The sequence below is a fragment of the Schistocerca americana genome, chromosome 9, assembly GCF_021461395.2.
Source record: "Schistocerca americana isolate TAMUIC-IGC-003095 chromosome 9, iqSchAmer2.1, whole genome shotgun sequence".
NCBI lineage: Eukaryota > Metazoa > Arthropoda > Insecta > Orthoptera > Acrididae > Schistocerca > Schistocerca americana.
The window spans coordinates 175,216,442-175,288,530 of NC_060127.1; the positions used below are offsets into that span (position 1 = coordinate 175,216,442).

At 44.1% G+C, this 72,089-nt stretch overlaps 1 protein-coding gene across 1 annotated transcript; it reads left to right on the forward strand.

Annotated features, from left to right (window-relative positions):
• The first annotated feature begins 21,121 nt into the window (after positions 1 to 21,121).
• On the forward strand, positions 21,122 to 33,296 carry LOC124550789 (elastin-like). Its single transcript, XM_047125513.1, has 3 exons — positions 21,122 to 21,346; positions 26,887 to 27,112; positions 32,299 to 33,296. The coding sequence occupies exons 1-3, from the start codon at positions 21,122 to 21,124 to the stop codon at positions 33,294 to 33,296; spliced, it is 1,449 nt and encodes a 482-aa protein (XP_046981469.1).
• The last annotated feature ends 38,793 nt before the right edge of the window (positions 33,297 to 72,089 follow it).

The following is a 72,089-nucleotide window of genomic DNA, read 5'->3' on the forward strand; positions in this document are numbered from 1 at the left end:
ACGTAGGTTCCGCCTTTTACGCAAAACACTGTTTTTTCTTGTTACTCAAACATGTTTCAGCACCTCTGTGCCGTCATCAGTGGGTTTTGTTTATTGGACAACTGTAACAATGAACACATTTTGGGTTGTAGCTGATCTAACAAAGTGTGGCCTAAAGACAGTTTTTGTTTGTTTTTGTTCTTACCTTGATTTTACATTACATGGTTTTGCAGGACCATGTGTACGGGGTCCTGCGCTTATAGCTTCTCATCTGCAAACCAAACGCTGTAATGTGAATTTTGTCATCGAGTTAAACTGTCCCTCGATTAGTTTTTAAAATGTGGTTTTGATGTGGCAAAATGATGTGTACTTTTTTGTTATCACTCACGTTTTGTTGTAACTAATCTTTTTTCTCTCGCTCTCACGCACGTACTAAATGTGCTTTATGTATTTTCGGTTTTGCAATCGCCGTTTCACTTGGCAAAAGCCGGTGTACCCGAAGTTTTTCTGTGTCCTACCCCCTCGGCGTTCACTTGTTCCACTGTGGGTTTGGCCCGGACTTTGAATTTTGTTTACTTTTATGTCATATATTCGTTCCTACTTCCCGGACACCATTTACTTTATGTATTTATCGAATAAATTTAAGTGAAAGCTAATACTCTGAAGTTCGTGCAGCACAAACCGCAGATAAACATGAAACGGAACTGAAGATTAGTAAATAAATATTACTGTTACCGTAGCTCGCATATCGTGCCACATTATCTGTACTACTGAACAGCTTACCCAATTCATGGAGAATCGATCCATCTTCAGGCTGCTTATCTAGCGGCTTCCAGAGGCGAAAGACTTTGATTTTCAGTATTTCATAAACTTATTGACCGAACGTAAAAATTTAAAACACTGTCATAATCTACTCGTTCACAGTATTAAAGGTTTAACACAGCAAGGTATTAGAGACAAAGTGCGTAAATGTCTTGGGGCACCATTGCCCATGGCGCGCAAATTACCCACACAGTATTTGAAAATGAGGGAATTTTGCGACTTTCAACAAAATCCGTACAAAGAGGCACACACGCACGCGCGCGCGCGCGCGCTTTCATAGGTCAGGAGATAATGACGCCATAAACAACGAGGTGCTTCAAAAGTTGCCGCATCATGCATGAAGTCAAAAAATGGTTCAAATGGCTCTGAGCTCTTTGGGACTTAACTTCTCAGGTCATCATTCCCCTAGAACTTAGAGCTACTTAAACCTAAGTAACGTAAGGACAACACACACATTCATGCCCGAGGCAGGATTCGAACCTACGACCGTAGCGGTTGCGCGGTTCCAGACTGAAGCGCCTAGAACCGAACGGCATGCATGCATGCATGCATGCATGCATGAAGTCTTAATACTTACATTGTTTACTGCTAAGACATTCCTACAGTCGAGTCAACTTTTGACGGTTTTCAGCTACGAACAGGAAACGGCTGTAAGCGAAAACAATCGCCGTCTATAGAGCTTTGAAGAGGCGTTGTCATAGAAACGATTAAAATCCCTTTGTAGACAGGCGAGGCAACTGTGCTTATCCATTTGTACAATAAGCATGTTTCTTTGTACGACCGTTTCATCATTTCAAAGGTGCTTTCACGAATGCATCGAAATGATATTACACTACAAACACCGTTCATTTTTTGTTTCCGTTTCTGATACAAGATTGGCAAAATATAATATGTGTAATTTCGGGTTGTCATCTAGTTGAAACATAATTTCAAATTCTTACCAAACGTTATCTCGTTCACACCACACACAAAATAATGAAAACAAATCAGCTTATCGCTTACTACATTTTCACTGTTTATACACTAAAACTACACTGTCAGGAATGACGTTTTAATTTATTACTTCTTCAGTGCTATATTCACTGTTGTGTCTAGACAAGACAGCCTAGACACAATGAGAGGAAGCCGAAAGGCACGCACTAAGCTAAAGCAGGATGGCGTGAGGTCTGAAACACGATACGTAATGAATGCTATAAAGAAAAGTACGTAGCTTCTGGAATACTTAACTTTAATCCATCCTTTTGGTACATCTGGAGATTGTGGCGATACAAGTGAGACTCTTTAGATACATGCAATGTTACTAATGGCGCCTTGCTAGGTCGTAGCCACTGACTTAGCTGAAGGCTATTCTAACTATCGACTCGGCAAAGGAGCGAGGCTTCGTCAGTATAGTCGCTAGCTACGTCGTCCGTACAACTGGGGCGAGTGCTAGTCCGTATCTCGAGACCTGCCTTGTGGTGGCGCTCGGTCTGCGATCACACAGTGGCGACACGCGGGTCGGACATGTACTAATGGACCGCGGCCGATTTAAAACTACCACCTAGCAAGTGTGGTGTCTGGCGGTGACACCACATTCACAACACATGTGTACAGACTACCTAGATAATCCACTGAATTTAGCGGCAAAAATAGCACTGAGATTAAAAAAAAACTAACTTTTGCTTAAAACCGACCCCAATTTACCCACGCTATACTGATTCAGTGTTTGATAATAACAGGCCTCAGCGACTTCGAACAAACTTTAAACATAATTTCAAACCTTTTATAAGTTATTCTCGCTACCACGCTGAGTGACAAATACTTAACACTTTTCTGAAGTATACGTTTAAAATTGTTTCATATAAAAGAGTTTCATTGTTTAAATGCTCCCGGGTAGAGGGTTTATTGACAGATCAAAAACGACAAAAACGCACCAGCTAAATTGTGCTGGTGTTTTAAATTATAATTTTTGGATATATAAGATGAGACGGGTATGTTAAAAGTTCTTATAAGTTTGCAGACTTTGACGGCCAGTATCATTTTCAACAAAATAGTTTTGTATATCAGACTGTGACATTGTAAAAGACTAAAGCATCAAAACTGCCGACGTTTCGCCCGTCTTGGAGCGGTCCTCTTCAGGGAGTTAACCGCTCTGAAAAGAACCGCATCACGTCGGTCGAGACGTCGGCAATTTAGTCGCTTTAGTGTTTTACAATGTCACAGTCTGATATACAAAATTAATTAACTTAAACGTTATTTTCTACTTCTTCTTATTCTTTCTTGGCTCTACAGCTCGTGATGAGCCTTGGCCTCTTCTACAATTTCCTTCCATCTCTCTCGGTCCTTTGCCAATACTCTCTAGTTTCTGTATCCCATTCTCCTAAGATCTTCGATTACTCCATCTTCCCATCTGGCTCTTGGTCGACCACGTCCTCTCTGCCCTCATGGCTTTCCCTGTAATATTCCTTTTGGTACTTCTGTATCATTCATGCGAGTCACATGTCCAGCCCACCTCAGTCTGGATGATTTCACTATCCTTCTGATGGGTTGGTGTTAGTATATGATATACAACTCATGGTTGTATCTCCTCCCCCATCTTCCTCTTTCACAGACTGGGCCGATAATTAAGTACCTTTCTTTCAAATGTACTCAGTGTTTCAGGCCTCAGAGGCATATGTAAGCACTGGCCGTATAAGTAATTTATACATAGTTAATTTCGTGGTACGAGTCAGGAGCCTTGAGGATAGAAGTTTTGTTAGGGCAAAATAGGCTCTATTGGCTAGTATTAATCTCTGCTTATTTTCATAGGAGGTATTTTCTACTTATACCCTAAATCTCAGCAACGTGTTCTGTGACTTCATTGTTGATATGCACCATTTTCTTTCTGACATGTTGGTAGTACTGACAGTAGCTGGTCATCGGTTCATATTAGCTCTATTAAGTTCTTCCATTTGCGCTGTAGCTCATCTGCACTGGAGTCAAAGAGTAGAAAGTCGTCAGCAAAACAAATTTGCTTTACATATGTTGCAGAAACACGTATTCGTTTGCCCCTGATATCTCGTAAATAATGTCAGTGGCATATCACAGTCTCAATAAATATCGACTGCATCATTAAGAGTCCTATTCGCTCTCTTAGTAGAAGCTTTAAGCCTATACAGTAATTCGTTGTAATAGTGAGGCGTGTCTACATTTTCCTCTTGTTGCTGGGTCTCTTTGATTGTATGTACAATATTTTACATAGGGTGTAGAAATAAGACACTGGAAATTATATAGTTAACATCTTGAACCATTCACCATTAGCTGGTACGCCAACGTGCGCGAGGGAAACCCGCTCACCCCCTCCCCCCTACACACACACAAAGCCAAACAGGATAGAAGTATCCCTATTTACACACCACCCTTCCTCCCAACCTCCCTCCCACGCTCCGTCCCTCCGCATATTTATATTGACATATCTGAAATGATTTTTTAAACTTCGAAATGCAGTGTAGCATGCTGAACTCGATTTGCTCTAACGTGTGTGAATTCCTACTTGCTGCGGTTATCGCTCCCTAGACTTACACACTACTCAAACTAATTTATTCTTAGAACAACACACACACACCCATGCCCGAGGGAGGTCTCGAACCTCCGGCGGGAGTGGCTGCGCAATCCGTGACATTGTGCCTCAAACCGCGCGGCCAATCCGCGCGGCTGAACTCAATTTGAAAACCTTTTTGCTCCATCCCAATACGTTTCAGTTTTCGTGGAACACCATATGTCAGAGGTCTTAATTCCTTTTTGCTTGTTTTCTTCACACAACGCCTTAAGCCATCCTGGTTGGAACTTCAGTTAACCTTTCATTTGCATACGATTTCTGCATACACCGAATTGTGTCAAGCCTTGAGGTGGAACACAGCATCGAAGCAAAGCGTTTTGTACATAAAAAGGAGACATATTAAACCTACTCCACTACTTCGTTAAAAGAGAGTGCGACTGGCAGTGTTTGGAAGTAATCATTAGTCTCGTGACAGTCCACACAGGGTACAGCAAGTACTGGTGTTAGAACTGCCAGCAGCGGAGAAGTCAGAAAACACCGCACGACGACGCAAGGAAGGAATGACCTGTAGAGATAGAATGCAGCCATTAAGTGCAGTTGTTTGACTAAATTACCACCATCGCTTCATTCGGAAGTAAGGCTCATGAATAATTTCGTAAAGGCAGTAGACAGATGTTTTTCAATCTGAGCACTAAACAAGCAGTAAAGGAAAACGAATACGAATCTGCAGTAAGAATTAAATTCCAGAGAGAAAAAATAAAAAAAAGTTGTTTGGTTAGTTGATATGTATGAGGTGACCAAACAGCGAGGTCATCGGTCCCATCGGATTAGGGAAGGGTAAGGAAGGAAGTTGGCCGTGCCCTTTAAAAGGAACCATCCTGTGATTTACCTGAAGCGATGTAGGGAAATCAGGATGGCCCGACACGAGTTTGAATCGTTGTCCTCCCGAATGCAAGTCCAGTGTGGAAAAAAAAAGTTTGAGATTTGCCAACGACATTGTAATTCTGTCAGGAACAGGAAAGGACTTGGAAGGGCAGCTGAGCGGAATGGACGGTGTCTTGAAAGGAGGCTATAAGATGAACATAAACAAAAGCAAAACAGGAATAATCGAATGACGTCGAATTGAATCAGGTGATGCCGAGGGATTCAGATTAGGAAACGAGACACTTAAGGTAGTAGATGAGTTTTGCCGCTTGAGTAGCAAAATAACTGCTGATGGCCGACGTAGAGGCAATGTAACAAAAAAATGGTTCAAATGGCTCTGAGCACTATGCGACTTAACTTCTGAGGTCATCAGTCGCCTATAACTTAGAACTAATTAAACCCAAGGACATCACACACATCCATGCCCGAGGCAGGATTCGAACCTGCGACAGTAGCGGTCGCTCTGTTCCATACTGTAGCGCCTAGAACCGCACGGACACTCCGACCGGCGCGATGTAACACGTAGACCGGTTATGATAAGAAAAACGTTCCTGAAGAAGAGAAACTTGTTAGCACCTAATATAGATTTAAGTGTTTGGAAGTCTTTTCTGGAATTATTGGTATGGATTGTAGCCACTTGTGCAAGTGAAAAATGAATGATTACGTTTAGACGAGAGTAGAAGTTTTTGAGATGTGGTGCTACAGAAGAATGCTGAAGATTAGATGGGTAGATCACGTAACTAATGAGGTCGTACTGAGTAGAATGAGCAGAAAATAAATTTGTGAGAGAACCTGACTCCAACAAGGTCACATTCAGCGACATAAAGGGGTCACAATTTAGAACGGTATGGAAGTGGAGGAATGGGGGATAAAAATCATTGATGGAGACCAAAGCAGATTCAGAAGGATGTAGGTTTCAGTAGTTATTCGGAGATGAAGAGGTTTGCACTGGATGGAGTAGCATGGAGAGTTGCATCAAACCAATCTTCAGACTGAAGACACAACAACAACAACAACAACAGTAGGCAAAGACTCTGATGCGTTTTGGTACCTGTGTGCTATATGTTTCCGGAGTTGAATTATGCGAAATTGAAAAATGTTCTAGGTCCACTGACAAGTATGACTATCTCTGACAGGCAGTTCAAAAACTTTCTTAGTAGTACTATAAGGACGTACACAGAGAGCATTCATATCCGTACCAGCCAACTCTCTCGGAAATTACAAATCTACCACGTGAATGTTGCATACAAATGTATACAAGTTTACAGAAGACTCGATTACAATATTTCCCTCAAAAGCCGGCCGCGGTGGCCGTGAGGTTCTAGGCGCTCCAGTCCGGAGCCGCGCTGCTGCTACGGTCGCAGGTTCGAATCCTGCCTCGGGCATGGGTGTGTGTGATGTCCTTAGGTTAGTTAGGTTTAAGTAGTTGTAAGTTCTAGGGGACTGATGACCACAGCAGTTGAGTCCCATAGTGCTCAGAGCCATTTCCGTCAAAATTCATCATCTCGAATATTTTTTTATATATATACCTTTCCCGAGAACCTAGGTTCTGACAGTGACGAACATGAACTTTCACGTGCAGGCATCAGACATGTGATAGAGCCGGGCTGTCACGCTTGATGGAACGCGTCCATGCTGGTTGACTATTGCAGGACATTTCAGTGCGACATGTGACATTGCAGAAATGCAAGTCTGCAGCCAAGCTCTACAGATGAAGATTTGACCCTTTATTAGAAAATTTGTAATGGCAACATGATCAAATCTATCACTTCAAGGCGGAGCTTCACCATTAATGGAGCAATTATCATTCTTCTACGACGATATTTATATCAATTCTTTAGCTGCATGGACTGACTGTTTCGTCGGCTCTTGGTTGAATATTTTATTCATTACGAGTGAAAACACACGTGTCGAATGAAAACACTCATGACCCTGGTGTAATATCCTACCACGTTTATTATTTTTACAAATCGATTTGTGGGTGTTACGCTATCATCAGGTACAAAGATAAATACGAGGCACGTTCAGAAAGTAAGTGTACTAAATTTTTGTATTTTCTTAGAAAAATTATATTTGAAAAAATTTCACGGTACTGTTATACACTTGTTGACAATTTTTCCAAGTAACTACCATATCGTTCAATGCACGTGGTGAGCCGAGGCACAATGTGTTTTATGCCCTCCTGAGGAAATCTCCCCCCAGCTCCTTCCCCCACTGCAAATCCTCTTTCTGCACCTGCTGGCCTATTGAAAATTTAATTACATTCATATGTACCTTTAAGGAGGTGAAAAGATGAAAATCAGAAGGCGCAAAGACAAGGAATACGGAAGGTGGTTCAGAACGTCCCAGCCGGCCGCGGTGGCCGTGCGGTTCTAGGCGCTCCAGTCCGAGCCGCGCTGCTGCTACGGTCGCAGGTTCGAATCCTGCCTCGGGCATGGGTGTGTGTGATGTCCTTAGGTTAGTTAGGTTTAAGTAGTTCTAAGTTCTAGGGGACTGATGACCACAGCAGTTGAGTCCCATAGTGCTCAGAGCCATTTGAACCATTTGAAGAACGTCCCAACCAATCGAGTCCAAGAGTGCCTTTGTCCCTAAGGCAGTTTGAGGACGGGCGTTGTCTTGGGCCGCGCGGGATTAGCCGAGCGGTCTAGGGCGCTGCAGTCATGGACTGTGTGGCTGGTCCCCGCAGAGGTTCGAGTGCTCCCTCGGGTGTGTTTGTCCTTAGGACTGATGATCATAGAAATTAAGTCCCATGAGATTTCATACACATTCGAACATTTCGCTGTCGTGTAACAAGCACGCTCCTCTTTTGTTTTGAATACTCCAGTTTTTAATGGTCTCGTAATATTATTATATACTGATGGACTCCCCCTGATGCAGAAATTCGACCAGAATGACGCCTTTTCGGGTCCCAAAACAGTGAGGCCATGTTGTACTTGCCCGAATTTGTGGTTTTGAATTTTTGACAGATGAGGTGTTGGTGTGAGACGACTGTGGCGGCTGTTTGCTGATCTCAGGCGTATAATGGGCCACCCACGCTTCATACCCAGTCACAATTGAGCTGAGAAAATCCTCACCTTCGATTCAGGTCGATCAAGAAACTCGCGGGTGCTATTGATCACACTCTTCTTGTGCTACTCTGTCAGCTGTTTTGTGGATCCATCTTGGGAACCGTTTCCATTACTCCAGCGTTTCTGCGAGTGTCTGCCGGCCGCTGTGGCCGAGCGGTTGTAGGTGCTTGAGTCCGGAACCGCGCTGCTGCTACTGTCGCAGGTTCGAATCCTGCCTCAGGCATGGATGTGTGTGATAGATTGGTTAGGTTTAAGTAGTTCTAAGTCTAGGGGACTGATGACCTCAGATATTAATTCCCATAGTGCTTAGAGCCATTTGAAGCATTTTTTTTTGTGAGTGTCTCGTGTAAGGGCGTTCTGGAACGTTGTGGAAACATCACAGCAATTTCATCCACTGTCAATTGGCGATCTTCAAGAACAGGTTTCTCTATTCTTTGCACCAGCTAGTCAGTCAAAATGAAAGACCTTCCTCTTCTCTGTTCATCGTCAACATATGTTCTGCCTCTACTAAACTCACTATACCACATAAATGCACTCGTTATGTCCATAAGACCTGCGCCTTGAACTGTTTTGATTTTCGAAAAAATTTCGGAAGGTGCTACTCCTTCTGCGAATAGGAAGAGGATTACAGCACATGGACTCTCCATTTACCGACATCTTTCACGCAACTGGACACTACAAGGACTTTACGTACTGTCGTGTTCCTGCGATGCTGGCTCTGGTCAGGGGATCCCCCCGTAACATCCGATAGTGCCAACCCTCAAGCCCTTTATAGTCACAGAACATTTATTTTCTAAACATGTGTGACTGTAAAATTTTGTAGAATCAAAGATTTTGAAGTAGTGCATTACAGAGTATCTCGATTGGTTCCAGTTCTTAGTGTTTCGTTTTGGTTGAAAACGAGAGTAACTGTCTCGGTGAAAATGTTACGTAAAATTTTTGAACTTGGATCAGATATTTGAAAATTAAATAATGAACTATACAACAAATTAACAATAACTGTTCTTAGAAGAAAATGAATTGAACAATGAACTTTGGTGATATGTTTCAAAGGGAGTGCCTGAACAAAATAATTTTATCTTTAACAGGTCCATTGTTACAAACGGATAAGATAGACAAGTAGATTAAGCTGGTAAATGAAACAGCTAGATTATACAAAGTAAATGTTGTGAAAGGACAAACTGAACTTTAGTAAATGGTATAAGGGGAAAAAATAGGGATGTGAATAGGTGGGGTAATTTACAACACGATCAATGAAGGAAGTATGCCCCGGCCAAGTATGTATGGATTTTATGTGCCTATTATACCTAGAGCCACGTTCACTAATATTTCGTGGATAAATAAATGTTGAAGTGAAACTACTGCCTGTATATCGTTTCTTTTGATGTACAAATCATTGATGTCGCATACCCCAAGAGCTGTAGCTGACATTATGAATCAACATATTTCAGTTTTCTCAGAAAGAGTGGTGAATGCCAACGTATCAATAGAATTTTTGCTTCATCAGTGTAGTTGAATCAGTAGAAAAAAAAGAAATTAACAAATTAAAAAAAGAACAGGTGGTGATGGAAGTCGGTAGATTTGATGTACATGTTCGGAGAAAGAAATGATTATAATTGGAGAAAAATTGATGCTCTATTCAAGATGAGCTTCAAAAATTTAGCAAGTCAATGAGTTGGCATTGATTGATGGACTTGCTCGATGTTCTCCTGAGGAATATCATGCCAAATTCGGTCCAATTGGCGCTTTGGATCGTCAATATCGCAAGACGTTGGAAGGCCCTGCACAGAATGCTCCAAACGTTCTCAACTGGGGAGAGATGTGGCCACCTTGTTGGCCAAAGGGCGGCTTGGCAAGCACGAAGACAACCAATACAAACTCTTGCCGCGTGCGGGTGGGCATTATCTAGCTGAAATGTAATCGCAGGATGGCTTGCCATGAAGGACTACAAAACGGATCGTAGAATATCGTCGACGTACCGCTGCGATGAGATGGTGCCGCGGATAATAACCAAAGAAAGACCTTGTATCACAGATCAGCAGTACTCGTAGTCGGCCCCTATGGTTGGCAACACTCAGGTTTGTATCCCTCTGCTGTTCTGGGCGTCTACAGGCCCGTCTTCAACCTAGAATCTCATTGATTTGAATAGAATTCAGAGACGAGACCTGCTTCGAACTGAGGCCTGATGACCATGGAGATAGGTCTTGAGACTCACCAGAGAGCGTTAGGATACCACGCGGACTGTCGCCTCCCATACGACTCCACAACCGCGAGTGATGGTCTGGGGTTCAATTTTTTTTTATATCACGACCCCTTTGGTTGTCTTCCATGTCACCCTTACAGTGCAGCGTCTTGTTGCCCTTCGTGGCAAGCCATCCTGGACTTACATTTCAGCAAGATAATGCTCGTTCGCTCACGATGAGAATTTCTACTGCTTGTATTTGTGCTTGACAGTCGGTACCTTGGCCAACAAGTTCGCCAGATCACTCCCCAGTTGAAGGCATTTGGGGCAGGGCCCTCTAACCATCTGGGGATTTGACGACCTAACGCGGTAGTTGAACAGAATTTGGCACGATATCCCTCAGGAGGGCGTCCAACAACTCTGTAAATCACTGTCAAAGCGAATAACTGCTTGTATTAAGGCGAGAAGTGGACCAATGGCTGTAGATTTGCTGAATAAATAGTCCAGTTTTTGTCGTATTGTTATCATTTGTTTGTTTGTACATATACATGTATCCAACGTTTTCCGTTTCGTTGGGTAATTTCCCCATGGTATCTCTTTTTCTTTGTCTTAGTGCGTATTAAAGCATGGTCTCCATGAACAATAGCAACTGCTGAAGTTCCTTTACATTCTGTTACCTGGTCTGTCCTCTAATTTGAAGCATCTCGCTCATGATCTGACCTACTTCTGGCCCCTTACAATTCCTAGACAACTTGTGGACCGTAAGGCTTCAGCAAACGATCACATCACGAACGAGATCCCTTATTTGAAGAGAGGCACTGCAAGAAGTACTCCTAATTCTAGTAAATAAATGTCTTGAGGAACGGAAGAGTTTAGCTCGATCCCAACATGCCTTGAAGGTCCAAAGTCGTCAATTGATGCGGATATGGAGGGGCTCTTCTGCCCACTTCGGTGGCCGGAATCGCTACATCTCAGTCAAGCAGCTGTACAGGTGGTACGACAAGGGCTGAGTGCACCCCGCTTGGTAGCAGCACTCGGCAGACCTGGACGGTCACCCATCCAAGTGCTAGCCAAGCCCGACAGCACTTAACTTCGGTGACCTGACAAATGTGATAGTACCCCGGGGAGGCCATTGGCGAAGATTCTAGTGTAGAAAAATGGAGATATAGCTCCCCTCTTCAATAAAGGTAACAACACGAATGTCGAAAACAGTAGGCCTTTTACTCTTTTATCTGTCTTTGATAAGCTGCAAACAAACATAATTATGGACAGCCTGGATCAGAATCTTAACTTTTACCAGCCAGCCGAACAGGCTGGATCCTGAAAAGGTTCCAGTACAACTGACCATATTCAAGCGGTACTCCCACTAATACAGACATGCACGGGGTATCATATCGCACTTGACATGAGCCTCACAGACTACCAGGAGGCGTTGGACACGATCAAAACCTGGGCAGTAACGAGGGCGACGGAGAGAGCTCGCACTGACTGCAGATATACTAACTTACGTGAACAAGAAAGCCATTCTGCATTTGAAAATAGAAGAAGACTGCATCACTAGAAATATTCTCGCGAGAAGAAGCGTGAGACGAGGGGACACAATACCACTAGTTATTCATTGTGGCTCTGGAAGATGTGTTCAAGTGTCTATGTTGCGAACAGGAAGTTCTCAACATAGCCGGCCGCAGTAGCCGAGCGGTTCTAGGTGCTTCAGTCTGAAACCCCGCGACCGCTACGGTCGCAGGTTCGAATCCTGCATCGGGCATGGATGTCTGTAATGTCCTTAGGTTAGTTAGGTTTAAGTAGTTCTAAGTCTAGGGCACTCAGGACTTCGGATGTTGAGTCCCATAGTGCTCAGAGCCATTTGACCCATTTGATGTAGAGAACAAGTGAAAGAGAAGTTTCAGACGAGATGGAGAGACGACATCGAACGGCATATGGGAAAAAATTGGATCCATTCGAACCAGAAAAGACCGAAATGGAAATCTTTTGGAAGACGTATATGTCCAGGAATACATATCCAGTGCCTGAAGAAGAAGAAGAAGAAGAATACGACATGGTTTGATATTTTCAATAGAGTTGCTTCTTTGGTTAGATTATAAATGGGACAGATAGGGAATTAAAGGTGCTTAAATACTGTTATGGCTTCCACGCAATAAAAAAGGCACTGAAATCGAAAAGGTTGGCCCTGGTTTCCGAAGTATATAATCTCATTTACCTTTCCTCGTACCTTTTAAATTCGAGACCGATGTGGAGGTCTGCCACTTGAGAAGGTCTGTCAGGACAATACGAAACTTTTGATGTGGTAGGCATGTTGTTGAGAACCAAACGCCAATGGTTTACTTGAGATTACGCCTAACACTGGCATAAAATCTTCCTGAAACAATCTGTGCTGTCAGCAAGTAGCTGGGCCATTCCTCTTTGGAGTAAAGTAAGCACACCGGACATAAATATCATTTCTGTCCAGTATACATCACATACCACTGCAAGGTCAAGTTTCCTAACGCAGGGAATTGCATACCACCGAGGGATGAACGTAGGAACTTGGATTCAGCTGGTTATGTTTCTCCAGTTCTCGAGTAGGAAGCTTTGGGACTCTCGGAAAGGTTCTGGGGAAGCTCAGGGCAGTAGACGTGCTAATGGACTCAGCTTGGAGAGGAAGATAGTCTGCAAGTTTCTTCACATACGCCACATCCAGCAAAAGCCACTTGTTGATCTCCCAGCGCTACCAAACTGTAAAGATACTGACTGCTGCATTGCACCTGCTGTTTCAGATAGCCCGGACATTTTGTGTAGAATTCAGATCGGGTGATCTAGAGGGCCAGTCGAAGTGCGATGATGTGTCCAAGTGTCTGACAAACCAGGAGCGTATGCTGTGCAGACCTGTAAACACATCTATTGTTATAAGGGAAGACAAGGATGTAGATGCAAGGAAACAAGTGGTCCACGACAATGTACTGTAACGGCGTAACAGCATCGACAGGGGGGACCGCAGCTCTCCATGGGATTTACACCGCTGGAGGAAGGCGCAGGAAAGGCCATTCGCTGAGTACCTTCTTATTCCAAAAGGCCCTCCACCTGCGGTGTTCGATGCGGTCGCACATTGTCGTCCATAAAAATGAAGTCAGGGTTAAAAACTCCCCTGAAAAGACCTGCACATGGCAGGAGTACTTATCACAATAACACCGACTGGTGAGTGTGCGGCGGGGCGGGTTTTAAAACATTTGCTCGTTCGTCGTACTGTTCACTGCAAAAGTTCCACCTACGGCGGCAGATCACCAGCCCGTTTCTCTGCATACGTATGTACTGCGCTGACGACGTAAAAGCAGCGTGAATTCTTCCGTTGCTAAGTCTGCGTAAACTCTGGTAGCAAGGTATCCTGTAAATATCTTATAATAAATTTCGGACAGAAAGTGGTTGCTTCGTTCTCTCAGTAAAATGTCAAAATTCTGAAACGAGTCTTTTATTCCATATCAGTTAAAAAAAAACTACCTGCCACCAGGCCACACGTAATTAGCGAACAACGACACTGTCCTCAGTTCACATTCCATGCAACCCACTACACAAGCAAGGCAGCGAGAAATGTTCTTAAGTCCAATCCGAAAAATTACGCGATTTCACAGTCAATACTCCTCTACTGTATCCGAGTTTCACTCTCGATCCTTTTCAGTGGATTTCTATTAAAGAAATTGCTCGCTAAATATTCCACATACGGATATGAAATATGCCACTCGGAATTTTACAAAGGCCGAAAGTTCACACGCGTTTATCTTTCCAACAAAACAATTCTAAAACTTCCAAACTTCACAAAACTGTCCGTAAATGCAACTGCTTCTACGACAAAATCTGGACGCGAAATACCAATAGCTTCTTCATTTGACGCATTATGCAGACGGACAGGTTCAACATGACCTGCAGTGCGCGGGAAATGCTAAACTCTGATTGTTTGATCAAAACGACCAACCAATCAGAACAACCTTTCGAGATCATTCTCGCGCCAAAACTGTCCTACGCCAATCACTATTCCCAGTTGCATTCACATCATTCCAATATGCAAATACTAATATAATGTTTAACAAAACCAAACGAAAAGAAAACTAATCTGGGAATTTATTTAGAAAACTATTATTCTGCAGACGGCTCTTCTGGCTGCCTTCTTACAATAGCAAGTACTCTTAGGCATACGTCATCAGCAGTGAGCGGAAAACACAACTTTCCCACTACACATTTATGTAATGTGGTACAATATACCATATTGAATTTCTATGTATGTCCCACTTACACACTCTCACTCATTCTCCTTAATTCCACAACATCAAAACAAATAGATATTAATTAAACAATAATCTTTTCTGGATTTTATATTATGAAAATGAAAATTACTTAACGTCTTTAATATGAAAGTCCAAATAAATTGCCCTGACATTTTGTGAACTCCAGTAAGGATTTCAAATGATACTAAAAGACAAACTGTTATTATTCCTAACTGAGTTTTTCAGTCTAAGTGTCGGTGTGGGGTGTTTTAGGTAAGTAACTCTGAAACTATGACACATAGAAGGCTGAAATTTTTATACCATATTCTCTTGAATAGCAAAAGGGAATGTATCGACTTTAAACAATATTAAATAATATTTAGTATAGTTTACTTAGATTCTTAGGAGTTTGAATATTCAGTCGCTTGAAGTGACACTGATACCGCTTCCCAAGGCTAGCATAGCGACAGGTGCGAATGAGTCATTGCTAAGACACAACTGGCTGTGTCCTTCACAGCCAACGGCTCCAATCGTACGGGCTGTTCTGGAAAGCAGCTTACTGCAATAAAGTTATCGTGTATTGCCTCACGACGTTATAAGTGTACCACGTTCAAAGGTACAGCACACTTACGCAGTATAATGCGTTCCAAAGCCACCAAACAGTCATGTCCAACAACGTTCCTGGGTCATTCCTTGTTCACCCCTCTCTCCTTATAAGGATCTGCTCTGTCCTAAGAGGAGCGTGAGTCCTATTCCACATTGGTATAGTCCATATTCTCTTGGCACTACTCTAAACGGTGCCACCAGTACGCAAGTGTCAACAAAACGCCGTACGTATTGGACGTTCAGCAAAGACGCCAACCCCCTTGCATTTGCCGTGCCACAGTGGAGTGTGAGATTGCCTGCCTTCCAATCCTGTTAAATATTGTTGCAATTACATCCGCTGTGTGACAGAGGTCCCTTCTTGCCCGTCGCACAGTGTAGCGGTCATCTACAGCTGTAGTTGATCATGGGCGACAACGCCCTCTCCTTCGGACAACAGTGCTTGTAGTTCTGAATGCTGCCAAAGCACAAGAGAGAATGCTCACCGAAAGCACTCTTCGTGTTTCGTCCTCTCTCCAGTTTCCCTACTCGTCTTCCCTATGTGAAGTCATCCTAATTTTTTTCCCCAGGCCATGTTCCATTCAACTGCCTCAGTGGCGGCGCCAGCCGCATTTGGTGGTTTAGACACACTGACATTACGCTGTGTGACGTCAAGTTTTCCGTGCATGACAGAGACCTCTAGTACTATGATCCGGCATTTTTGTTCATTCATTCACTGATTCAATTATTAATAAATTACGAAGGGCGTTAAATTACTAATGCAACACTTTTTTTCTGAAACCCACTTCGTTGTATTCAGGATTCTAATACACTATATTATTCCCCACCCTTATTTAACAACATACTCTCCGTTCAATGCGATGACCTTACCCACCTTGTTAGTAGGGCCTGTATGCCCACATGGTACCACTGTACTGGTCTACGTCGGAGGCAACGTCTTGCTACATCAGTAATTTCTCTATCATCCACTTACTGCTTCCCGCAGGGTGCCTCTTTCATTGGGCCACACAGATGGAACTTGGAGGTTGCGAGATCTGGGACGTAGGGTAAATAGAAAAGAAGAGTCCAATGAAGTTTTGTGAGCTCCTCTCAGTTGCGCAATTTGTGTCGTGGAGAAGGTGAAGTTCGTTTGCAAGGAAGACATCAAACAGAATAACTATACAATGAAGGCTTTCACGACCGGATGGTACTGTTGTTGATAATTCTTCCGGGTTGTATGGCCGTGGTCCATGGAATTCTTCTATTCCGAACGTTTCGTCCAATACTACGTTGGACAATCTCTGAGGTTTGGCTGGTCCTGCTGAGTCCCACCGTCTGGTAGGAGCAGCCATACTTCGGAAGATGTCCAACGTAGTATTGGACGAAACGTCAGGAATATAAGAATTCCATGGACCACGGCCATATAACCCGGAAGATTTATCAACAACAAACAGAACAACTCCTTCAGAGTCCCAGAAGACGTTCGCCATGACTTTACCACCAGAGGGTGCAGCTTTGAACTTTTTCTCGGAGGAGAGGTAGTGTGGCGACATTTCATGGATTGCCCTTTTGCTCCCAGTTGGAAATCATGAACCCTTATTTGATCACTGGTGACTATGTTCGACAAGAAATTATCACAATCCCCCTTGTAACGCGCAAGCAGTTCCGCACGGAATAGTACTCCTTCCGTGCTCCTTGTGTCACAAGGGGTGGCGAGGAACCTCAGACTACCACAACTGGTGGACGATTGTGTCAGCACAACCAACAAAGACAACCAGTTTTGCTACGAGGTGTTTAATTGTCATCCGTCGATCACCTCAAGCAAGATTTTCCACACGTTCCATATTGCAGGAGTCACAGATTTGTTCGGTGGGCCGGCACGCGGATGGGTTTGCGCGACCCTGTTGCGATGGTGACAGAGACCTCGCCCAACGACTCACCGCGCTTTTTCTCACTACCAGGTCTCTGTAGATATTCTGCAGCTGCCAACGAATATGTGTGATGACCTGGCTTTCCCCCAAAAGAAACTCAATAATAACTGTAGCTCTCTTCTTGGAAAGCATCTCTGTTGCAGACGCCACTTTGGAGGCTACGTATAGCTTCGCCATGTCGGAACTTCATGAAATTATTGCGGCAGTAGCGAGAATATGTCAGATGCTCTGCAACAAATTTCGCACTTTTTAACCCGAAACTGGAGGAGGAACAATTTATTGAACGCTCCTTTTATATATACATTCGCCATGGCATACTACCCACAAGTTCATCAAGGCACTGTTGATCCAGATTGTCCCACTCCTGAACGGCGATTCGGCGTAGATCCCTCAGAGTGATTGGTGGTTCAAAATGGTTCAAATGGCTCTGAGCACTATGGGACTCAACTGCTGAGATCATTAGTCCCCTAGAACTTAGAACTAGTTAAACCTAACTAACCTAAAGACATCACAAACATCCATGCCCGAGGCAGGATTCGAACCTGCGACCGTAGCGGTCTTGCGGTTCCAGACTGCAGCGCCTTTAACCGCACGGCCACTTCGGCCGGCAGTGATTGGTGGGTCACTTTGTCAATAAACAGCCCTTTACATCTATCCCAGGCATGTTCGATAGGGTTCATGTCTGGAGAGCACGCTGGCCATTGTAGTCGAGCGATGCCGTTATCCTGAAGGAAGTCATTCACAAAACGTGCACGATGGCGGGGGCGACCTGTCGTCCATGAAGACAAATGCCTCGCCAATATGCTGCCGATATGGTTGCACTATCGTACAGGCGTTACGGCGGCTTCCATAACCACCAACGGCGTACTTCGGCCCCACATAATGCCACCCCAAAACAGCAGGAGACTTCCACCTTGCTGCACTCGCTGGATAGTGTGTCTAAGGCGTTCATCCTAACTGGGTTGCCTCCAAACACGTCTCCAACGATTGTCTGCTTGAAGGCACATGCGACACTCATCGGTGAAGAGAACGTGATGCCAATCCTGAGCAGTCCCTTCGGCATGTTGTTGGGCCCATCTGTAGAGCACTGCATAATGTCGTGGTTGCAAAGATGGACCTAGCCATGGACGTCGGGAGTGAAGTTGCGCATCATGCAGACTAGTGTGCACAGTTTAAGTCGTAACACGACGTCCTGTGGCTAAACGAAAAGCATTATTCAATATGGTGGCATTGCTGTCAGGATTCATAATCCGTAGGAAGCGGTCAGCAACTGTATAGTAGTCCTTGGACTGCCTGAACGAGGCATGTCATAGACAGTTCCTGTGTCTCTGTATCACCTCCATGTCCGAGCAACATCGCCTTCTTTCATTCCGAGATGCCGGGACACGTCCCTTGTCGAGAGCCCTTCCTGGCACAAAGTAACAATGCGGACGCTGTCGAACCGCAGTATTGAGCGCCTAGGCATGGTTGAACTACAGACACCATGAGCCATGTACCTCTTCCTGGTGGAATGGCTGTAACTGATCTGCTGTCGGACCCCCTCCGTCTAACAGACTTTGCTGATGCATAGTTGTTTACTTCTTTGGGCGGGTTTAGTGACATCTCTGAGCAGTCAAAGGGACTGTGTCTGTGATACAATATCCACAGTCTACGTCTGTCTTCAGCAGTTCTCAGAACTGGAGTGATTAAAAACTTTTGATGATATATATAACCACATCAGCATCAGCTAAGGCCTGAAGCAACGAAACTAGTAGCCATAGAATAAATGACATTATATGGACGGTTGTAGGTGTTCCATTTTCTTACATACGTGAACGGCTGAAGTCCTCCAGACCTCCAATCACAAGGATGGACGGGATGGATATATAGAAAAAAATTATATATATATAATTTCTTTCTATGTCCATCCTGTCCATCCTTGTGATTGGAGATCTAGAGGACTTATGTAAGAAAATGAACACCTACAGTCGTTTTTATGATGTCATTTATTGTATGACTATCAGATTTGGTGCTTCAGTGCACTGTCTTCAGGTTGACGTGGTTAAGAACATCCATATAAACGACGCATCAGTGGTCAACATCTGTAACTGGCTTTCGCAGACCACCTATATCTGTGATGTCTCTCCAGCCATCAACTATAGTTGATGGTTAGAGATACGATCATTGGCGATGATGTGGAGCAGCTGAACAGCGAAATTCTGCAAGACCTGCTGCAGTGTCGGAACATCGATTCTGTCGGTGACATCCTGAATGGCCGTTTTCAGCTGAGCAATGGTTTTGGGGCTATTGTTTTACACTTTGTCTTTAATATACCCGCACGAAAGGTAGTCGCATGTGTTCAGATCCAGAGAATATGGCGACCAATCGAGCCAAATGCCAGTGGTATCTTGGTATTCCAGAGCCAGAATGATGTCCCCACAAGTGCTCCTCCAGGACATCACTCTCAGGCTTCGATGTGGTCGAGCTCCGTCTTGCATGAACCAAATCCAAATCAGGGTCAGTTTGGATATTGGGGATGGAAACGTGTTCCAAAATATTTATGTACCATTCAGTAGTCACCGTGCATCAAAGAACATGGCACCAACTATTCCGTGACTATTGCACACCACACAGTCAACTGTTGAGGGTGAAGAGACTTCTAGATCGTGAACTGCTGATTCTCAGTCCCGTAAATGCGCCAAGTTTGCTTATTGACGAACCCTTCCAAATGAAAGTGGGCTTCGTCGTTAAACCATACCATACTGCGGATACTAATTCCCACCATGCCCGGCGGCCAACCGAGCAGTTTGGACGTCCTAACGCAAACCGTTCAGAAGTTACGACGATTTCATTTGATACAGTTCAGTAATCGTCACCCTGTATTTTCCCTTTCTTTCAACAGCTTCCCCCCAAGTGCTCCTCCAGGACATCACTCTCAGGCTTCGATGTGGTCCAGCTCCGTCTTGCATGAACCACGTCCAAATCAGGGTCACTTTGGATAATGTGGATGAAAACGTCTTCCAGAATATTTATGTACCATTCAGTAGTCACCATGCCCTCGAAAAACATCGCACCGACTATTCTGTCACTAGACATTGCACACAGTCACCCGTTAAGGGTGAAGAGACTTCTCGATCGTGAAATGCTGATTGTCAGTCTCTTAAATGCGCCAAGTTTGCTTATTGACGAACCCTTCCAAATGAAAGTGGGCTTCGTCGCTAAACCATACCATACTGCGCATATTAATTCCCACCATGCCCGGCGGCCAACCGAGCAGTTTGGACGTCCTAACGCAAACCGTTCAGAAGTTGTGACGGTTTTATTTCACACAGTTCAGTAATCTTCACCTTGTATTTTCCCTTTCTTTCAACAGCTTCCTGCTGCTGGGCCAGCGGTAGAGAGACGCTGACATAACGCCACGTGACGTCCGGCTTTCTGTGCGTGACAGAGAGACTTCTAGCACTATTCTCCCACTCTTTCATTCATTCACTCACTCATTCATCAGTTCTTAATGCTACTTTACTTTCCCCTATCCCGTTATTATGTTTTGCAGGGCAGTGTATCTGTGAGTAGTGTAAGAGGTGCAAGATAAAAAGTTTATGAACACCAATTAAGAAGATAATAACTGTACTGGGAGAGCAGATAAGAACTTGCACTCAGACGGCAGTAACTGCTCTGTTTTTCTAGCTCTCGACTAGGAAGCCGCGCCGTCCTTCGTCCGCCAAAGGATTCCGCAGTGAAAGTGCAGTTCGCACGCTCGGACAGATAAGGACAAGGAGGCCTATCTGGACTCCAGTCGCGCACTGGCCGCACGAATTCCTTTCTAAAGCGACGCTGGATATCTGGGGCAGTCCGGTGGTCAACTGGTCTCGGCTGTCTAGGAGATGCCGTTCCGGCGTCATCGCGGGCGACTCGAGTCGCTCCAGAATCCCAAACGACCTCGCCCCCACTCCAGCGGCGTTTGTTCCAGTGCAAGTGATCGGTATATATACCGCCAAAGGCGACGAGACAGGCACATCAGTTCCAGTCCTCTGGAAGAAGAGGACTCAGGGTACCGTCAAGGATCCACCGTCAGGACTACGAGGATCGTCATGAGGACCACAGCACTGGTAAGCGTCCGAAAACACTCCGTGTGAACTACCACAGGGCTCAATACTGGAACCTAAGTTATCTCTTATTTCTCTGGCCGCTTGTGTGAGTTCCTTACTATCAAAAAAGTAGCATCAAAGTTAAAAGATATTCATTTGGGCAACTCATTGGAGCAGACTACCGTTTTATTTTTACGGTTATGTCGTAAGAGATGTTCAGTTGCGTATCACAGGGATTAAAATGAGGCTCATGTCTCTCGTTGTTGCCCCGTTCTGCACGAAGGCACTCTGAATTCGGCGGAAATTAACTAAATTGTTACCCGCTGTCCTTTTGTCGTCAGTTTCTCGTTGGAAGAAAACATCCGGTCAGACTCAGCGCACTACTTGAGGCAAAACTTCAGGCCTACAGAATTTCATGAAAGTCGTGATTCGTCTTATTTTTGATTGTAAATCACACTTTTTATCCTGTTTATTTGAAGGACAATGAGTGCTTCTTCACGATAATAACGTGTCGTATAGCGCAAGAATACTCAGATGCGTCCCTACCCTACAATACCAGAGAGCGATGTATTAGTCTGCCATGATCGCCATTTGCCGTAAAGAAAAAGAAAATACCTTAGAAGTTTTTAAACATTGTTGAAAATTATTAAAAAACATCTCCTTTCTTCCAGGAGTGCTAGTTCTGCAAGGTTCGCAGGAGAGCTTCTGTGAAGTTTGGAAGACGAGGTAGTGGCGGAATTAAAGCTGTGAGGACGGGGTGCGAATCGTGCTTGGGTAGCTCAGTTGGTACAGCTCTTGCCCGCGGAAGGCAAAGGTCCCGAGTTCGAGTATCGGTCCGGCACACAGTTTTCATCGGCCAGGAAGTTTCATATCAGCGCACACTCCGCTGTAGAGTGAAAATTTCATTCTATCTACGTACATACTCCGCAAGCCGCCGTACGATGCATGGCGGAGGGTACGCAGTACCACAACTAGTCATTTCCTTTCCTGGTCCTCTCACAGACAAAGTGAGGGAAAAATTACTGTCTGTGCGTCTCCGTATGAGCCCCAGTTTCCCGTGACATACGTTAAGGTACTTGCGCGAAATACATGATGGCGGCAGTCAGCTTCAAATGCTGGTTCCTTAAATTTTCTCCGTAGTGTTTCTCGAATCGAACGTCGCCTTTCCTCCAGGTATTTCCATTTGAGCTCCCGAAGCATCTCCGGAACACTTGCATGTTTTTCGAACCCGCCAGTAACAAATCTAGCAGCCCACCTCTCAACTGCTTCAGTGTCCTTGTTTAATCCGACCTTATGCGGATCAAAAAAACTCGAGCACTACTCAAGAATAGGTCGCATTAGCGTCGTATTTGCGATATCCCTTAAAGATGAACCACGCTTTCCTAAAATTCTTCCAATAAACGGAAGTCGACCATTCACCTTCCCTTTCACAAACTTGACAACCTCTTTTCATTTCATATCGCTTGCAACTTTACTCCCAGATATTTAAAGGATTTTACTGTGTCAAGCGGGACACTAGGGATTCTGTGTTGGAACATTACGTGTTTGTTTCTACTGCCCATCCTCATTATCTCGCGTTTTCGTAAATTTAGATCTGGCTTCGATTCACCACACCAAATCAGACATTTTGTGCATGTGATCTTGCATTCTCCTAGAGTCACTGAACTTCGACACTTTCCCATATACCACAGATTATCAGCAAACAACCGCTGATCGCTCTCCACCCTGTGCACCAAATCATTTACGTGGAAACCGAACAGTGCGTATCGCAGCTGAAGACTGCTCCGTTCACAACTTTAGGTTAAGTGTGTGCACTTGCCATACGTTATGATGGAATGAATTAATTTTGATGTATTTTGGATGCGATGAACAAAAAACACATATATTTCCGCATTTTGAAGTAAAACAGTGGTGGACTTTACGGAGATGAAAAATCGTGTGCTGATCAGTGTATGAATCCTGTCGGCTCCGTCTAGTTCTGTATTGATGCTGTTCGTATAGTGTCTTCAGAGTATCTTTTAATGAGTACAATCAATGTGTCTGCATCTGCGGGTCGGTACAAACACCTGATATTAATCAGAGCCCATCGACCCGAGTTACTCTTGTCCATACTAGTTTGCAGTCGCACTCATTTTGGATCCTGATAAACGTAATGTCGTTATAAAGCCCCCCCCCCTCTCCTCCTAAAACTAAAGTCGGCCCGGACAGGCCGTGAAGGCCCAACGGCACCGACCGGCCGCCGTGTCATGCTCGACCCACAGGCTGGATATGGAGGGGCATGTGGTCAGCACACCGCTCTCCCGGCGGTATCTCAGTTTCCGAGACCGGAGCCGCTACTTCTCAGTCAAGTAGCTCCTCAATTTGGCTCACAAGGGCTGAGTGCACCCCACAGACCGAATGTTCATCGCCCCCCTCCTCCCCCTCCAAGTGTTAGCCCAGCCCGACAGAGCTTTACTTCGGTGATGTGACGGGACCACTGCAGCAATGTCGTTGCCCTCCCCCCCCCCCCTTCCTCCTATAGATTCTAAAATATCTTTGCAACGTAGGTGCCACAGCTTGTCCAGAACTTCACTACTCTCTCCTTAGAGCTTTAACCATCTCTCAGTTCTTAGTACGATGTGGGCGGTGACTCGTTCCTTCGAGAGATGTGATCGCTGGGACTTTGTGTGAACGTTTCGTTAGTTAACAACTAACACCTTGAGATTCGCCAGATGTTTTGAGTGGGTGAGCGAAATGGAGAATATGCTGGCGAGAGCAACAACCGGACACCTTCCGGATGGAGGTAAGTCAGGACATGGCACGCAAAATGGTGTCTTACATTAAGTTGTTGAAAGCTAGGCTCAAAGAGCTGTAGAAGATGGAACGGAGACACCGATCTTAATCTCCTCTCTGCTACAGACGTGCCGAGGGCAACTCTTGTTATGACCGTACTGCTCGCCAAATGCTGGTATCTGCACTAAGAAAAATGGTTCAAATGGCTCTGAGCACTATGCGACTTAACTTCTGAGGTCATCAGTCGCCAAGAACTTAGAACTACTTAAACCTAACTAACCTAAGGACATCACACACATCCATGCCCGAGGCAGAATTCGAACCTGCGACCGTAGCGGTCGCGCGGTTCCAGACTGTAGCGCCTAGAACCGCTCGGTCACACAGGTCGGCTTCTTACAAGCAACCAACGCCCAAATGCGCTCTTTGCATAATAAACCAGTAGTGTAATATTTCCACATTCACAGAATTTAGGCGAAGATACGTTTACTAACATGTGTTGTTGTGCTGAAATTATAAACATTTGCACATACTCTTAAAATATGTCCTTATGCTGACATTCCATGGCGCGCGCAACCTCACTGCACTGCCTGTATGGATCTACATCTACATTCATACTCCGCAAGCCACCCAACGGTGTGTGGCGGAGGGCACTTTACGTGCCACTGTCATTACCTCCCTTTCCTGTTCCAGTCGCGTATGGTTCGCGGGAAGAACGACTGCCGGAAAGCCTCCGTGCGCGCTCGAATCTCTCTAATTTTACATTCGTGATCTCCTCGGGAGGTATAAGTAGGGGGAAGAAATATATTCGATATCTCATCCAGAAGCGCACCCTCTCGAAACCTGGACAGCAAGCTACACCGCGATGCAGAGCGCCTCTCTTGCAGAGTCTGCCACTTGAGTTTGCTAAACATCTCCGTAACGCTATCACGCTTTCCAAATAACCCTGTGACGAAACGCGCCGCTCTTCTTTGGATCTTCTCTATCTCCTCTGTCAACCCGACCTGGTACGGATCCCACACTGATGAGCAATACTCAAGTATAGGTCGAACGAGTGTTTTGTAAGCCACCTCCTTTGTTGATGGACTACATTTTCTAAGGACTCTCCCAATGAATCTCAACCTGGCACCCACCTTACCAACAATTAATTTTGTATGATAATTCCACTTCAAATCGTTCCGCACGCATACTCCCAGATATTTTACAGAAGTAACTGCTACCATTGTTTGTTCCGCTATCATATAATCATACAACAAAGGATCCTTCTTTCTATGTATTCGCAATACATTACATTTGTCTATGTTAAGGGTCAGTTGCCACTCCCTGCACCAAGTGCCTATCCGCTGCAGATCTTCCTGCATTTCGCTGCAATTTTCTAATGATGCAACTTCTCTGTTTACTACAGCATCATCCGCGAGAAGCCGCATGGAACTTCCGACACTATCTACTAGGTCATTTATATATATTGTGAAAAGCAATGGTCCCATAACACTCCCCTGTGGTACGCCAGAGGTTACCTTAACGGCTGTAGACGTCTCTCCATTGATAACAACATGCTGTGTTCTGTTTGCTAAAAACTCTTCAATCCAGCCACACAGCTGGTCTGATATTCCGTAGGCTCTTACTTTGTTTACCAGGCGACAGTGCGGAACTGTATCGAACGCCTTCTGGAAGTGAAGGAAAATGGCATCTACCTGGAAGCCTGTATCTAATATTTTCTGGGTCTCATGAACAAATGAAGCGAGTTGGGTCTCACACGATCGCTGTTTCCGGAATCCATGTTGATTCCTACAGAGCAGATTCTGGGTTTCCAGAAATGACATGATACGCGAGCAAAAAACATGTTCTAAAATTCTACAACAGATCGACGTCAGAGATATAGGTCTATAGTTTTGCGCATCTGCTCGACGACCCTTCTTGAAGACTGGGACTATCTGTGCTCTTTTCCAACCATTTGGAACCTTCCGTTCCTCTAGACACTTGCGGCACACTGCTGTTAGAAGGGGGGCAAGTTCTTTCGCGTACTCCGTGTAGAATCGAATTGGTATCCCGTCAGGTCCAGTGGACTTTCCTCTATTGAGTGATTCCAGTTGCTTTTCTATTCCTTGGACACTTATTTCGATGTCAGCCATTTTTTCGTTCGTGCGAGGATTTAGAGAAGGAACTTGAGTGCGGTCTTCCTCTGTACAACAGCTTTGGAAAAAGGTGTTTAGTATTTCAGCTTTACGCGTGTCATCCTCTGTTTCAATGCCATCATCATCCCAGAGTGTCTGGACATTCTGTTTCGAGCCACTTCTTGATTTATTGTAAGACCAGAACTTCCTAGGATTTTCTGTCAAGTCGGTACATAGAATTTTACTTTCGAATTCACTGAACGCTTCACGCATAGCCCTCTTTACGCTAACTTTGAGATCGTTTAGCTTCTGTTTGTCTGAGAGGTTTTGGCTGCTTTTAAACTTGCAGTGAAGCTCTTTTTGCTTTCGCAGTAGTTTCCTAACTTTGTTGCTGCAAGCAAGGTACGTGACACGGTTGTGCAGTCCAGCACACACAAGTGAGCAAGGTCTCCTCTCGGGCGCTAGTCGCTTAGGGCCGTTGAGATCCTGCATGAGGTCAGGCAGTACGACGTTGTTGCATGCTGTCTACATGTTGTTGCAATTTGGAAGATCAACAGTGTAACAGTGATCGACTGAGACAGCAGGTGCTTTCCAAAATACTTCTGCTTCTTTCTTGGGCAGAAACAAACTTCGCCGTCTCGCGTCGCAGCCATATGCAGAGGAGTGTGGATGTTGCAGGTTCTGGGATGGGCGCTGCTGGCGGCAGCTGTGGTGTACGCCGAGGAGGCTCCGGTCGCCAAGAAGGTTGACAAGCGGGGCATCTTCACCATCGGCAGCGGCCTCGGCCTCGGAGGCGGCTACGGTGGCGGCTACGGCTACGGCGGCGGCTATGGCGGCGGATATGGGGGCGGATATGGAGGTGGATACGGAGGTGGATACGGAGGCGGCTACGGATATGGTCTGGGTAAGTAAACTAACAAATGCAGAAGAGAGTAAGAGAATATCGTGGAGCTGTTAGACGACGATCAGTTTCGCTTCCAATAAAGGTGACGCTACAATATTTGCGCTTGAAAATGAAAGCACTACTGCAGAAAAGTCGTGACGTTTTCATTGCAACTGTATCCCCAGAAAAATACAGTCGATGGTGTAAATGGTGCAAGACCCTCGTAATCCCGAGAAAAATAGGAATATAACTGGAAGGAAAATCAGCATTGGCCGTATTTTGTTGTTTTATTGTCAGCAAAATCGATTTTCGGTCACTTGGTGACCATCCTCAGTGCTGTAATATGCAACTGAAATTGGTAGGCACTGGTATTAAGCTATAACCACAAGCTTAGAGCTAGTTTATGTGATTGCTCTAAGTTTGTGGTCGTAGCTTGATACCAGTGCCTACCAGTTTCAGTTGTGGAACTTATCATGAAACTGGCTATACTTTAAGGACGTTGTTGCAGACAGTGCGGTAATATATTTTATACGCACGGAAAAAAACAAACATCCAGAGGTTGAATTTAACCAGTAGTTCCAGTTGGTATGAACCACAATCTCACACACTTTTCAGGAATGATAGTTTACTCTGAAGGAGTAGATATCAAACCAGTAATCAAGCAAAAGCAAGTTATTTCGATCAGCCATTGGGCACAAGCAGTACTCGTACTGTAGTTATAGTTCTCTCACGTCCATTTTCCCACTCTTGCTTGCTGAGACGTAAAATCTTATGCATATATACTACACACATATCCATATAGCGAGTACCATTTTTTCCAGGGTTGCACCACGTTACATGCTCGAACGCCTTTTATAGGTCTGCATATCCGATGGAATTCTTGCTTCAGCTTACAATCTCAACAACAGAATAACCTCTTGGGCGGCTTCACTTTTCCGAAAGCTAATTTGCTTCCATTACCAGACTTTTGTGAAAACACGTGTCAGTCACTCAGCTGCTTTCTATGCACAAATGTAGAAATTATCCTGGCGGAAGTAAAGCCGTGAGGACGGGTCGTGAGTCGTGATTGGGCAGTTCAGTTGGCAAAGCGCTTGCCCGCGAAAGACAGAGGTCCCGAATTCGAGTTTCGGTCTGGCACAGAGTTTTGATCTGCCAGGAAGTTTCATATCAGCGCAAACTCCGTTGCAGAGTGAAAATTTCATTTTGTAAAAATTGTAGTTTACTCATTGTGAAAGACGTCTGTGGTACGAGACTTTTCAATTGCGTTATTAGACGATTTTCTCGCCGGCCGCGGTGGCCGAGCGGTTCTAGTCGCTTCAGTCCGGAACCGCGAGACTGCTACGGTCGCAGGTTCGAATCCTGCCTCGGGCATGGCTGTGTGTGATGTCCTTAGGTTAGTTAGGTTTAAGTAGTTCTACGTTCTAGGGGACTGATGACCTCCGATGTTAAGTCCCATAGTGCTCAGAGCCATTTTCAACCACGATTTTCTCGCGTATCAGAAGCAATGTCGTTCAACATGTACTTGACATTTAAGTTAAAAATGCACGTGTATACTATGGAAATATGTATCGGTACTGTCAGGTGGTACACTGCTATACAAGGGTGATTCAAATGGAAACCTTAATTGCTTACTATTAAGCAGAATGACGTGTAACGCTTGCATTGCGACGCTTCAAAAGTGCACGTGTAGCTTGTGAGAAGAATTCTTTTGTTTATGAGTACAACCACTCGCAAACTGAAGTTTTCAGTTCTTCATTCGTTCAGAAACGCTTGCTTTTCGCCGTTTCTTTGAACCCTGCGAACACCCGAAAGACACTAGGAGGCGAGGTCAAATTTCATATCGTGTAAAGTTTGCTACTGTTGAACGGATATTTTAAGGACAAGCATCGACAAGTTGCAAGGAAACACCTACAATCTGGGAGACTCGTTAACTCCTAACTACAAGGCGAAGATCATTTCGTAGCAGATTTCATACAGCGTTCTAAAAATACGCCTTCGCCATCCAAAAGAGTGTTAGCACGAGCCTTCCTGCTGATGTCTGAGTGTGGATTTTGTTTCTTTCGGTTTGGCGACGAACTGTACGCCGTTCCTTGCTTGACCTATTCATTTCAGGATGGTGATAACGCATCCAGGTCTCTTTTCCTCTAACGTATGCAGAAATCCATGAAGTTTTACTTGAAAACGATTCAAAATTCCCTCTTAGGCATCGAAGCGACGAATTATAAATTTAGCACTCAAATGACGTGTCACCCACCTTTCTTACACAGAGGAACACCACGGACAGTACTGCGTGCTCAATCAGCAACAGTATAAAAAATAGAGGCCATTTCTCCTACAATAATACGCATTCTCTCTTTCGCGAGCTCTTCTACTATTGTAGCGTTTTTTCGTCAGTAAACGTTTTGCCTGGCCCGGGAGAGGATAATCTTCCACGAAATTTAAAGTTCCAGTACCACTCGTTGTGACAGGAGTCAGGCGAGGAGTTGGGTTGTCCCCTGTCCTGTTTAACTGTGCCCTCGAGAAGATCGTACGCGAGACCTTCCAAGAGAACGAAGGGATTGAAATCGAAGGAAAGAGGCTGGCATACTTAGCCTATGCAGACGACATCTGTTTACTCTCTAGGTCGGAAGAGGAGTTGGAACAAATGACCAAAGCACTAAAGGAGGCTGCCATCAAACTTGGGCTAAACATAAACGAAAGCAAGACATAGTACCTCGTTATGACTCGTGGTCATTGTCAGACTGCTGGTCATCTACAATCACTGCAGGTTGGGGACCATTCCTACAAGAGAGTGCAAGAATTCAAATACCTAGGGGCACTTTTCACTGAGAACTCGTCATGTGAAGCAGAGATCAATGCCAGAATACAAGCAGGAAACCGATCTTACCACAGCCTAGCACAACTGCTTCGGTCCAAATATCTCTCCAGACAGCTCTAGATTCGACTGTACAAAACCATGATCCAGCCTGTTGTTCTATATGGCTGTGAGACATGGAGTATCCGGAAACAGGACTTCCATAAGCTCCTTGTTTTTGAGAGAAAAGTGCTTCGGAAGATCTTCGGTCCGGTTCTGGATGAAGGTACAGGGGAATGGAGGATAAGATACAACCAAGAGCTTGAGCAACTATACCAGCAGCCAAATATAGCAGGAAATGTCAAAGCCAAACGAATGCAGTGAGCCAGCAATGTGGCCCAGATGGAAGATCACAGATGGCCTCGGAAGCTCCTAGATTTCACACCTACAGGAAAAAGACCGCCAGGGAGACCCAAGAAGTGTTGGAGGGATGGATTCCATGAAGATTTAAACCAAGTGTCAATAGATGTGAACGGATGGCGGATAGCAGCAATGGACAGAATACAGTGGAGGAGGAAACTTGTAGATGCGTGTGGTCCACTGGGCTTGATCACGTAGTAGTAGTAGTAGTAGTACTAGTACCACTCGTACGCTTGCTGCAGTGGCACACAAGAATCGCCATACTGTGCTTTCACTGTGCGATGCATTTTCTCACATTTTACACCTTCACTACACAAACGCGGTGCAGGCCGACAGCTATATTTACATTGACTTAACTTCTTTCTCTGTGATGCAACAACAGGCTGGTAACTATCGGCCATTTGTCGAAACAAAAGGACAGCTGCTGCTAAATCGGTAGTACAACATTTAGAAATGCTATTAATTTCAAGGTATGCATGTGAATCGGCCTCTTATATCCTTAGTAACAGAAATGAGTATGCCAGAATCAACGGCATTACACTACTGGCCATTGAAATTGTTACACCACGACGATGACGTGCTACAGACGCGAAATTTAACAGACAGGAAAAAGATGTTGTAATATGCAAATGATTAGCTTTTTAGAGCATTCACACAAGGTTGGCGCCGGTGGTGACACCCACAACGTGCTGACACGAGGAAAGTTTCCAACCGATTTCTCATACAAAAACAGCAGTTGACCGGCTTTGCCTGGTGAAACGTTGTTGTGATGCCTCGTGTAAGGAGGAGAAATACGTATCATCACGTTTCCGACTTTGATAAAGGTCGGATTGTAGCCTATCGCGATTGCGGTTTATCGTATCGCGACATTGCTGCTCGCGTTGGTCGAGATCCAATGCCTGTTAGCAGAATATGTAATCGGTGGGTTCAGGAGGGTAATACGGAACGCCGTGCTGGATCCCAACGGCCTCGTATTTGTCGAGATGACAGGAATCTTATCCGCATGGCTGTAACGGATCGTGCAGCCACGTCTCGATCCCTGAGTCAATAGATGGGGAAGTGTGCAAGACAACAACCATCTGCACGAACAGTTCGACGATATTTGCAGTAGCATGGAGTATCAGCTGGGAGACCACGGCTGCGGTTACGCTTGACGCTGCATCACAGACAGGAGCACCTGCGATGGTGTACTCAACGCCGAACCTGGGTGCACGAATGGCAAAATGTCATTTTTTCGGATGAATCTAAGTTCTGTTTACGGCATCATTTTGGTCGCATCCGTGTTTGGCGATATCGTGGTGAACGCACATTGGAAGCGTGTATTCGTCATCGCCATACTGGCGTATCACCCGGCGTGATGGTATGGGGTGCCATTGGTTACACGTCTCGGTCACCTCTTGTTCGCATTGATGGCACTTTGAACAGTGGACATTACATTTCACATGTGTTACGACCCGTGGCTCTACCCTTCATTCGATCCCTGCGAAACCCTACATTACAGCAGGATAATGCACGACCGCATGTTGCAGGTCCTGTACGGGCCTATCTGGGTACAGAAAATGTTCGACTGCTGCCCTGGCCAGTACATTCTCCAGATCTCTCACCAACTGAAAACGTCTGGTCAATGGTGGCCGAGCAACTGGCTCGTCACAGTACGCCAGTCACTACTCTTGATGAACTGTGGTATCGTGTTGGAGCTGCATGGGCAGCTGTACCTGTACACGCCATCCAAACTCTGTTTGACTCAATGCCCAGGAGTATCAAGGCCGTTATTACGGCCAGAGGTGATTCTTCTGATTTCTCAGGATCTATGCACCGAAATTGTGTGAAAATGTAATCAAATGTCAGTTCTAGTATAATAAATCTGTCCAATGAATACCCGTTTATCATCAGAATTTCTTGTTGGTGTAGCAATAATAATGTCCAGTAGTGTAGCTTGCTAGAGAAGCAACTGAGTTTTTGTATAATTAATTCATCTTTGTCTTGTCCACAGGTGGTGGTCTCTCCTCTGGTGCGATAGGAGGCGCAGTAATCAGTGGTGGCGGCTTGGGAGGCTCTTATGGTGGCGGCCTGGGATTAGCCGCAGGTGGTATCGGAGGCGGCATCGGAGGTGGAGCTGGTGGTCTGGCATTGGCTTCTGGAGGAGGACTGGGTCTCGCTGCTGGAGGCCTCGCAGGCGGTGCCGCCCTGGGTGGTGGAGCTGCCGCAGTGGGCGGAGTGTCGCAGACCGTCCTGAGAACAGTCACCGTCCCGGTACCTGTGCCACAGCCGGTCCCCGTACCGGTGTCCCGCCCCGTTCCCGTGTCCGTACCCGTACCCCAGCCATACCCCGTCAGAGTCCCGGAACCGGTGCCTGTCAGAGTGCCTCAGCCGTACGCTGTCAGGGTACCCCACCCCGTCCCCGTAGCAGTCGACCGCCCCGTTCCTGTCCCCGTACCCCAGCCCGTGCCCGTGTCCCGACCGGTCCCCGTACCTGTTCCCGTACCCCAGCCGTACCCCGTCAGGGTACCCCACCCCGTGCCAGTCTCCGTCCCCCAGCCGTACCCCGTCCCCCAGCCCGTACCAGTGCCAGTGTCCACTGGCGTTAGCGCTGCTGTCGTGCCCATCGCTACCACCGGCATCATCGCCGGAGGCGGAGGACTCGGAGGCGGAATCGGAGGAGGAATCGGAGGAGGATTTGGAGGCGGACTGGGAGGCGGCATTGGAGGCGGCTTGGGAGGCGGCCTGGGAGGTGGCCTGGGAGGAGGCTTGGGAGGAGGCTTGGGAGGCGGCCTAGGAGGCGGCGCTATCATCTCTGGAGGTGGAATCGGGGGCGGTCTTGGATATGGCTACGGAAGAGGTGGGCTCGCATACGGAGGTGGTAGCCTCATCGGTGGCGGAATTGGTGGATCCTACGGAGGCGGTACCATCGTGAAGGTACTCCCGGCAGCCACCAGTTTCTCCTCGGGAGGCAGCTACGGCTCACTCTACAAGACCTACCTCAAGCACTGACTGATCCATACACCATGAGATTCATGCCACATTTGACAACAGCACTGGATCTCTCTGGCACTAGAAACAATTCAAATTACTGTAACTAGCACAAGTTATGCCTGCCAAATATTTCAGCAGCATGCATTAATTGTACTCCAGAGTACTGGAACTCCAGGTTTTCTTCCAGAAAGAAATTTGCTTAAACGTCACATCCCATGATCTCGGTTGTTGATGGGAGAATTGACGACATATAGTGTGCATTTGAAATTTATACGGCATAAAGTCCGCCGAATTTTCAGTCATAACAGGAGTGAAATAGAGATTTTTGTGGCCAGTAAATCATCTTGATGTCTTAGAGTACGGAAAAAAAATCGCGAGGCGATTCCCAGTGCTGTTGTCCAGAACTGAGCTGACGACATTTTGCATATATATTTCACTACTAACACAGCGATTCATTTTGCAATTTCGTTTATAATAACTGTACGATACTTCATTATTTTCTACATGTATCTATTTATGTGTGACGCACAGAATAAAATAAAGTTTATGAGCTTTGTACCAAAAGCATTTGTTATTGTGCTCCCTATATTACAACCGACATTCTTGCCTGTAAACTTACGCAGTACTGTTGTCACAACGATTTCATGACAAACAGAAGTTCTATAGTGTACGGAACAAATAAGCGAATTGTTTCTCTCCTACAAAACAAGAAATTGGCTGTGTTTGTCAGTCTCATCATTTATTAACAGCGCCGGATTCTCTTCTCCATTGATGACAATGCACAGCGCTAATTTACCTTCAGTTATGACAGGCCTAAATGAGAACAAAGGATGCACTTTGTGATCAAAAATATCATGACACGCTATGTAATGCTGTGTTGAACTCTATAGGTCATGAGAGAACGGAGTTGGTGAGCGTTGTGTGCCAATATAGAAGAAGTAACAGCAGAATGATTGATCAGGAGGGCTCAGTGACTTGGAACCCGGACTAATCGGATGTTACCTGAGAAACAAATCCATCCGGGACATTTCAGCCCTTCACGTATCATGTCTGCGACACTATCTTCCCTATTTCGAGATAGTAAAAAACGAGCTGCCCTTCTTTGAACCTTTTCGATGTCATCCGTCAGTCCCCCCCTGATGCGGATCCCACACCGCACACCAATACCCCACAATACGGCGGACAAGCGTGATGATGATGATGATGATGATGATGATGATGATGATGATGATGATTGGTTTGTGGGGCGCTCAACTGCTCGGTCATCAGCGCCCGTGCAAAGTCCCAATTTTTACACAGTCCAATTTTTCTCGCAATCCAATCGATCCACTGTCACAAATGATGATGATTATGATGAAATGATGAGGACAACACAAACATTCAGTCCCCGGCCAGATAAAATCCCCAATCCGGCTGGGAATCCAACCCGAGACCCCGTGATGCAGAGGCAGCAACACTGAGCACTAGACCACGAGCTGTGGACGGACAAGCGTGGTGTAAGCAGTCTCTTTAGTAGACCTGTTGCACCATGTAAGTGTTCTGCCAAAGAATAGCAGTCTTTGGTTTGCTCTACCCACGACACTATCCTTGTGATCGTTCCAATTCGTGTTATTTGTAATTTTAATTCCTAAGTACTTAGTTGAATTTGCAGCTTTCAGGTTTGTGTGACTTATCACGTAATCGAAATGTAGCGGATTTCTTTTCGTACTCATGTGAGTAACTTCACACTTTTCTTTATTCAGAGTCAACTGCCACTTTTCGAATCATACAGATATCGTATCTAAATCATTTTGCAATTCATTTTGGTCATCCACTGATTTTAACAGACGGTAAATGACATCATCATCTGCAAACAATCAGACGGCTACTGAGATTGTTTCCTATGGCGTTAATACAGATCAGGAACAATAGAGGGCTTGTAACACTTCCTTGGGGAATGCCGGATATTACTCTTATTTAACTCGATGATTTTCCGTCTATTATTACGAACTGTGACCGTTCTGACAGGAAATCACGAATCCAGTCGCACAGCTGAGGCGATGTTCCATAGGCCCGCAGTTTGGTTAGAAGGCGCTCGTGAGGAACGGTGTCGAAAGGCATTTGGAAACCTAAAAGCCGGCCGGAGTGGCCGAGCGGTTCTAGGCTCTACAGTCTGGAACCGCGCGACCGCTACGGTCGCAGGTTCGAATCCTGCCTCCGGCATGGATGTGTGTGCTGTCCTTAGGTTAGTTAGGGGACTGATGCCCTCAGCAGTTAAGTCCCATAGTGCTCAGAGCCATTTGAACCATTTGAAAGCTAAAAATATGGAATCAATTTGCGGTCCCCTGTCGATATCATTACTTCATGAGTATAAAGAGCTACACATTCAGACACTTAAATGGACGTGTCCTAGCAAAGCCGACGTAAAGACGAAAGGTGGACACACCTCATACTAATGTCTGCGAACATGTGTCCCGATACTTTTGATCAGTGTACGTTGCCGAGTCGCATGTACAGTACATTATAACTTGTCAGCAGTTTCACAGTGAGTACATCACTTGCCGTGTAGCCAGCAGAATTTTTCTCCATTTTTCTTCTTCAGATTTGCCTCACTACCATACAATGCTGCCCTCAAGAAGAACGCTTGGAGGTGCTACTTCCTCGCTTTCGCATTAATGTGTGATACCTGTACAACACCCTTATTGACGAAAGGTTTCTTAGACAGTACTGATCTACTTGCTTGTTTTGGCATCTTTGTATAATCATTATTTCTAAGTAGGAGTATTCTTTAATATCGTCCACCACTATGTTTTCTCATTGGTGATGTTATGGAAATCATTCACCGCTCTTTTACCAATCATCACCATCTTTGTTTGGTTCATTCAGTATGCGTCTCAATAGATGTAAGTCTGCCTTACATCGGACAAGATGGATAAAGTCTCCGGATGTTAATTCTGGCACTCGACTTTCTTTCCCACTTTCCAGTTTCCTTTATTTCCTGCAACTACGTCCTGGAGGCCTATGTGAAGTGCATGATGGTGGGTACGTCCCTATATTCCTCTTATTATGTTTTTTTCGATTTGTATAAGCAGTGTGGTAAGAAAGACTGCTTAAATACCTCTGGAATTCTAGTCTTGGAAATACATGTTGTAGTAGCTCTTTCCCTTAATGTTAGATCTTGAAACCCTGTAAGGAGAAAATCGTGGGATGACTGGTGTTTACCTTCAAGCGTCCAAAAGTATGGGTTTTTCAGCGTCTGCATGGCGCTGTTCCACGCGTCAAAAAACCTGTGACAGGCCGTGCTTCCCTTCTCTGTATATTTTCAATATCCACTGTTAGTCCTACCTGGTATGGGCCCCACACATCTGAGCAATGTCCTAGGAAGAAACACGCAGATGCCTGAATAAATCTGCTTTCTAGAATGGCTACGTTTTCCCATTATCCTAGCGATGTCATTTGACCTACCTACGATTGCTCAATCAATTTCGTAGTATCATAAATTGTTACACCCAGGAATCTGCACAAGCTGACAGCTTCCAAATGCGACTCATTGCTGTTGTAGTCACAGGGTAACACCTTGCTGTTTCCGATAAGCACTATTTTATCTCTTGTGAAGCCATCGGACAACCGACTAATAAATCAGTACCGAGAATGATACGCACCATTTGTCAAACGTGTGATATATTTACCATAACATGTTTCAGGACTAAGTTATTCCATTTTCAGGTACTATAAAACAACAAATCAGTACATGTACATATACTGATAACTATTGAAATTTAGTATTTATCCGTCCTCAGCAACTGTAGTTATATACCCAAAGCAATCAACAACCAATTGCATTAAAGAAATTTAATTTCTTAGCCGATTTGAGGCACTTAGCACCATTCTTCTCAAGGTTAAAACTATCGTATTATTTGAGAGTGTCAACATGTATCTTATTGTTAACACTCGCAAATAATGCTACAAAAAAATGGTTCAAATGGCTCTGAGCACTATGGGACTTAACTGCTGAGGTCATCAGTCCCCTAGAACTTAGAACTACTTAAACCTAACTAACCTAAGGACAACACACACATCCATGCCCGAGGCAGGATTCGAACCTGCGACCGTAGCGGTCGCGCGGCTCCAGACTGTAGCGCCTAGAACCGCCAGGCCACTCCGGTCGGCAATAATGCTACAGTTAGAACGTTCTGAAGAAGAGTAGTAAGTGCCTGAAACCGGTTAAGAAATTAAATTTCTGTTATGCGACTGGTTGCTGATTATCTTGAGAGAACTATGTAAGCATTTATATCGTCCTGTAATACAGAGTGGCGTACATAAAACCGGCCCGAACCGGACTGCGAACGCGCGTGAGTAGCATTACTAGCTTCTCAGTTTCTTTGCCACCTTCCAAGAGCAGTAGCGTGTGAGTAGCTCATACGGAAAGTAGTAGTTATAAACCGTGTACTTCATTGTCATGCCTTACACCACTGAAGAAAGTGTGTTCATTGTTGAAGAATATGTGCGGCCTGAAGCCATTAAAGTTGCTCGTGACACTTTTCATGAGAAGTTTCCTGAAAGTAATATTCCTGCAAAATCAACGATTCTGGATCTAGTGAGAAAGCGGCGTTCGACAGACAGTGTTGTTAATTCAAAGAGAACGTGGCAAACGTGACTCCACACACTGAAATAAGTCCCTACAAATCAACACAACGATTATCACAGAAATGTGGAATATCTCGCAGGTCATGTCAACGCATCCTTCATGGCTTGAAAATGAAACCTTACCGCGTGAGTGTTATTCAGCAAATAAAAGAAGCGGACAAGGGTTGGTTCAAATGGCTCTGAGCACTATGGGACTCAACTGCTGAGGTCATTAGTCCCCTAGAACCTAGAACTAGTCAAACCTAACTAACCTAAGGACATCACAAACATCCATGCCCTAAGCAGGATTCGAACCTGTGACCGTAGCGGTCTTGCGGTTCCAGACTGCAGCGCCTTTAATCGCAAGGCCACTTCGGCCGGCGCGGACAAGGGTAAGCGTACACATTACTGTGTTGGTTGCTGGAAAGTGTCGCTGGGGGACATCTTGATCAGTTCCTCCTTTTTTCGACGGATGAAGCTTGGTTACACCTGTCGGGTTACGTTAATTCACACAACACAAGACACTGGGCTACAGAGAATCCCAATGGCATACTGCAAAAGCCGTTACATGTTTTGAAAATTCGTGTATGGTGTGCTGTATCTGGTAACAGAATTATCGGACGATTGTTCTTCAACGAAACTGTCAACACACATGCTTCCTTGCAACTCTACAATGAACTTTCAGCTCTGTTAACACTATGACGTCCGGCGACACCACAGTGGTGTCGTGTGCATAGTATAGCTCAGTGGCCGGCGACAGCACTTTAGTATCTTTTGCATTCTCTTGAAGTTTTGTTTAGGTAACAATAAGTTACACACGTCAACAAGTTTTTTGTTTTTATAAGAACTTGGGCACTTTCATCATGGCAGACGAAAGAGACGATACGATTATTTACGATGACGATGACGATGACGTGGTCGTCTTGTCTGACGTTCCGGACGACTTGGCCGATTGGGAAGAAGACATTGGATATTTTTAAAAAAATGAAAGTGAAGCAGAATGGCCGGAAGATAGTGAAATACGTCCTAGAAGAATCCGACGAATGCAACGGTTGCCAACTCATTCGGATGAATAAGACAGACTATGATTTGCTGAGGACCAATAATAAATTTGGAGGATTCCGGGTCCACACATACTCGTATATCCCAAAGATACTCAGAGCGTCTTGGATTTCGTAGGATTATATAACGGAAACGATCTATTTGAATATATTTGCAACGAAACCAACAAGTATTACAGTCAAAATTGCAATGGAAGGAAATTGGATTTTAAAAAAACTTGTCGAGATTACGGGACCCGAACTTATAAAATGGTTTGGTCTTGCTATCCTTATGGGAATTGTAAAAAAAAAAAGCAAGGATCGATGATTACTGGTCAACGAATCCGTTGCTAGACACACCGATATTTCGCAAAACGATGCCCCGCAACCTATTCAGACAAATATTATCATTTTAAAATATTTCTGACAATAACAATAAACCAGATAATGCCGACCGGCTTTGCAAAGTGCAATTCGTAATTGATTATTTTTCCAAAAAGTTTAAAGAAACGTTTAATCTAAGTCAAAACATCTCAATTGATGAAGGAGTGATGCCGTGGCTTGGAAAGTTAAATTTTAAAGTTTACAATCCGTCAAAAATTACGAAATATGTCATACTCATTCGGATGCTGTGTGATTCGAATACGAGATACATTTCCTCATTGAAGATATATTCCGGTGCTCGACAACCTTTAACAAAAAAAATAGTTCAAATGGCTATGAGCACTGTCGGACTTCTGAGGTCATCAGCCCCCTAGAACTTAGAACTACTTAAACCCAACTAACCTAAGGACATCACACACATCCATACCCGACGCAGGATTCGAACCTGCGACCGTAGCGGTCGCACCGTTCCAGACTGTAGCGCCTAGAACCGCTCGGCCACCCACGCCCGCCACCCTTTGACAAAACCAGTGACACCTTCTTATGGAAAGTGGCATCTCCTCTACATGAATAATTATTATAAGAGTGTAGAACTTGCAGAGAAGTGACTTGAAAAGAAAATTTGTGTATGTGGAACGATACGGGAAAATAGAGAATTTCCGGAAAATTTAAAGCGCGCAAAAGTTAATGGGTTTGAAGCTTGTCATCAACGGAAAAGTGACAAGCGGCCGACGACAAGGCAAGTAATCCGAATTAGCGCTGCCGGCGCCAAGCGAATAAATTTGTAGGAGACGTGCGGACGGCAAAGTGTTAACGCCAAACGAAAAATGTGCATATTACCAGCAAGATGGGGAAACTTCTCATACGTCGGATTTGTACTTAGCTCGTTTACATAGTGATTTTACAGAAGAGAGGACCATTAGTAAGGGCTTGTGGCCATCCCGCTCTCGCAACTTGTCACCATCTGACTTTTACTTCTGGGGATTTCTAAAGGCTAGAGTTTACCGCAACAATCCCAGAACACATTAAAAAACAACATACGTGAAGAAATTTCGAACATTCCTCAAAGAGTACTGGAAAGTGTTTTCCTTAACACGCTTCGACGTGCACAACTTTGCTTTGATGTTGGCGGAGAACATTTTCAACACAGACTTTAAATTCCTTTCTAAAATATTCTTATTAAACTAATAAGAGTAAATCTGTTAGTTAAACTGTTAATTACGTATTTAATCATGAAACTGTACAATAAAAACATAAGTCCGCAGCTCGTGGTCGTGCGGTAGCGTTCTCGCTTCCCGCGCCCGGGTTCCCGGGTTCGATTCCCGATGGGGTCAGGGATTTTCTCTGCCTCGTGATGACTGGGTGTTGTGTGATGTCCTTAGGTTAGTTAGGTTTACGTAGTTCTAAGTTCTAGGGGACTGATGACCATAGATGTTAAGTCCCATAGTGCTCAGAGCCATTTGAACCAATAAAAAGGTGAGAAAGCGATGATGTACGTTGATTTTCTTCATTCCTATTCCTTTCAGTGCAGGGGCTGATTTTATGTGTGCCACTTCGTATAACAAACCTTAAAACTTCTATGCCACTAGGAACCGTCAACAGTAAAACTCCAGCAGCTAACATGCATTGTCAAAGATATGACTCTTCCTTGAACGTATCATGTTGTTGCATCACACCCCCACAAGGCTCAGTTGATAGCTAGGTACTACTCTTAACGCATGTGTCTTAGACCCCTACATTGCTGTTGTTTGTCATAAAATCTTTGAACGTTACATGGTTCAAATGGCTCTGAGCACTATGCGACTTAACTTTTGAGGTCATAAGTCGCCTAGAATTAGAACTAATTAAACCTAACTAACCTAAGGACATCACACACATCCGTGCCCGAGGCAGGATTCGAACCTGCGACCGTAGTGGTCGCTCGGTTCCAGACTGTAGCGCTTAGAATCGAACGGCCACTCCGGCCGGCGAACGTTATATATCAAGTCCTAGCTAATGTGTGCATCCGTACAGAATGGTCAAAGGGACACATTAACTCCAACTCTGCTATTAACAACAAATCGATGTGTGATTCTCAAGGAGGACACCGCTGAAGTGGATCCAGAAATGCCTCATTTAACATGCTGACTTATTCCTCCCTTAGACCACAAAAATCTCAACTTCCTCTACTTTGAGAGCAATTATTTTTCATCCTCAACAAAGGGGTTAAAATTCTATTCAGAACGGAAGACAAACTGCAGCAGAGACCAGAGCATAAAACTGTCACAGGGGAGAACTGGATGCGGAAAGCGGGGGTTTGTGAAGTACAGTGTTGGGACTGTGAAATGAAGTACTTGGGGCGAATGGAAAGAAACTAAAGTAAGGCTTGAAGAGCATAATGATAAAGAGAATGGCTCACAGAGGTGGCGAAGCACCTCACGTATGTGCAGCATTTGTTGATAATATCACAGAAAGCATGAGTGTATTGCATCTACATCTACATCTACATGATTACTCTGCAACTCACATTTAAGTGCTTGGCAGAGGGTTCATCGAACCAGAATCATACTATCTCTCTACCATTCCACTCCCGAACAGCGCGCGGGAAAAACGAACACCTAAACCTTTCTGTTCGAGCTCTGATTTCTCTTATTTTATTTTGATGATCATTCCTACCTATGTAGGTTGGGCTCAACAAAATATTTTCGCATTCGGAAGAGAAAGTTGGTGACTGAAATTTCGTAAATAGATCTCGCCGCGACGAAAAACGTCTTTGCTTTAATGACTTCCATCCCAACTCGCGTATCATATCTGCCACACTCCCTCCCCTATTACGTGATAATACAAAACGAGCTGCCCATTTTTGCACCCTTTCGATGTCCTCCGTCAATCCCAACCTGGTAAGGATCCTACACCGTGCAGCAATATTCTAACAGAGGACGAACGAGTGTAGTGTGTCTCTTTAGTGGACTTGTTGCATCTTCTAAGTGTCCTGCCAGTGAAACGCAACCTTTGGCTCGCCTTCCCCACAATATTATCTACGTGGTCTTTCCAACTGAAGTTGTTCGTAATTTTAACACCCAGGTACTTAGTTGAATTGACAGCCTTGAGAATTGTACTATTTATCGAGTAATCGAATTCCAACGGATTTCTTTTGAAACTCATGTGGGTCACCTCACACTTGGATAACGAGTGGTTGTTGTCATAATAACGTGAAGGTGAGACGTTTTTAATTATATAAGGGAGGAATGCGTAAGCGTGTTAAATGAGAAAATAGAAGTGTCCATGGGACTTTTCCGGGCCAACTTTAGCGATGTCTTCCTTGAGAATCAGCCACCAATTTATTCTAGATAGTGCCGTTATGTATAATATTTTCTGTTCGTCATTCTATATAGGTGCACTGCAGTAGTATAGGTATGTGTGTGTGTGTGTGTGTGTGTGTGTGTATTGAGGCGGGGACCTAGAAACGACGGATCGGCTGCGTCCGCGCCGTAGCCCTCAATGCTGCACAACCTCACAACAGGCTACAGCAGTCCACTCACCCCACCGCCGGCCCACACCGAACCCAGGGCTATTGTGCGGTTCAGCCCCCAGTGGAAACCCCCTCCTCCCCCCCCCCCCCCACCCCTAGGAACGTCTCATACCAGACGAGTGTAACACCTATGTTTGCGTGGTAGAGCAGATGTGGTGTAGGCGTACGTGGAGAACTTGTTTGCGCAGCAATCGCCGACATAGTGTAACTGAGGCGGAATAAGGGCAACCAACCCGCATTCGCCGAGGCAGACGGAAAACCGCCTTAAAAACCATCCACAGACTGGCCGGCACCCCGGACATCTACACTAATCCGCCGGGCGGATTCGTGCCGTGGACCGGCACGACTTCCCACTCGGGAAGTAGCACGGTGGACCGAGCAGCTAGCCGGGCGGACAGTATATTTGGATTTGATTTTACCGTGCACCTGATTTCTACATAATCAATATCATCGTGGGGACTGTGACACAATCGTTATGCGACTCTTTGAGAGGTGAAGGAAACTAGCTTAGGTTTTTAATTGAGTATTGACAAAGTATGATGCATGTTCAAGGAAGAGTTTTATGTTCGACGCTGGATGTTTGCTGGTGGCGTTTTATGGTTCTGAGCACTATAGGACTTAACTTGTGAGGTCATCAGTCCCCTAGAACTTAGAACTACTTAAACCTAACTACGGACATCACCCACATCCATGCCCAAGGCAGGATTGGAACCAGTGACCGTAGTAGTCGCGCGGGTCCAGACTGTACCGCCAAGAACCGCTCGGCCACTCAGGCCGGCGGTGGCGTTTTACTTTCGACAGTACCTAATGGCGCAGTGGTTTTAATGTATGACGTTCTAGAGGACGATGGAGATATTTCCATACACTGCGGAAAAAACTCGCAACACCAAAATGTTAATGTAGAGTAATGAAATTTCGGGGTTGGAGCTTAAATAGTGGCAACTATTTATTCACAACCGATTCAAAAGTGTCACATGTTTGCACCTGTTACTGTCCTTCGAAAGCCGGCCGTGATGGCCGAGCGGTTATAGGCACTTCAGTCGGGAACCGCGCGACAGCTACGGTCGCAGGTTCGAATCCTGCCTCGGGCATGGATGTGTGTGATGTCCTTAGGTTAGTTAGGTTTAAGTAGTTCTAAGTTCTAGGGGATTGATGACCTCAGCTGTTAAGTCCCACAGTGCTCAGAGCCATTTGAACCATTTGATTTGTCCTTCAAAGTAGTCACCAGCATTGCGTAGAACCCGTTACCAGCGATGTGGAAGGCGTAGTATACCGTTAGCACAGCCTGTTCTGTTGATGGTGCGAATGGAGCAGTCTGCTGCCTGTCGCATCTCTGGAACACTTCTGAAGCGAATGCCAAGAAGTGGTTCCTTCATCTTCGGATTCAAATCAGAGTCACACGGACGTAAGACCGGGGAGTATGGTGGACGGTACAGTACTTCACATTCCCATGAACCGAACAGGGCAGCCACAGCTTACGCTGTATGCGCCCGCTCATTTTCGGCAAACTGATGGGTGGGTTGTGCAGAAAGTGTCACCTCTTCTTTCACAAAACTGGTCCAAAAACGAACGGTAATACTGTGCATTGACGGTCTGCCGTGGAGGAACGTAATCCGTTTGGGTGACACCATCAGAGCTGTACACGAGAATCACCGTAACTTTGGACCGCTCCATTCGCAGCATCAACAGATCAGGCTCTGCTAACGGTGTACTACGCCTTCCACATAGCTGGCAACGTGCTCTACACAATGCTGGTGACTACTTTGAAGGACAGTAACAGGTGCAAACATGTAACTCTTTTCTATCGCTTGTGAATAAATAGCTGCCACCTTTTTAAGTTCCAAATCCTCGTATGTAAGTGTATAATATAGCAAGATCACAGCTTAATGCAAGGGTGAGATAAGCCATTTCCAATATGATATGGTGGTACATAAATAACAGGTAAAACCGCCAAGAATGTAGAAGCGAGCACTCAAATCTGCGTACATTGTATTGTAAAGATGGCGGATGTCAATTTGTGGGGCTGATTTCCATGCCTGTGGCACTTGGTCGGTCAATACAAGGACGATTAATGCTGTTTTTGGATGACGGAGTTGTCATCCGATGATGTCCCATATGTGTTCGATTGGCGACACGTCTGGTGATCGGGCAGGCCAAGGCACCATGTTGACGCTCTGTAGAGCTTGCTGGGTTACAATAGCGGTATGCTGGCAAGAGTTATCCTGTTGGAAAACACCCCCTGGAATGCTGTTCATGAATGGCAGCACAGCAGGTCGAATCATCAAACTGGCGTGTAATTATGCAATCAGGGTGCGTGGAATAATCATGAGAGTGATCCTGCTGCCATCAAAAATCGCAGCGCAGACTACAACTCCACGAGTAGCTTCCGTGTTCTCGAATCTAGCACTCAGACGAGGTGGTTGCAGGCCCTCATCTAGCCTTTTTCTAACAAACACACAGCCATCAGTGACAACGAGGCAGAACCATCTTTCATCATAAAAGGCAACAGACCTCCATCCTCCCATCTACTGAGTCTCTCTTGACACCTCTAAAGTCGCAAACGTCGGTAGTTGGGGGGTCAGCGGAATGCACGCTACAGTCCCTGAAAGTAGCCGATTTGTAACCTTTCGTTGTATCGCTGTGGTGCCAACTGCTGTTGAGATTGTTGCTGGAGCTCTTTATTCACATGAAGTGTCAAATGCTATTGGCAAGGGATTTCAGATCGATTCCGTATTTCTGGATTTCCGGAAGGGATTTTTACACGGTACCACACAAGCGGCTGTTAGTGAAATTGCGTGCTTATGGAATATCGTTATGTGACTGGATTAGTGATCTCCTGCCAGAGAGGTCACAAAAACGAAGTAATTGACGGAAAGTCATCGAGTAAAACAGAAGTGATTTCTGGCGTTCCCGAAGGTAGTGTTATAGGCCCTTTGCAGTTCCTTATCTATATAAACGACTTGGGAAACAATCTGAGCAGCCGTCTTCGGTTGTTTGCAGTCGCTGTCGTTTATCGACTAATAAAGTCATCAGAAGATCAAAACAAACTGCGAAACGATTTAGAAGAAATATCGAAATGGTGCGAAAAGTGGCAGTTGACCCTAAGTAACGAAAAGTGTGTGATCATCCACATGAGTGCTAAAAGGAATCCGTTAAACTTCCGTTACACGATAAATCAGTGTAATCTAAAAGCCGTAAATTCAATTAAATATCTAGGTATTACAATTACGAGCAACTTAAATTGGAAGGAACACATGGAAAGCCGGCCGCGGTGGTCTAGCGGTTCCAGGCGCGCAGTCCGGAACCGCGCGACTGCTACGGTCGCAGGTTCGAATCCTGCCTCGGGCATGGATGTGTGTGATGTCCTTAGGTTAGTTAGGTTTAAGTAGTTCTAAGTTCTAGGGGACTGATGACCACAGATGTTAAGTCCCATAGTGCTCAGAACCATTTGAACACATGGAAAATGTTGTGGGAAAGGCTAACCGAAGACTGCGTTTTATTTGCAGGACACTTAGAAAATGTAAGAGATCTACTAAGGAGACTGCCTGTACTACGCTTGTCCGTTCGCTTTTAGAATACTGCTGAGCGGCGTGGGATCCTTACCATATAGGACTGACGCAGTACATCGAATAAGCTTAAAAAAGGGCTGCACAATTTGCATTATCGGGAAATATGGGAGAGAGTGTCACTGAAATGATACAGGATTTAGGCTGGACATCATTAAAAACAAGGCGTTTTTCGTTGCGACGGAATCTTCTCACGAAATTCCAATCACCAACTTTCTCCTCCGAATGTGAAAATATTTTGTTGACACAGACCTACATAGGGAGGAACGATCACCACGATAAAATAAGGGAAATCAGAGCTCGTACGGAAAGACATAGGTGGTCATTCCTTTCTCGCGCTATGCGAGATTTTAATAATAGAGAATTGTAAAGGGGGTTCGATGAACCCTCTGCCAGGCACTTAAATGTGATTTGCAGCGTATCCATGTACATGTAGATGTAGATGCAGTACGATGCGCCAGAGCAATATTCCTAACACGACGGTCTCCAATCTCGGTAGTGCCACGTCGTCGCATAGAGCCCGGTTTTCTTGAGGCAGTACATTCTCATGACCATCGCTGCTGGTAATCATGTCCAGTGGCTACACTTCTGTCTAGTCTGCAGTACTTCAGATGGGACATAGAGCTTCTCGTAACCTTATTATACGACCTTAGTTGAAACCCAGCCAGGTGCTGATATGGCGTCTTTGTCGCCAAGAAGTGTTCTTCAAATGGCTCTGAGCACTATGGGACTTAACATCTGTGGTCATCAGTCCCCTAGAACTTAGAACTACTTAAACCTAACTAACCTAAGGACATCACACACATCCATGCCCGAGGCAGGATTCGAACCTGCGACCGTAGCGGTCACGCGGTTCCAAACTGAAGCGCTTAGAACCGCACGGAAGTGTTCTTGACTGAAGTTAACTCATCACGTCCAACCTATGAAGTAACTAATACTCACGACCATTACAGCGTGTACTGAAATCAAACCTGATATGCATCCTCATAGTGCCGCTACTAGCTAGCGCCACTCTTTCCACTCTTACGCTACTGATGCGAAATTGAAATAGACATCATCTTTCAGATGCTGAAACACGCCTACCAACTTTCGTTTTTGTCGCACAACTTCTTCTTGGTGTTGTGATTTTTTTCCCGTCAGTGTATATGTAAGTAAGTGTCGCATTGCGGTGTACTGATTTGCTTTCACGTTTCATAGAGCCTGATAATAAGATAACATATTCCTGAAACATGTTCTGGTGAATATGTTACAAGTTGGAAAACTGATGCTAACATTCTCAGTACTGATGCAGCACTTTACACTTCTGAGCATTTAATGGAAGTTGCCACTCATTGCATCTTACTGAAATCTTTTTATTATTGATTAAATGATAATTAATTGAAACTCTCAGCTGGCCACAGGTGTTGTGCAAATGCGCAAAGATTGCCCGAACTCTTACGGAAATCCTCACGTTAGTGTGTGCGAGTAATGAGTGGAGGGGCAAATATCTATAAGGTACGTTACATATGTGAATTGTGGACAGTTGGGAATGTGGATCTCACGGGAAGCGTGCCAGGGATAAGTCCCTGCAGTCGCGCTATTCACCTGTGTCCTCGGTGGCTCAGATGGATCCAGCGTCTGCTATGTAAGCAGGAGATCCCGGGTTCGAGTCCCGGTCGGGGCACTTGTTTTCAGCTGTCCCCATCGAGGTATATCAACAACACCTGTCGGCAGCTGAGGGTTTCAGTTAATTATCATTTATTCTAGAGAAGCTGCACGGTCATCAATGGTTTCTGTTCTTTCGAGAGCAGTTACTATCTTCATAGATGATTGTTGTTTAGCTTTTTTCAGATAGCACTTCACTGTAGATAACTTCATCATCTGCAAAAAGAAGTCTTAGGATACCATTAAAATTGTGTGCCAGATCACTTTGGCTGATCAGTGCACGTTTGGAAACCAGTATGTGCTGAGATTTGGATCATTTCACTTGTGACAGGTATAGTTCAATTCTTTTATCTTGGCGGTTCGCGCATGCCCGCCCACACGCGGGAGACTGCTGCGTTGCCAGTTGTACGCGCCAAGAGAAGCAGCTCCATAGCATAGTTCGCAAACTTCCGTTTAGGGGAGAGCGCGCAGTTTATGAAGTAAAGCCACCACGGCCGCATTCATTAACCCTTTCGCTGCTACAGAAACGTGCTCCCCGCATTACGCGATGTGCGCGATTTTGTCACTGCACTGCTCGCCTGTGCAGACACATGGTGTTCCGACTGCTTTGACACACTTTATCATTCGATTTCACAAAAACTATTTGGCCCAAAAATTTGATTTTTACACATCTTCTTTACTGATACCTTCCCCCCCCCCCCCCCCCCTAAATGACTTAATTTTGTTTCGATGTTCAACGCAGTTATTGTGCAGCATTAGATTTAGTAAACCATTGCACAAAATTTTGAAGAGTTTGCAGAGGTAAAATTCCATAGCGTATATTTTCCGTATGGTTGACTTTACTTGCCACTAGAAATTTCAAAAAATTTCATTCAAACTAATAAAATTCATGGAGCAAGACACTTCGATATTGTTTTTAAATAAAGAAAATATTAAGCACTGACCAATGTTTGAACTCAGAACCTTTCGCTTAGCAGCCATACGCTTTAACCATTATGCTATCGCAGCTCGTCATTCAATACATCTTGCGGAGGACTTTAAAATATCACGCAAAATACCGACAAACACTGTTGGTATGATTATGAATTACTCCCGTTTCGTCGAGGCACAATAGGAAATAAACAATTACCGCTGTTCTTTATTATGAAAAAGCGTTTTATGACAACGATACAAACATCTTTCCTTGCTATCGCCTGAATTAGGAGGCTTATTGCTTGTTTGGTTTAATTAATTAATAGAATATGAAGCAATTAGAATAAAGAATGCTTTTTCCAAAGTTTCTATAAAAGAAAGTCTGCTATCAAGACATTGCCTTTGTTCAATTACTTTATTTTTGACTGAAAGTTTCTAAAACTGAAGACACTCGTCCGTCCTCTGCACTGCAGTCGAGCTCTGGCAACGTCGTTCTCTGTTCATTGGCTGACTGTGTTTTGTGACGTCAGATGCGCAGAAAAAACCTAAACTCGGCCGCCGTCATAAATGATGCGCACTTTAGTGTGTAATATTCGATGGCGTAGGCAGTCTTATTGTTTCAGGTAACTGGAAATTTCTGAGTGGAAGTAAACTGCAGCGCGCTGATGATGGCGTTTATTTCATTCATAGCAACGCAACGATCTTGTACGTCAGTCAGGTGAGGCTGTACTGACATGGAAATGAGCGTTTGGGGCAGGTCCAGCCGCCTTGGTGCAGGTCTTATTACGTTCAACGCCACATTGGGCGACCTGCACGCCGGATGGGGATGAAATGATGATGAAGACAGCACAACACCCAGTCCCTGAGCGGAGAAAATCCTCGACCCAGCCGGGAATCGAACCCGGTAATCCGTCACGCTGACCACACAGCTATCGGACAGGCTGTACTGCCCTCGCGCTACGTATGCGGAACAAGATTAGCGATTCCGTGTAGTATGAACGAACTGTACTGTGATCAGTGCATCAGAGGTCCACTTTTCCAAGAGGTGAATGGTACATATGGTATTCTGTTATATATTGTTGTACGGCAGTAATCGGCAGGCAAATGAAGCGTAAATGCCGAAGGACATCCACGTTACGTCATTTAAGCTGCAAGACTGTTCAGAAGGCTATTGTAACGGCTTGCAGACGCTAAACCAGAGCGCCGTCAGCCCCTCACAGTTCCCACGCCAGAGGCGGAGGAGCAGGTACTGCGACATGTGTTGCATGACCCTGAAAAACAAAAAATGTGCGAAGACGTGGAGCTGCTGGGGCGTGGTCAGTTCTGCGCGAATAGTTTGCTTTGTCGTTACTCTACGCAATGCGCGGTAGCTCTTTGGCCAGCAGACTACCAAGCCACATTCCAGTTCTGCCAACGGTTTCTACAGCAGATTGCTCAAGATCCACTGTTCACAGTTGGCATTATATTTGTACATCAGATTAGCGCCCGCTGCTTCGCTCGCGTAGTCTGTATGGCCAGCAGAGTGTTTTGTTTTGTTTTTATTTAATAGAATTTTTATTTATAAACTAAAACACCGTCTCAGCTTTTCATGTTTATTAAGGCCATATAAGCGTTGTCTTTTCCGAACGTTCTTCTGACCAAAAAAGCGATTCTGGTAACTGGAGTCCAAAGTTTTTGTTAACCATGCCTTTTGCATTCTTGTGGAGTTATATTCATAGCAACTTTCATCCCCTCACAAATATTTCTTTATATCTAACCGAGAAGCGAAATATCAATTTTCACAAATTTAGCTTTGAAATTTTTTTAATGTAACGAAATATATTCTTATAAATTTTCATCCCCAATTGTACTGCCTTAAGGGTTGAATTTACAGAAACACCGAAATATGTAGTATTTATTTCTAACCAAGAACTCATATACTAGTTGTCATAGATGTAACCTTAAAATACCGTGGTGGCAACATTTATTGCATCACCTCTTACAATTAATAATTTTTGTTACAATCATTGAATAACTGAGCTATATTAGCCTGATTTCCCTTGATTTCTATCAGAAATGAATATACACAATAATTTTTGTCAATTTGTTTTTATTCTTAATTTTTGTTTCTATAAAAATGTTTGTTTTCTATAATTTAACACTTTCTTGAAATATGAGTGCAAGTGGATATGTCAGCTATTCTGTTTGCTATTCCGAAATATTAATACTAATATTGAAAGAAACACTGCATACTAATGCTGTAACATAACAGTGGTAGTTTTAGTGTTTTTATTGCCTCATATGAACACACTGTCGCATTTAATACTTTGTTGCTCCACCACATCCCTTAATCACCGCTTGGCATCGTGAAGGCATTGAAAGAATTAACTTTTTAATGTACTCCTCACTCAGTTCATGAAACCACACATGCACAAGGGTCTCCAACAGCTCCTGTTTATTCCGTGGCTTCTTTTTGGTGATAGCATTTCCCATAACCTCCCACCAGTTCTCAATAGGATTGAGATCAGGGCTGTTTCCTGGCCACTCTAATATTCGAGCCGCATTTTGTTGAAGGAAAGATTTCACCTGACTGTAGAAGTATGTGATAATTAACCAAGAATGTAATCTGCTTCGAGTTTGGTACAAATATTAGTCATAGGACTCACCTTCAAAGCTAAGTGGCAAGGAGCGGAGTCATCCTGAAAAATGCAATTGGAAGCATCTCCAAACTGGTCTCTAATGGTTTGCATAAGCTTCCTTTCAAGGATGCTTATGTAGGCATCTGTGTTGACAGTGCCATTGATGAAATCCAGACGACCTACTCCGTGACTGATAATCCACTCTCAGACCATCTGTCCTTGTGGCTGTTTGACTGTTATGTGTTATGCATGGTGGCAAAAATTCTTCACATTTTCTTCGACACATGAACACTTTTCCATCTGACCTATGCAGATTAAATTTGGACTCGTCTGACAAGTTTACTTTGTTCTACATCTCTGGTGTCCATGTCGCATGTGCGTTTGCCCACTGTAGTCGCTGTTGTCTGCAGCTCGTGGTTGTGCGGTAGCGTTCTCGCTTCCCGCGCCCGGGTTCCCGGGTTCGATTCCCGGCGGAGTCAGGGATTTTCTCTGCCTCGTGATGACTGGGTGTTGTGTGATGTCCTTAGGTTAGTTAGGTTTAAGTAGTTCTAAGTTCTAGGGGACTGATGACGATAGATGTTAAGTCCCATAGTGCCCAGAGCCATTTAAACCATTTGTAGTCGCTGTTGTCGCATTATCTTGGTCAATAAAGGCTTCCTTCTATGACGACAGGCTGAGAGTCCAGCCTCCATTAGTCTCTTTCTTGCAGTTCTACTGGTTGCTGAGATGTCGCACATTTCTTCCCAGTCTTGCTTTAGTTCAGTTGATGACAGGTGACGACCGTTGAGCGAAAGCCTTTTCGATACCCTGTCCTGTTTGGCAGTAGACGCCCTTTCCCGACCTCTTCCTCCCTCACGATCAACATTTCCTTTTTCCCTGTATTTTTTCAGTAACCTTGACATCATAGACTGATTAAATCCTGTCTTAGAGGCTGAGACCAACCGACGAATGAACAAGTATAGCAGCTTTCATTTCTGGCGTTAATTCAACTGACCTGGTCATCCTCTCACTGCAAAGTGTCAACTCAAAATGGCAATATAAACACTGGTTTCATTGTAAAACCAAACGGCAACAACACAGAGTTGTGTATTGTTGGAAAACATGCGTGAAGAAGTCAGATTATTAAGGCAAGAATATGAAACAAAGTTTAGCAACAATGGGACTAGTATAAACTGAAACAAACTGCTGCAAAAGACAAAAAGACGAAGTTATTCATGGTGATGCAATAAATATTTCCACCACTGTACTTTAGCAGTTCTTTAGTAAATATTTATTTTCAGAATTTCAAGCGCTATTTTACCCCTTGAGCGGTTGAACTTCCAAAAACGATGAAACAAGTAGTTTTTCTTTTCTGACGGAGAAACCAAATACCAGTTTTCGTAGTTCTAGCTTCAAAATTCTCTTAATAGCCACATACATTCAAAAAGCCTTTCACCCCCTCTTTGCCTTCCGCGGGCAAGTTCTCTGCCAACTGAGCTACCCAAGCACGACTCACGCCCCGTACTCACAGCTTTACTTCTCGCAGTACCTCGTCTCCTACCTTCCAAACTTTACAGAAGCTCTTCTGCGAACCCGCCAATGGCAAAGGTCCCGAGTTCGAGTCTCGGTCAGGCACACAGTTTTAATCTGCCAGGAAGTATTATACTAGCGCATACTCCGCTGCAGAGTGAAAATCTCATTCTTGTCGAGGGTGTATCAAAAAGAATCATTCAGTTTCAAAGAATCATAACTATTACCTCAGTTCTAGTAAAAATGGTCTCGGGACAGTAGAAAGCGTTTGGTGTTCAACGTTTGGCGCACTGCGGTTCAGTAATAACTGTTCAGGGTGACTTTCGTACTAGGTATGGTGTGGATCCACCTACATCACAGAGCATTAGACGATGGCACGAACAATTCTGAGAAAGAAGTTGTTTATGTAATGGTAAATCGCCTGGACATACCCGAGTGTCTGACACAGACGTTGAACGCATCCGCCACAGTTTCTCTAGAAGTCCGCAGAAATCCGTTCGCCGTGCAGCTGGACTGCTCAGCATGCCCCCGATGTCCGCCTGGCGCGCATTGTGTCGACATTTAAACATGATACCATGCAAAATGCATCTACTGCAAGATCTTCGTGAAGATGACAAACAGCAACGTGAAGAGTTCTGTAACTTCGTTTCTCGCAAGATGGAGGGTGACAGTTTTCATCCGCGCTTAGTATATAGTGACGAGGCAACATTCCATTCAAATGGAAAGGTGAATCATCATAGTGTGAGAATATGGGGTACGGAACAACCATATGAAGTTCTACAACGTGAAAGGGATTCTCCAAAATTTAATACGTTTTGTGCAGTTTCGCGGGAAAAGGTGTATGGACGATCCATTTTTCTTTGACAAAACACTGTTACAGGAAGCACATATCTTGATATGCTTGAGAACTTTCTTTTGCCACAGTTGGAGGGATGGAGCACCGCCACACTGGCATCTGGAAATGCTGGAATTTTTAAATCAAAGGATTGCAGAACGATGGATCTGTCGCACTGGACCAAATGATTCAGCCTTACATTACTGCCTCCAAGGTCACCGAACATGAACGCATGTGATTATTTCTTGTGGGAGATTATAAAGGCTCTGTTTATGTGCCTCCGTTACCAACAACAATGAATGAAATGAGACTTCCCATATCAACAGCTGTGGAAGCTGTAACTCAAGACATGTTCGCTGCAGTAAGGGAACAATTTCAATACCGCATTGACATGTGCCGTGCATCTCAAGGAGGGCATATTGAACACCTGTGGAAAGGAATGAAATAAAACTTTTTGAGATTCCCATTCATCAAATTCATTGCATATGTTCATTAGTTTCAGAAACACAGACGTGCCAAATCGGATGCTTGATACACGACTTATATTTCTGTTTAACTTTCAAACGTCTACACGCAGTTCTCAGACAATGTTGCTCCCCTCGGTAAATAAAGATGGTTCATTCCGTTTGTACGTAGACATTGAAGGTCCTAGGGCACTTGGACTTCCAACAAGCATGTGTTTAAATAATTTAGATACTCTCTCCAGCCGCCAAAAGCACTGTTGTTCTACTTCAAGGAGTGATTTTTTTATGCCTGTTTCAGTCCACGTCTGAGTAGAGGTGTTATCATTCTTCGAATAGTAAACTTGTTCACTCATTGCTACGTGGATATTTTTTATGCCAGAATATGCGAATGAATAACCGTGTATCACCGATTTATGAACGTTGAACTTCCAGCGCTACTTGAGAACGTTACACTCCCAGACTACTGTGCTTTATGCGCGATTGCATCATTAGTTCACCGCAATGTTTCACGGCCGCTAGGCTGGTAGGGGAGATGCGATAGCATGACCTCTCATTGTGCGCCCCGACAGTTGAATCGTCAGCGTGACGAAAAGCCGTGGAAAGGGTCCCGGGTTCGATTCCCGGCGAAGTCGCAGTTTTTCTCTGCCCAAGGACTGGGTGTTGTGTTATCATCCTCATCTCGTCCCCGTCGACACGCAAGTCGGCGAACTGGCGTCACCTAAATAGACTTGCACCAGGCGACCGGTCTACCCGACGGGAGTCCCTAGCCACACAACATTTCATTTCACCTCTCATTTCAAAGAAACTGCATACCTTACATTTCTAGTTTTGGGGACATTTAGGGGCTTTGGTGTACGTTCAGTGTGCCGGTACTGCGAACGGCTGGAAGCAAGGGGAAACTACAGCCGTAATTTTTCCCGAGGGCGTGTAGCTTAACTGTATGGTTAAATGATGATGGCGTCCTCTTGGGTAAAATATTCCGGAGTTAAAACTCGGATCTCCGGGCGGGGACTACTCACAAGGGAACCTCCCCATCGCACCCCCCTCACATTTAATTATAAGTTGGCACAGTGGATAGGCCTTGATAAACTGAACACAGATCAATTGAGAAAACAGGAAGAAGTTGTATGGAACTGTGAAAAAATAAGCAAAATATACAAACTGAGTAGCTCATGGGCGACATAGGCAATATCATGGAGACAGTTAGCACACGAGCGCCGTGGTCTCGTGGTAGTGTGAGCAGCTGCAGAAGGAGAGGTCCTTGGTTCAAGTCTTCCCATCGTGTGAAAATTTCACTTTCTTTATTTTTGCATAGTTATTATCTGTCCGTTCGTTCATTGACGTCTCTGTTCACTGTAATAAGTTTAGTGTCTGTGTTTTGCGACCGCATCGCAAAACCGTGCGATTAGTAGACGAAAGGACGTGCCTCTCCAATGGGAACTGAAAACATTTGATCGCAAGGTCATAGGTCAACCGATTCCTCCACAGGAAAACACATCTGATATATTCTTTACGACACTGGTGACGGCATGTGCGTCACATGACAGGAATATGTTGTCGACCCACCCAACTTGTACACTTGGCGAATGGGTAAAAAGATTCTTCTGCCTTGTCCGATTTAGGTTTTCTTGTGAATGTGATAATCACTCCCAAAAAAGTGATGAAAACATAAGAGTTTGTCACATAAACTGAAAATAAAAAATTAAACTTTTCACTCGATGGAAGATTTGAACCAAGGACCATTCGTTCCGCAGCTGCTCACGTTACCACGAGATCACGGCGCTCCTGCGTTTCCTGTGTCCTTGATGTTGCCTATCTTCCCATGAACTACTCAGTTTGTATTTTTGCTTATTTTTTCACAGTTCCACACAACTTCTTCCTGTTTTCTCAATTGATCTGTGTTCAGTTTTTCAAGGCCTATCCACTGTGCCAACATATAACTAAATCTGAGGGGGGTGCGATGGGGAGGTTCCCTTGTCAGGAGGACATCGTTATCAGGTGGAACAAAACTGGCTTTCTACGGATCGGAGCGTCGAATGTCAGTTCCCTTAATTGGGCAGGTAGGTTAGAAAATTTATAAAGGGAAATAGATAGATTAAAATTAGATATAGTGGGAATCAGTGAAGTCCGGTGGCAGGAGGAACAAGACTTCTGGTCAGGTGAATACAGGGCTATAAATACAAAAGCAAATAGGGGTAATGCAGGAGCAGGTTTAATAATGGGAAAAAATGGAGCGCGGATAAGCTACTACAAACAGCATAGTGAAAGCATTATTGTGGCCAAGATAGACACGAAACCCACGCCTACCACAGTACTACAAGTTTCTATGCCAACTAGCACCGCAGATGACGAAGGGATTGAATAAATGTATAATGCAAGGGAGACTAAAATTTTAGTCATAAGGGACTGGAATTCGATAGTACGAAAAAGAAGCGAAGGAACAGTAGTAGGTGAATACGAAATGGGGGTAAGGAATGAAAGAGGAAGCCGCCTGGTAGAATTTTGCACAGAGCATAACTTAATCAGAGCTAACATCTGGTTTAAGAATGATGAAAGAAGGTTGTATACGTGGAAGAGACCTGAAGACACTGGAAGGTTGCAGACTGAGTCTATAATTCTAAGACACAGATTTAGGAACCAGGTTTTAAATTGTAAGATATTTCCAGGGGCAGATGTGGACTCTGACCACAATCTATTGGTTATGAACTGTAGATTAAAACTGAAAACTCTGCAAAAAGGTGGGAATTTAAGGAGGGAGGACCTGGATACGCTGAAAGAACCAGAGGTTGTACAGAGTTTCAGAGACAGCATTGGGGAACAATTGACAAGAACTGGGGAAAGGAATACAATAGAATAAGAATGGGTAGTTTTGAGCGATGAAATAGTGAAGGCAGCAGAGGATCAAGTAGATAAAAAGACGAGGGCTGGTAGAAATTCTTAGGTAACAGAAGATATATTGAATTTAATTGATGAAAGGAGAAAATATAAAAATGCAGTAAATGAGATCAACGGGAAGTGCTAATTGGCTAAGCAGGTATGGTTAGAGGACAAATGTAAGGAGGTAGACGCATATATCACTAGGGTAAGACAGATACTGCCTACGGGAAAATTAAAGAGACCTTTGGAGAAAAGAGAGCCACTGGTATTAACGTCAAGAGCTTAAATGAAAACCCAGTTTTAAGCAAAGAAGGGAAAGCAGAAAGGTGGAAGGATTATATAGAGGGTATATACAAGGGCGATGTACTACTGACAGCCTTGGGAGAGCTAGTACTTACAAAACTCTACCATCTGGTGACCAAGATGTATGAGACAGGCGAAATACCCTCAGACTTCAACAAGAACGCAATAATTCCAATCCCAAAGAAAGCAGGTGTTGGCAGGTGTGAAAATTACCGAAGTATCAGTTTAATAAGCAGTAAGCTGCAAAACACTAACACGGATTCTTTACAGATGATGGAAAACTGGTAGAAGCTGAACTCGGGGAAGATCAGTTTGGATTCCGTGGAAATACTGGAACACGTGAGGCATTACTGACCCCACGACTTATCTTAGAAAATAGGTTAAGGAAAGACAAACCTATCTTTCCAGCATTTCTAGACTTAGAGAACGTTTTTGGCAATGTTGACTGGAATACTTTCTTTCAAATTCTAAAGGTGGCAGCGGTCAAATACAAGGAGCGGAAGGCTATTTACAGTTTGTACAGAAACCAGATGGTAGTTATAAGAGTAGAGGGGCATGAAAAGGAAGCAGTGATTGGGAAGGGAGTGAGACAGGGTTGTAGCCTCTCCCCGATGTTATTCAAACTTTATATTGAGAAAGCAGTAAAGAGAACAAAAGAAAAATTTGGAGTGGGAATTAAAATCCATGGAAAAGAAATAAGGTTCGCCGATGACATTGTAATTTTGTCAGAGGCAACAAAGGACCTGGAGGGGCAGTTTAACGGAATGGACAGGGTCTTGAAAGTAGGATATAAGATGAACATCAACAAAAGTAAAACGAAGATAATGGAATGCAGTTGAATTAAATCAGGTAATGCTGAGGGAATTAGATTAGGAAATGAGGCACGTGAAGTAGTATATGAGTTTTGGTATTTGGGGAGCAAAATAAGTGATGACGCTCGATGCAGAGAGGACATAAAATGTAGAGTTTCAATGGCAAGGAAAGCGTTTCTCGAGAAGAGAAATTTATTAACATCGAGTGTCAGGACGTCGATTCTGAAAGTATTTGTATGGAGTGTAGCTACGTATGGAACATGGACGATAAATAGTTTAGACAAGAAGAGAATAGAAGATTTCGGAATGTGGTGCTACAGAAGAATGTTGAAGATTAGAGGGGTACGTCACGTAACTAATGAGGAGGTATTGAATAGAATTGGGGAGAAGAAGAATTTGTGGCACAACTTGACTAGAAGAAGGGATAGGTTGGTAAGACATGTTCTGAGGCATCAAGGGATCACAAATTTAGTACTGGAGGGCTGTGTGGAGGGTAAAAAACGTAGCGTGGGACCAAGAGACGAATACACTAAGTAGATTTACAAGGATGTTAGTTGCAGTGGTTATTTGGAGATGAAGAAACTTGTACAATATAGAGTAGCATGGAGAGCTGTATCATACCAGTCTCTGGACTGAAGACAACAACAAAAACAACATCCAACGACGTTCAAGAAACTTCCTTTCCGGAATGATTCAGATGGCTCTAAGCACTATGGGACTTAGCATCTGAGGTCACCAGTCCCCTAGACTTAGAAGTACTTAAACGTAACTAACCTAAGGAATGTCAGAAGCTTGAACGTGGTAGGGAAACTAGAAAATCTGAAAAGGGAAATGCAAAGGCTCAATCTAGATATAGTAGGGGTCAGTGAGGTGAAGTGGAAGGAAGACAAGGATTTCTGGTCAGATGAGTATCGGGTAATATCAACAACAGCAGAAAATGGTATAACAGGTGTAGGATTCGTTATGAATAGGAAGGTAGGGCAGAGGGTGTGTTACTGTGAACAGTTCAGTGATCGGGGTGTTCTAATCAGAATCGACAGCAGACCAACACCGACAACGATAGTTCAGGTATACATGCCGACATCGCAAGCTGAAGATGAACAGATAGAGAAAGTGTATGAGGTTATCGAAAGGGTAATCCAGTATGTAAAGGGGGACGAAAATCTAATAGTCACGGGCGACGGGAATGCAGTTGTAGGGGAAGGAGTAGGAGAAAAGGTTACAGGAGAATATGGGCTTGGGACGAGGAATGAAAGAGGAGAAAGACTAATTGAGTTCTGTAACAAGTTTCAGCTAGTAATAGCGAATACCCTGTTCAAGAATCACAAGAGGAGGAGGTAGACTTGGAAAAGGCCGGGAGATACGGGAAGATTTCAATTAGATTACATCATGGCCAGACAGAGATTCCGAAATCAGATACTGGATTGTAAGGCGTACCCAGGAGCAGATATAGACTCAGATCACAATGTAGTAGTGATGAAGAGTAGGCTGAACTTCAAGACATTAGTCAGGAAGAATCAATACGCCAAGAAGTGGGATATGGAAGTACTAAGGAATGACGAGATACGTTTGAAGCTCTCTAACGCTATAGATACAGCAATAAGGAATAGTGCAGTAGGCAGTACAGTTGAAGAGGAATGGACATCTCTAAAAAGGGCCATCGCAGAAGTTGGGAAAGAAAACATAGGTACAAAGAAGGTAGCTGCGAAGAAACCATGGGTAACATAAGAAATTCTTCAGTTGATTGATGAAAGGAGGAAGTACAAACATGTTCCGGTAAAATCAGGAATACAGAAATACAAGTCGCTGAGGAATGAAAAAATTGGAAGTGCAGGGAAGCTAAGACGAAATGGCTGCAAGAAAAATGTGAAGACATCGAAAAAGATATGATCGTCGGAAGGACAGCATACAGGAAAGTCAAAACAACCTTTGGTGACATTAAAAGCAACGGTGGTAACATTAAGAGTGCAACGGGACTTCCACTGTTAAATGCAGAGGAGAGAGCAGATAGGTGGAAAGAATACATTGAAAGCTTCTATGAGGGTGAAGATTTGTCTGATTTGATAGAAGAAGAAACTGGATTTAGAAGAGATAGGGGATCCTGTATTAGAATCGGAATTTAAAAGAGCTTTGGAGGACTTACGGTCAAATAACGCAGAAGGGATAGATAACACTCCATCAGAATTTCTAAAATCATTGGGGGGAAGTGGCAACAAAACGACTATTCAAAAATGGTTCAAATGGCTCTGAGCACTATGGGACTTAACATCTATGGTCATCAGTCCCCTGGAACTCAGAACTACTTAAACCTAACTAACCTAAGGATATCACACAACACCCAGTCATCACGAGGCAGAGAAAATCCCTGACCCCGCCGGGAATCGAACCCGGGCGCGGGAAGCGAGAACCAACTATTCACGTTGGTGAGTAGAATATATGAGTCTGGTGACATACCATCTGACTATCGGAAAAGCATCATCCACACAATTCCGAAGACGGCAAGAGCTGACAAGTGCGAGAATTATCGCACAATCAGCTTAACAGCTCATGCATCGAAGCTGCATACAAGAATAATATACAGAAGAATGGAAAAGAAAATTGAGAATGCGCTAGGTGACGATCAGTTTGGCTTTAGGAAAAGTAAAGGGACGAGAGAGGCAATTCTGACGTTACGGCTAATAATGGAAGCAAGGCTAAAGAAAAATCAAGACACTTTTATAGGATTTGTCGACCTGGCAAAAGCGTTCGACAATATAAAATGGTGCAAGCTGTTCGAGATTCTGAAAAAAGTAGGGGTAAGCTATAGGGAGAGACGGGTCATATACAATATGTACAACAACCAAGAGGGAATAATAAGAGTGGACGATCAAGAACGAAGTGCTGATATTAAGAAGGGTGTAAGACAAGGCTGTAGCCTTTCGCCCCTACTCTTCAATCCGTACATCGAAGAAGCAATGATAGAAATAAAAGAAAGGTTCAGGAGTGGAATTAAAATACAAGGTGAAAGGATATAAATGATACGATTCGCTGATGACATTGCTATCCTGAGTGAAAGTGAAGAAGCATTAAATGATCTGCTGAACGGAATGAACAGTCTAATGAGAACACAGTATGGTTTGGGAGTAAATCGGAGAAAGACGAAGATAATGAGAAGTAGTAGAAATGAGAACAGCGAGAAACTTAACATCAGGATTGATGGTCACGAAGTCAATGAAGTTAAGGAATTCTGCTACCTAGGCAGTAAAATAACCAATGACGGACAGAGCAAGGAGGACATCAAAAGCAGACTCGCTATGGCAAAAAAGGTATTTCTGGCCAAGAGAAGTCTACTAATATCAAATACCGGCTTTAATTTGAGGAAGAAATTTCTGAGGATGGACGTCTGGGGTACAGCATTGTATGGTAGTGAAACATGGACTGTGGGAAAACCGTAACAGAAGAGAATCGAAGCATTTGAGATGTGGTGCTATAGACGAATGTTGAAAATTAAGTGGACTGATAAGGTAAGGAATGTGGAGGTTCTACGCAGAATCGGAGAGGAAAGGAATATCTGGAAAAGACTGATAAGGAGAAGGGACAGGACGACAGGACATCTGCTAAGACATGAGGGAATGACTTCCATGGTACTAGAGGGAGCTGTAGGGGGCAAAAACTGTAGAGGAAGACAGAGATTGGAATACGTCAAGCAAATAATTGAGGATGTAGGTTGCAAGTGCTACTCTGAGATGAAGAGGTTAGCACAGGAAAGGAATTCGTGGCGGGCCGCATCAAAGCTGTCAGTAGACAGATGACCAAAAAAAAAAAGGACATAACACAAATCCATTTCTCGGGGCAGGATTCGAAACTGCGTGGATCTTGACTGAAGCGCCTAGAAACGCTCGGCCACAGCGGACGTCTTCCTTTCCGGGTGAAAATAGGCTCCGAACATGGCTGGACGAGTTTTTCTCCTCAATACCACGTGATTTGTATAGTCGCGGAGTCGAAAAGTTACCAAGGCGTTGGGAGATGTAAATTATGGAGCAGGATATGTTACTGATGACTAAAGTTTCGCCGGCCGGAGTGGCCGTGCGGTTCTAGGCGTTGCAGTCTGGAGCCGCTACGGTCGCAGGTTCCAATCTTGCCTCGGTCATGGATGTGTGTGATGTCCTTAGGTTAGTTAGGTTTAATTAGATCTAAGTCCTAGGCGACTGATGACCTCAGAAGTTAAGTCGCATAGTGATGAGAACCATTTGAGCCAACTAAAGTTTCTGTTAATTGTATCTGTTAATTTTATTAAAGTTACGGATAAACGCTACTAGATTATGTACCAACCCTTACAAAACTGTCCAAATTCAGTCTCCAGAAAGCTTTTCTTTCCTTCCGCATTACCAGTTTCTGACCAGCTGGCTGTCTTCGGGTCTATTACGAAAGCTGTAGATTAGTAGTTCGTTCAAATTACAAATCGTTTAAGATTCATGTTTAGAAAGTTTCAAAATCGTAAAAAAATTAATTACATTACAATAGCTAGGCAGCGTACCAGTTGCAAGATAACCCGTCTAATGTGTAACAGGAAGTTGACTGTCATTACTAGGCATACTCTAGCCACCTGCCGTTTTATAAATTTTTTTGAAGAACGAAATTGGTTCAACATTTTAAGCGTTGAAAAGTGCACTTATTTGTCGAGAGTGGTCTGATGTAAGTACCAAAATATGTTCCTAACTATAGCATGAAACAAAGACGTGGAATTCAATAGCATTAAAATTTTGTGAAAGAACATTATAAAACACAAAAAATTGTCACATTCCCATTTTTGTTATAAGGATCTTTGGTGGTGCGAAGTTTGTAACGCTCAAAGTGCACTCTGTGGACTGCCAAATACACTGAGTTCACAATAGCCGTGGGCTAGAGATAAGCACGTATACAGATGGCGGTAGTGTCGCGTACACAAGGTATAAAAGGGCGGTATATGGCGGAGCTGACATTTGTACTCGGGTGATTTATGCGAAAAAGTGTACGACGTGTTTATGACCGCACGACGGTAATTAACGGACTTTGAACAGGATATAGCAGTTGGAGGAATGGGGATTCCATCTCGGAAATCGTTACGGAAATCAGTATTCTCAAATCCACAGTGTCAAGAGTGTACCGAGAATACCGTATTTCAGGCATTACCAATCATCGCGGAGAATGCAGTGTTTGTCGGTACTGACAGAAAAGCAACACTGACGCGAACGACTTGGCTGGCAGAACGACATCACCTGCAGCGCAGCGCCACCCCTGAGCTCGTCTTGACACCCGTTGGACCCTAAACGACTGGCAAACCGTGGTAGAGTTAGACGAGTCCCGATATCAGATGGTAAGATTGATGGTAGGGTTGGAGTGTGGCGCAGCCATGGAGCCAAACTGTCAACAAGGCACTGTGCAAGCTGGAAGTGTCTCTATAATGATGTGGGCTGTGTTTACATGGAATGGAATAGGTCCTCTGACCCAACTGAACCGACTATTGACTGGAAATGGTCACGTCGACTACTTGGACCATTTGCAGCCGTCTTGGACTTCATGTTCCCAAACAACGATGTAATTTTTATGGATGACATTGCGCCATGTGAAGAATAAAATGGGTCTAAGCACTATGGGACTTAACATCTGAGGTCATCAGTCCCCTAGACTTAGAACTACTTAAACGTAACTAAACATCACACACATCCATGCCCGATGCAGGATTCGAACCTGCGACCGCAGGAGCAGCGCGGTTCCGGACTGAAGCGCCTAGAACCGCTCGGCCACAGCGGCCGGCTGTGAAGAATATTCTGGAAAATTCGACAAATGACTTGGCCACCCAGATCGCTCAACAAGGGATATGCTAGAGAGGTCAATCGTGCACAAAATCCTGCACTGCAAACACTTTCCCAATTTTGAACGGCTATATACGCAGCACGGTCCAATATTTCTGCAGGTGATTACCAACAACTTGTGTAATCCATGCCACGGTCGCTTTGCTGGATTGCACCGGGCATAAGGAGGTACAACGCGATATCAGGAAGAATCGCATGAATTATGTCACCTCAGAGTATTTAAAAGGTGTTCCTAAATATAACATATGAAACAAGATGATGGGATTATTATTAAAAACTCTGAAAGAGCTTTAAAAGGTACCGAAAATATGTCCTCCTCCTGCCATTTGGCTACCGTAGAGCCAATAGCGCTCAAAAGAGCCCTCTGTGGGTTGAAACAGTTCATATATAAAAATGTTCCTAAGCGTAACAGGTAAAACATAGATCAGGGGTTTAGTATCACTAAAAAAACTTTCAAGAAACTTCAGAAAACTCCAAAAATGTCTTCTCTTGCTGTTATCTGGCGATCGCTGAGGGTGTTTTTACTGCGTCAGGCCGAACACGTCGCCACGTTGAAATGAAAGTTCCTCAGACATGTCCAATTCACCGCTGCCACAGTGCCGAGGGGGACCGCACGCGATGTTTGGTAGAGTGTTCTCCCCAGCCCCAAAGTGAGGTAAGTATATGTCTGTAAAAATTTCGTAATAGCTGCTATGCATGAAGTCAATTTGCTCATTGAACAATTTGTCTCAATGTTCCACTTGACAGCCGTAAATTTCCAAACAAAACCTTTTTGGTTCAAATGGCTCTGAGCACTATGGAACTTAACTTCTTAGGTCATCAGTTCCCTAGAACTTAGAACTACTTAAACTTAACTAACCATAAGGACATCAGACACATCCATGCCCGAGGCAGGATTCGAACCTGCGACCGTAGCAGTCCCGCGGTTCCGGACCGAAGCGCCTAGAACCGCACGGCCACCGCGGCCGGCTTTGGAGCCCTATGCAGCACTTACATCTCTTTTTTTTGTGGTAGCTCATGCTTGATATATTTCGCATGCGTTCCAAATGATGTACGGTTACTGTGATTACAGCGTTTCTCTTACCAGTCTTCGAAATTTCGCCCCGTCGGTCCTATGTAATACCTGTCCCAGTTCGCACATTTGATCTTATAAACTCCGGTGTTGCTGTATTTATTCTGCTTCGTCGCGATTGGTCTACATTTTATTCTATCCGCCATTTGCTCTTCAATATTAAATGCCAGGGTAATGATTGCTGTTTGGTAAGAATATCGTAATTCTCTCCGAAATACGCCCTTTGGACGTCAAAGTGACGAATTTATTCTTAACTTTACTCCTATTATTCTCCTCACGTTTACTGACGAAGTTTGTCTTTTTTTTTTAATTTTATTAAATATACGCATGACATCTAATGCCGTATTCCCAATGGCTGTAACTAATTGTTAAATAATACATATTAATCTTCGTAACTGTTTTTCCTTGATGCCCAGTTTCAGTGCTCTATTGCACATTCCGTAAAAGTACGCTCTCTGACACTCGGCCGGGTGGCGTTATGTCGCTCCTGTAATACTGTCTGATCATGTACCCTTTTTAAAGACTTCTAGTTTTGACAGTATTAGGCCTCCTGTAGAAACAGCATGTTTTGTATTCGTGTGTCTCTTATATCAGCCCTAATCTTCGATGAGTTCTGAAAATCTTACTTCATGGTCGCCGGCTTCCTTTTCACCTACATCTCCACGGATACTCTACAAATGACATTTAACTGCCTGACGGAGGGTTTATCGAACCACCTTCACAATTCTCTATTATTAGAATGTCGTATAGCGCGGAAAAAACGAACACCTATATTTTTCCGTACGAGTTCCGGTCGTGGTGATCCTGTCTCCATATGTAGGTCGGTATCAAAAAAATATTTTCGCGTTTGGAGGACAAAGTTGGTGATTGGAATTTCGTGAGAAGATTACGCCTTTGTTTTAATGATATCCACCGCAAATCCTGTATCATTTCAATGACACTCCCTCCCCCATTTCGGGACAATACAAAGCGCCCTGTTCTTCTTTGAACTTTTTCAGTGCACTCCGTCAATCCTATCTGGTCAGGATCCCACATCGCGCTGCAATATTCTAAAAGAAGGCGGACAAAGTGTGGTGTAGGGAGTCTCCTTAGTAGATCTGTTACATTTTATAAGTGTCCTGCTAATAAAACGCAGTCTTCGGTTAACCTTTCCCACATTTTCTATAAGTTACTTCCCAGTTAGGTCGTTTGTAATTGTAATTCCTAGGTATTTAGCTGAATTTACGGCCTTCAGATTTGACTGATTTATCGTGTAACCGAAGTTTAACGGATTATTTTTAGCACTCATGTGCATGACCTCACACTTTTCGTTATTTAGGGTCAATTGCTAGTTTTCGCACCATACAGATATCTTTTATAAATCATTTTTCAACATGTTTTGATCATCTGATAATATTATTAGTCGATAAACGATAGCGCCGGCTGCGGTGGTCTAGCGGTTCTAGGCGCTCAGTCCGGAACCGCGCGACTGCTACGGTCGCAGGTTCGAATCCTGCCTCGGGCATGGATGTGTGTGACGTACTTAGGTTAGTTAGGTTTAAGTAGTTCCAAGTTGTAGGGGACTGATGACCACAGATGTTAAGTCCCATAGTGCTCAGAGCCATTTTTTTTATAAACGATAGCATCATCTGTAAACAACCTAAGACGGCTGCTCAGATTGTCTCCCAAATCGTTTATATAGGTAAGGAACAGGAAAGGGCCTATAACACTATCTTGGGGAATGCCAGAAATCATTTTTGTTTTACTCTATGACTTTCCGTCAATTACTACGGACCTCTCTGACAAGAAATCACAAATCGAGTCACGTAAGTGAGACGATATTCCATAAGTAGGCAATTTCACCATAACCTGCTTGTGTGGTACAGTGTCAAAAGCCTTCCGGAAATCCATAAATACAGAATCAATGTGAAATTCCCTGCCAATAGCACTCAACACTTCATGCGAATAAGGAGCTAGTTGTGTTTCACAAGAACGATGCTTTCTAAATCCGCGATGACCTCTTCGAGGTAATTCATAATGTTCGAACACAATATATGTGGCAAAATCCTGCTGCATATCACGTTAATGATATGGGCCTGTAATTTAGTGTATTGCTCCTACTATCTTTCTTGAATATTGGTGTGACCTGTGCAACTTTCCAGTCTTTGGCTACGGATCTCTGGTCGAGCGAACGGTTGTATATGATAAGTATGGAGCTATTGCATCAGCATACTCTGAAAGGAACCTAACTGGTCTACTGTCTGGACCAGAAGACTTGCTTTTATTAAGTGATTTACGTTGCTTCACTACTCCGAGGATATTTACTTCTACGTTACTCATGTTGGTAGCTGTTCTTCATTCGAATTCTGGAATATTTGCTTCGTCTTCTTTTGTGAAAGCGTTTCGGAAGGCTGTGTTTAGTAACTCTGCGCTGGCAGCACTGTCTTCGATAGTATCTCGATTGATATCGCGCAGAGAAGGCATTGATTGTGTCTTGCCACTAGCATACCTCACACACGTCCAGAATCTCTTTGGATTTTCTGCCAGGTTTCGAGACAATATTTCGTTGTGGAAACTATTATAAGTATCTCACATTGACGTTTTGGTTCACCGTGGTTGATAGACATCCTCATGTGCTTAGTAATTGAGGAAAAACAGAGTAACGTCATTAACAGCTTCTAAATCTGTTCAGAAATTACTACGCTGCAGTTTGATCGGAGAGAGAAATTTGGGCTTGTCGGCGCACCGTTCTGTAATCATTCCGTCACGTTTGGACACGTGGCCTGCGTTCGATCGATGGAGGCAAATTACAGCCGTTCAGTTTGCCCCGATCTTCGGCTTTCACCCGAGAAACAGAAAGCACCTGCAAAATGCTGCGTTTCCTCCGCAGCGGAAGGAATCCGACGGTTACGTCAGAGCCTGCCAGTTTTCGCGGCTGGGTGAGTCCTATCTGATTGTATCCCTCTCCGACCTGTACACTCCTTTTATCTTTCCCGTTTACCGTTTTCAGTATCGCAATCGAAATCTTAATGTTGCTGATGATGCTGTGTGATACCGGAACGATTCTCTCCGGTCGAAATTTCGGATCCACCGCAGGCCCCTTTCCTTAACCACTGTTTTCTCGATGAGATCTGATCGGCGTACTGCAGTGATTTCATCTGGTGCAGGGCACTCCTCTACTAGTTATTCAGTTTTCTCCTTTATTCTGTGGATCATTATGTGAGGTTTCACTTACACATGACTCTGGAGTCACCGCACGGCAGATACCAGAAGAGCTCCAACTAGAATTGTAAAACTAACATAGGCTACCGCAAGCGACTAATAGTAATTTTCCTACTAGCTCGTCCCTGCATTACCTGTACGTTAGGTGCTTTCCATCCCTATCGCTTTCTTTACGTATCCGAACAGGGTATCAATACATTTCCCTGAAAACTGGAAGTGGTGAACCATCTAGAAACTGAGGCTACATAAAGGGTAGGGTAATCTAGAAAACATCTTTGTCCTACGTAATCTCTCGTACGTTACTTAAAAATAAACAGTATATATAGCAAAACTCAAAGTTAAATACAGGCTTTGTTCGAAAATTGTTGGTTATAAAGAGAAACAGACTAATGTTGTAGTGATAATAAGGAAAACAATACAGTTTTATCATGAAGCGCTAGAAAACGCAAAGTTCTCAACAAAAGAAAGAAACTGAAAACATTTGCAAAATAAAAAATCTATCAATACTTCTCCGAACTTATATAAAACGTTTCTGTAATTCACAAACCGCTTTCGCATTAATAGGAAACTCCCTCCAATACTAAATTGGTGATCCCTTGATGCCTCAGAACATGTCCTACCAACCGATCCCTTCTTCTGGTCAAGTTGTGCCACAAACTTCTCTTCTCCCCAATCCTATTCAGTACCTCCTCATTAGTTATGTGATCTACCCATCTAATCTTCAGCATTCTTCTGTAGCACCACATTTCAAAGGCTTCTATTCTCTTCTTGTCCAAACTAGCTATCGTCAATGTTTCACTTCCATACATGGCTACGCTCCATACAAATACTTTCAGAAACGACTTCCTGACACTTAAATCTATACTCGATGTTAACAAATTTCTCTTCTTCAGAAACGCTTTCCTTGCCATTGCCAGTCTACATTTTATATCCTCTCTACTTCGACCATCATCAGTTATTTTACTCCCCAAATAGCAAAACTCCTTTACTACTTTAAGTGTCTCATTTCCTAATCTAGTTCCCTCAACATCACCCAACTTAATTCGACTACATTCCGTTATCCTCGTTTTGCTTTTGTTGATGTTCATTCTGTACCCTCCTTTCATGACACTGTCCATTCCGTTCAACTGCTCTTCCAAGTCCTTTGCTGTCTCTGACAGAATTACAATGTCATCGGCGAACCTCATAGTTTTTATTTCTTTTCCATGGATTTTAATACCTACTCTGAATTTTTCTTTTGTTTCCTTCACTGCTTGCTCAATATACAGACTGAATAGCATCGGGGAGAGGCTACAACCCTGTCTCACTCCCTTCCCGACCACTGCTTCCCTTTCATGTCCCGAGACTCTTATAACTACCATCTAGTTTCTGTACAAATTGTAAATAGCCTTTCGCTGCCCGCATTTTACCCCTGCCACCTTCAGAATTTGAGAGTATTCCAGTCAATATTGTCAAAAGCTTTATCTAAGTCTATATATATAACTGGTGTGGTTGTTGCATAATTACGCAGAAGTTGCCTGGTCAATTAAATTTTATTATTGGCGTTTACTATGTCATTTACATAGTGCACAGAAACGACCTATCCGTAGGTTTGGTAAGGCGCAACTTTAGCTACAAAGTTGCCAGAATAGCACCTGCAGCTATGGCCTTCTTTCATATAGGAAAGACTAAATTCATGCCCTTCCTTTCCCTGCAGTAAATATATTTTTGCGTCTCCTTAGTTATTCTCTCTAATGACTAGATTCTTATTAATGGTGTATTGCGTAATATTGCGAGGGTTATTCGGAAAGTAAGGAACGATCGGTCGCGAAATGGAAAGTAGAATGAAAATCTGATGAAGCTTTGCACAGATGCGTTGGGCACTGTGTCTAGCATGCTCGTCGATCGCATCATGTCGCTCTTTTCAGTTCTGAGCTCACAGTGAGAACGTAAAGATGGCTAGAAATTAACGTCTCCCCCCAAGTATGAGGGCCTGGCGAAAGATTTCGCCTGAAGCTATGCAATCCATATAACATAACTGTCATGCGGTTAGTTCTACACGACAATTCTCGGCCGCACTCTGTAGGGGCAATGAAGATGCTCCTGCAGCGTTTTCGATGGGAAGTGTTTGGTAACCCACAATACAGCCCGTAATTGGCTACCCCTGAGGTTCATCTCTGCTCACATGAACCGCTGGCTATGAATGCAATATTTTGACACAGGCTAGATGCAGTCCGTAGTAGAAAATTGTCGAAAAGCATTGGCGGCTGTCTTCTATAACGAAGCAATTGAAAAGTTGGTACAACGCTACGGCAGATGTTCAAATGGCTCTGAGCACTATGGGACTCAACTGCTGAGGTCATTAGTCCCCTAGAACTTAGAACTAGTTAAACCTAACTAACCTAAGGACATCACAAACATCCATGCCCGAGGCAGGATTCGAACCTGCGACCGTAGCGGTCTTGCGGTTCCAGACTGCAGCGCCTTTAACCGCACGGCCACTTCGGCCGGCGCTACGGCAGATGTTTAAGTCTGAGCGGCGAATGTGTAGCGAAGTAGCTGGAAGCTATAGCTAACCGTTGCAAACAAAACAGTTTTTATTTTCAATTTGATTTCCATTTCGCGACCTATCGTTCCGTACTTTCCGAACAGCCCTCGTATTTGCTTATTTACTCGTGTCAGGACGAAGGAAACTATACCATATTGTGTACAAGAGGAAAAAAGTGACACATTCAGTCCCTGGCCAAATTATTAGTTGCACTGCACATTTTTAATGTTATTGGTAGTAATTACACGTCGAGTACCTTATTTAATGCGTTTAATCGGAAAATGTATGACTGTTATTCAGGGCACTTATTACGTTGTTGAATTTTGTATCTATTGTTGCTACATGGCATTGCATTGTTAACTTGTTTTAGGTATCAATGTGCAGAGTAAAGCGTACAGGAAAGGACCTGTTCAGTGGCGTTGTCATGTGTAACTGGTGTAATACTTCGTTCGATTTGATTATCAATTTCGTAATATCGACATTACAACTGATTTCTTAACAACCAGATATTACCAAATGTGACCTTTAAAAATGAGTAAAAATTTCATCACATAAAAAAGCTAAAACCCTCGTTAATACAAAAATGTATTCCAGTCAGGAAATTTCAAGAAGGCTGGGAATGTCAGAAGCTAGCTTGAGGCACATGAAGAATAAAATTGATTCACGTGAAGAAATGAGCCCCAGAAGGAAGAATAAATGTGGAAGAAAACCAATTTTTCTCTTAAGATCAGAAAGATTCCTCAAAAGAATTTGCCTAGAAAACAGATTTGCAACGACGAATCAGATAAAATCTCACCTGCAAGAGGCCAATGTGAATGCATCTGAACGTACTATTCGCAGAGTTTAACTGATTTCAAGCCCTGTCACCCAGCAAGAACAATGAAAGGAAAGCGTCTGAAGTGGACTAAACAATGGTGTGATAAGGATGTGGACTTCTGGAGATAGGTAATTTATCTCTAAGATTGTTGTTGTTTTTGTTGTGGTCTTCAGTCCTGAGACTGGTATGATGCAGCTCTCCATGCTACTCTATCCTGTGCAAGCTTCTTCATCTCCCAGTACCTACTGCAGCCTACATCCTTCTGAATCAGTGTATTCAT

Coding starts and splice junctions, on each gene's coding strand:
- LOC124550789 (XM_047125513.1), top strand. CDS start 21,122: ATGCCGTTCCGGCGTCATCGCGGGCGACTCGAGTCGCTCCAGAATCCC. Junction 21,347..26,886: donor TCATGAGGACCACAGCACTG/GTAAGCGTCCGA, acceptor TGGATGTTGCAG/GTTCTGGGATGGGCGCTGCT. Junction 27,113..32,298: donor CGGCTACGGATATGGTCTGG/GTAAGTAAACTA, acceptor TCTTGTCCACAG/GTGGTGGTCTCTCCTCTGGT.